The sequence below is a fragment of the Coregonus clupeaformis genome, unplaced genomic scaffold (assembly GCF_020615455.1).
Source record: "Coregonus clupeaformis isolate EN_2021a unplaced genomic scaffold, ASM2061545v1 scaf1971, whole genome shotgun sequence".
Lineage (NCBI taxonomy): Eukaryota > Metazoa > Chordata > Actinopteri > Salmoniformes > Salmonidae > Coregonus > Coregonus clupeaformis.
The window spans coordinates 1,780-73,868 of NW_025535425.1; the positions used below are offsets into that span (position 1 = coordinate 1,780).

At 41.9% G+C, this 72,089-nt stretch overlaps 3 protein-coding genes across 3 annotated transcripts; all 3 read left to right on the forward strand.

The window, feature by feature from the left end:
* Positions 1-20,042: 20,042 nt before the first annotated feature.
* LOC121562522 lies at positions 20,043-26,159 on the forward strand. Its single transcript, XM_045219005.1, has 6 exons — positions 20,043-22,100; positions 23,092-23,216; positions 24,255-24,291; positions 24,481-24,755; positions 25,685-25,743; positions 25,837-26,159. The coding sequence occupies exons 1-6, from the start codon at positions 22,080-22,082 to the stop codon at positions 26,157-26,159; spliced, it is 840 nt and encodes a 279-aa protein (XP_045074940.1). The 5' UTR covers positions 20,043-22,079.
* A 5-nt stretch (positions 26,160-26,164) lies between these two features.
* On the forward strand, positions 26,165-28,245 carry LOC123487992. The gene is made up of 3 exons (XM_045219006.1): positions 26,165-27,110; positions 27,587-27,795; positions 28,138-28,245. Exons 1-3 carry the CDS (start codon positions 26,570-26,572, stop codon positions 28,243-28,245), a joined length of 858 nt encoding a protein of 285 aa, XP_045074941.1. The 5' UTR covers positions 26,165-26,569.
* Positions 28,246-33,945: 5,700 nt separating this feature from the next.
* LOC121562001 lies at positions 33,946-38,716 on the forward strand. The gene is made up of 17 exons (XM_045219007.1): positions 33,946-34,079; positions 34,497-34,540; positions 34,780-34,857; positions 35,003-35,068; positions 35,181-35,285; positions 35,454-35,531; positions 35,648-35,734; positions 35,815-35,913; positions 36,048-36,152; positions 36,403-36,501; positions 36,624-36,671; positions 36,789-36,869; positions 36,984-37,223; positions 37,451-37,509; positions 37,899-37,968; positions 38,056-38,145; positions 38,603-38,716. The coding sequence occupies exons 4-17, from the start codon at positions 35,033-35,035 to the stop codon at positions 38,714-38,716; spliced, it is 1,311 nt and encodes a 436-aa protein (XP_045074942.1). The 5' UTR covers positions 33,946-34,079; positions 34,497-34,540; positions 34,780-34,857; positions 35,003-35,032.
* The last annotated feature ends 33,373 nt before the right edge of the window (positions 38,717-72,089 follow it).

Here is a 72,089-nt window from a genome sequence, read left to right on the forward strand (position 1 = left end):
CCAGCCTAAAACCCCAAACAGCTAGTAATGCAGGTGTAGAAGCACGGTGGCTAGGAAAAACTCCCTAGAAAGGCCAAAACCTAGGAAGAAACCTAGAGAGGAACCAGGCTATGAGGGTGGCCAGTCCTCTTCTGGCTGTGCCGGGTGGAGGTTATAACAGAACCATGCCAAGATGTTCAAAAATGTTCATAAGTGACAAGCATGGTCAAATAATAATCAGGAATAAATCTCAGTTGGCTTTTCATAGCCGATCATTAAGAGTTGAAAACAGCAGGTCTGGGACAGGTAGGGGTTCCATAACCGCAGGCAGAACAGTTGAAACTGGAATAGCAGCAAGGCCAGGCGGACTGGGGACAGCAAGGAGTCACCACGGCCGGTAGTCCCGACGTATGGTCCTAGGGCTCAGGTCTCTCAGTTGGCTTTTCATAGCCGATCATTAAGAGTTGAAAACAGCAGGTCTGGGACAGGTAGGGGTTTCGTAACCGCAGGCAGAACAGTTGAAACTGGAATAGCAGCAAGGCCAGGCGGACTGGGGACAGCAAGGTGTCAGCATGCCCGGTAGTCCTGACGTATGGTCCTAGGGCTCAGGTTCTCAGAGAGAAAGAGAGAACGAGAGAATTAGAGAGAGCATACTTAAATTCACACAGGACACTGGATAAGACAGGAGAAGTACTCCAGGTATAACCAACTAACCCCAGCCCCCGACACATAAACTACTGCAGCATAAATACTGGAGGCTGAGACAGGAGCGGTCCGGAGACACTGTGGCCCCATCCGAAGAAACCCCGGACAGGGCCAAACAGGAAGGATATAACCCCACCCACTCTGCCAAAGCACAGCCCCCGCACCACTAGAGGGATATCCTCAACCACCAACTTACAATCCTGAGACAAGGCCGAGTATAGCCCACAGAGGTCTCCACCACAGCTCAACTGGTATGCGCATCAGGGTTTAATATTTCCTCGATATTATACAAATGTTCCATCCCGAGAATAAATCACTCTTCTCCCGGGTAACCCGGTATTTTCCGCCAAAAGCATTATAACACTTATAAATGTCTGGATTTGATTAGAGCTTTGATCAGCATGAAAATACAAACCTGATGCTACCTGAGCCTGATCAGACATATTAAATACATGTTATAATACATTTTACAAATCCAAATCCCAGATGAAGAATAAGACACTATTTCAAAGCATAGTACATGGAATGTTAGCCAAGTACAATGTAATTACTAGTTGTTACACAGGATTTAGCCAATTAAAATTAAGTGTATCTTTAGGAGTACTTGTAATTAATGTGTACAGTACATTACCCATCCTGACAACCTGGCCCTCAATTTAAAGCTTGTGGAAGTGACATCCAAGTGGGAGAATAAATACACTAGAACACCACAGAGTATCTGTATAGGAAAATCATTCAGAGCACACTGTGCTGCCAATCACAGTGTAATGTGCGACATTTTTCGGGTGTGGAGAGCTCGTTAGAGGATAGAGAAAGCTTGCATTGAAGAGCTGGTGTCGTAGTAAATATATTATGTTATAGCTTGGTCTGGCTAAAATTTTGTGTATGACCCATCTTGTGTTGGGCCTTCGGATTTAATACAATGGACAAAGACTTCTATCTTGTCGGCCTTGTCAGCAGGTGGCTAAGAACAACACCCACGCCATAGGTCTCTCAGTCCTTCCAACTCACGAGTTCTCCCATGACACACACAAACACAAACACACACACACACACACACATTATTACTGATAACACACGCACACACAAAATCCCCTCTTTCGGCTGAACATTTTCCCAAAACACACACACACACACACACACATTATTACACACACACACATTATTACTGATAACACACGCACACACAAAATCCCTTCTTTTAGGCTGAACATCTGAAGACAGACAACCCGACTCAGAGCCAATGCAATGGAAGTGACCTCGACCAACTCATCAGGACCAATCAGAAGATCAGAACTCCTAGAATCAACCTACTTTATTTTATTGTATAAAATGTCAGCACACAATGTTTAGGGCGCGCTCTCAGATATCTCCCTACGAGGTTGACGAACGGGTCCGTGCACGCTATTTACAGATATCTTTACCTCTGAATAAACTGCCTCATATTATACAATTATCCACCTCGTCCAAAAGTCTCTACTTGGTCTCCGTTCTCCAGTAAACTTGTTTTATCAACACTGGGCGTCGTGTTATGACCTGCATTATCTGAATTAGGCCCACATAATTATACCTACGGAGGAGCGGCTTCTATGGAGGAACTTTGAATGTCTGAACTTCAGAGTTGGTTTAACGTTGGACCAGATCAGATGTTAGCTAGCTAGCTAACAACCTTGTTTGTGCAGTGTAGCACTAGAATTAAAAACAGGTCTTACCTTTATGTCGTTAATAAATCCAATGTGAAACGTGGTGACTATAGTATCCTTAACTAGCATTGAAAAAGTTAATCCATTCTTCTCAAATTAAACATATCTCCCTAATTTCTGAATCATGCTTGTAACGTTGTCAGTAGGATACAGTAACCTATGCTTCAGAGGGGAGGAGCATGTAGTTTCCACACGCACACCCACTGGCAAAGATTTCCATTCCAGCTGGCAGGCAGAAACTGGAATACGTTTCTAGAGTGAGCTTTCCCAGCTAACAAAATTACGTTCCAGGACGTGACCAAAGTTATTTTAGTCTCTACATAAGTCATGATAACGTTATTGTGAAACGTTCCTTCTACGTAGCTGTGGTGTCCGCTATGTCCCAAGTCTTTTCAGGACGTATAAATGTGGGGAATTTTAAACCGTTAAATATGTGTATTTTTAAGTCAACCTCATAATGTTGCTAAACGTCAGAAAGTACGTTGAGAGCCCCATAAAATGCAGTTTCTGGTAACCACTGGGAACATAACTTTCGTACGTAACAGTGTGATGGGGACAAGGACATTCCGGCTGGCCAAACCCTCCCCTAACCCGGACAATTGTGCATCACCTCATGGGTCTCCCGGTCGTGGCTGGCTGCGACACAGACAGGTATCGAACCAGCATCTGTAGCAACGCAGCTGCGATGCAGTGTCTTAGACCACTGCGCCACTCGGGAGGACCCTTAAGACACGTCATTTAATCTACCCTGAACATATACACAGTATCCTGTCGGTAGGTGACCACTGACGAAATATGCAAAATGCCTGAAAATAAGTTATTTTTTTACATAGACTGTATCACAATAGATTCGTAAACAAAATCACAGCAATAAGCTCACAAAATAACAAGTCAGTAAAAACATGAACACTGCACTCCAATCAAGAACTGTAAAACTGCTTAAAGCTAAAAGTGAATAACTATGTTAGGTTTATTCAGGTGCTGCTGCTCCATCCTCATCCACAGTCTCTTCCTCGACCCGCTCCTGGAAGTCAAAATAACACAAACTGGTCATTATTTTCCGTAAACAAATGATCAAAATGCCGGTTTAACGTCGTCTCCCTACTACATTCCTTTTTTACTAGCACAATCATTTAGCTATATTGACCGACTGGATTAAAGTGAAGTAAAAAGGCCATTATCCTCTATGGCCTCCATAACTTGGTTCAGAGCAGTCCTGAACTCTGTACGGATCATCTCCAGTTTCACCATTATCATCTATGGCCTCCAAAACTTGGTTCAGAGCAGTCCTGAACTCTGTACGGATCATCTCCAGTTCCACCATTATCCTCTATGGCCTCCATAACTTGGTTCAGAGCAGTCCTGAACTCTGTACGGATCATCTCCAGTTTCATCATTATCCTCTATGGCCTCCATTACTTGGTTCAGAGCAGTCCTGAACTCTGCTTCTCTGTCTGCTTATCTGTCAGGCCGTCTGCTTCTCTGTCGGCTTATCTGTCAGGCCGTCTGCTTCTCTGTCGGCTTATCTGTCAGGCCGTCTGCTTCTCTGTCGGCTTATCTGTCAGGCCGTCTGCTTCTCTGTCAGCTTAACGGTCAGGCCGTCTGCTTCTCTGTCGTTTACCGGTCAGGCCGTCTGCTTCTCTGTCAGCTTAACGGTCAGGCCGTCTGCTTCTCTGTCGGCTTATCGGTCAGGCCGTCTGCTTCTCTTGTCGGCTTATCGGTCAGGCCGTCTGCTTCTCTGTCAGCTTAACGGTCAGGCCGTCTGCTTCTCTGTCGGCTTATCGGTCAGGCCTTCTGCTTCTCTGTCGGCTTATCGGAACTACAGAGTTGGTTTAACGTTGGAACAGAGCTAATGTTAGCTAGCTAGCTAACAACCTTGTTTGTAAAGTGCAGTGCAGCACTATAATTAAAAAGAGGTCGTACCTTTTGGTCGTTAATAAATCCAATGTGAAACGTGGTGACTATAGTATCCTTAACTAGCATTGAAAAAGTTCATCCATTCTTCTCAAATTAAACATATCTCCCTAATTTCTGAATCATGCTTGTAACGTTGTCAGTAGGATACAGTAACCTATGCTTCAGAGGGGAGGAGCAGGTAGTTTCCACACGCACACCCACTGGCAAAGATGTCCATTCCAGCTGGCAGGCAGAAACTGGAATACGTTTCTAGAGTGAGCTTTGTTGTGATTTTTGTGGGACTGGAGAAAAATACCCGGAAAGGAAAATAAGGTTATTACCTGGATTACATGCTTTTAAAATAACTGTGCTGTTCCTAAAAAGTATAGAACACTTTTTCCGGTTCTTTCCCTGAACCGGTTCCAATCCTAGAGAAATTATGTGGAAGAAGGTCATGCTTAGGCTAATAAACTATAAAGGGAAATAAATTGCTACAGTTTACACTTTTTTTTAGTAATTTAATGAAATGTTGTAATCTGATCTCGGAATGCACGGACCGTTAGTAGTGGGGGAACAGGAAGTTCCGGGCAGGCTGCACCATTCTTCACAATAAAGAAAGCGTCTGAACTGTGCAGTCAAGAAGATAACCTTTGTGTCCGTTTCTATTTATTACTAGAGGTATGTAATAGCACGTTTAAACTTTCTAATGTCGAAATAACATGTCATACCATGCTAGGTAACAAATCCGTTAAGGTATTATCACGTTTGTTAAAGGTTTGATGTGTTATTTTTGTGTCAAACCGAGTGAGTGAAAGAACGTGATAAAAACTATTTTACAAGTCACATAGCTAGAGATGTTGGGTTTGTCTGAGTGAATGTACATACTTTTCTCATGTTAGTTTAATAAATAATCAATTTATTTGAGATTTTGAGTTCGTTTTGCATGTTATTGGTTTTGTGTAAAATTCCCAAGCTGATAAAATGGCGGCTACTCTTGGTCAGCGTCAACGGACTTCAGTGAGGACAGTGCGGGTGCATCAGAGACAATTTCACGGTCGCACTACTGTTTTGAAGCTGAATGTAATGATTATCAGTTTTCTACATGTGTACTAATATTCAGACACATTCTGTTGTTTCTGTCTTTATCAATAAATGTTACTATGGTGTGAACAGGAAATACAATTGGTTTTTGATTGAAGTAATACAGTGAAGACAAGGTTATTCAGGAAAATAGCACACAGTGCTGTCTAAAACAAACTGTAACCCTGTACTAAATGGTTTTTGAGTCATTTATGCATTTATCTACTATAGGTTAGGTATTAGCTCAAAAGTATTGTGGAGCTCCTGCACTTTAATATAAACAGTACCGGCACCCAAAATGAGTATTAGCACCTATTTCAGTCCAAGTCAAGCACTGAATTAAATAATTGAACAAGAAAAAAGTGAAAATATTTTTAGAGAATAAAGAAAGTGCCAGAACTGTGAAGACAATAACTTTTTGTATCTGTTTCTCTTTATTAATACTGGCCGATTCAGATAAGTCTGAGGCCGGTAACATCAACAGTGAGGACAACACCCAGCCTGCCTCTCTCCTTCCACGCTGAGTCCAAACCTACAGTCACTGGGTCCTGATTGTGACAGTGGAGCCCAGTTTACTGCAGGATCCAGAGATGGCATCAGTGAAGCTGGAAGACTGCAGTCAAACACTGGAGCTGAATGTCAACATTAAAGATGAAGAAGAAGAAGAGGAGAAGAAGATTGGGAAATCTGTTTCTCAGGGTAAGAGCAGGTTCTATCTAACTAAGTTTGTTGGACATGATTTGGAAAGGCACACACCTGTCTATATACAGTGCATTCGGAAAGTATTCAGACCCCTTGACTTTTTCGACATTTAGTTACTTTACAGCCTTATTGTAAAATTGATTAAATTGTTTTTTTCCCTCATCAATCTACACACAATACCCCATAATGATAAAGCAAAAACAGGTTTTTATCAGTTGTTGCAAAAACAACAACTGAACAATCACATTTCCATAAGTATTCAGACCCTTTACTCAGTACTTTGTTTAAGCACATTTGGCAGTGATTACAGCCAAAGTCTTAATGTGTATGACGCTACAAGCTTGGCACACCTGTATTTGGGGAGTTTCTCCCATTCCTCTCTGCAGATCCTCTCAAGCTCTGTCAGGTTGGATGGGGTGCGTCGCTGCACAGCTATTTTCAGGTCTCCAGAGATGTTCGATTGGGTTTAAGTCCCGTCTCTGGCTGGGCCACTCAATGACATTCAGAGACTTGTCCCGAAGCCACTCCTGCGTTGTCTTGGCTGTGTGCTTAGGGTCGTTGTCCTGTTGGAAGGTGAACATTCGCCCCGGTCTTGAGGTCCTGAACGCACTGGAGCAGGTTTTCATCAAGGATCTCTCTGTACTTTGCTCCAATCATCTTTCCCTCGATCCTGACTAGGCTCCCAGTCCCTGCCGCTGAACAACATCCCCGCAGCAATATGCTTCCACCACCATGCTTCACCATAAGGATGGTGCCAGGTTTCCTCCAGACGTGATGCTTGTCATTCAGGCCAAGAAGTTCAATCTTGGTTTCATCAGACCAGAGAATCTTGTTTCTCATGGTCCGAGTCCTTTAGGTGCCTTTTGGCAAACTCCAAGCAGGCTGTCATGTGCTTTTTGCTGAGGAGTGGCTTCCGTCTGGCCACTCTACCATAAAGGCCTGATTGGTGGAGTGCTGAAGAGATGGTTGTCCTTCTGGAAGGTTCTCACATCTCCATAGATGAACTCTGGAGCTCTGTCAGAGTGACCATCATGTTCTTGGTCACCTATATAGACAGTTGTGTGACTTTACAAATCATCTCCAATCAATTGAATTTACCACAGTTGGACACCAATTAAGTTTTAGAAACATCTCAAGGATGATCAATGGAAACAGTATCCACCTGAGCTCAATTTCGAGTCTCATAGCAAAGGGTGTGAATACTTATGTAAACAAGGTATTTCTGCTGTTTTATTTTAATACATTTTCAAAAATGTCTAAGAACCTGTTTTCACTTTGTCATTATGAGGTATTGTGTGTAGATTGATGAGGATTTTATTTATTTAATCAATTTCAGAATAAGGCTGTAACGTAACAAGTTGTGGAAAATGTCAAGGGGTCTGAATACTTTCCTAATGCACTGTACATATCCAAAAGTGGACCTAGAAGTTTGTCCTTAAATATCTATTGGGAGCCCATCTGGACCTTCTGCTTTACCTCCCTTCATATTGAAAATAGCATCAGATATTTCAACATCATCCAATTCCTTTTACAGATCCAATTTTGGTTTATTTCTACAGGATCCATTGATAATTCTCCTTGTAAATTATGAATTGCATTAAAGGCTGAATTTTACTTCTTACTGTGCCAGGCCAGCAATTTACCAGGTTTTTCACCTTGATCATAGAAGGACTGTTTCAGCCTAGTTAAGCTGTTTGCAGCCTTAGAGGTGGGAAGTTCTTCATACTGAGCTTTAAGACCAAATCATTCCTTGTTTACTTCTACTGAGTTATCCAAAAAAGCTTCCCTCTCCAATTCTCTCATTTTGCTCTCCGTCTCTCATTTTCAGATTTTATTTTATTTGAAACTGGTAAAACGTATAATTTGCCCCCAAATATGTGCTTTGAAAGCCTCCCATCTGGTACTCGCTGACGTTTGGTCAGTGTTCAATGTCAATTAAACATCTATATGCACTCCAACGTAATGTAAGAAGTCTGGGTCCTGTAACCATCTGGGATGCAAATGCCATCTAGAGGATCCTTTTACTAGTTTTGTATCCCTATAGAATAATCACACAAGGGAATGGTCATTCAAAACAAAAGTATCATATCCCCTTCCTGCTACATTGGGAAGCAATGAGCAGGAAACTAAAAAGTAGTCTACATGAGAATATTATTTAAATGTTGACGAGTAACATGAATACTCCCTTTTACTCGGGTTCTGAGTCCTCCAACGTTCACATAGATTTAAGTCCATAATGAAATGCTGTAATTTCTTTCTACTCTGCGAGTGGGAAGTGTCTAAACCAGAGGAGCTATCTAGATGAGGATCAATGGTGCAATTAAAGTCCCCTGCCATTAGGACCTTACCAGGAATGGAGGCTATCAATAGAAATACATTCTCAAAGAATTTGGGATTATCATCATTAGGACCATAAACATTAACCAGATTAATATGCTCATTCAAAAGAGTTTCCTGTATCAAAATGTATCTACCAGCTGTATCAGTTATAATAGTATCCACTTGAAACGGAACAGATTAGTGAATTAAAACCATAACACCATGAGAATGAGAGGAGAAACAGGATGCTACTACTTGCCCTTGTCATCTCCTGCATACTTTAAGTAGCTCATCCTTCAACAAGTGAGTTTCTTGTAGGAACACAATAGATGAATGAAGTTGTTTAAGCCTAGTAATAACCTGTTTTAAGCTTGGATAGTTTACAAACTCCACGGACATTCCACAAAGTAAATGTAAGTTTTGCATTTGAAGTCATTTAATCAAAGATGTAAACATGGAATAAGCTATAGCATAAAGACATATCTAAAATCTGTTTAGTAACCACAAAGACTGCATTAATATTTTGTAGTGAGGAAAATATGTAAAGATCTGTTGAAACAAACATAGATATTTCCTAACAGTAAAACACTGAACCCCATTCCACTGTCTCCCTAACCGAGACAACCAACGCTTCCTCTCCCACCTCCCCCTAATCGTAGAGTGTAGCCTGGTGGACGACTGATCCATTAAAGGGAGCAGTCTAACCTAAGCGACGCTAAACAAAACAAAGTGTCTCCTGCCTTCTCTCTGCCATTACTTCTCACAATCAAAACAAAAGGCCTATCTTGCAAGATGTTGTGTGAAATATCACAACAAAAGGCCTTTTTAGCAAGATGATATGTGAAATATCACGTAGTATTTGTTTGAAAAGTAGCAAAGAATAGCTCCACCTAAAACAGTAACGCTAGTTAGTGAAGCCTGAGACTAAAGTTAACGTTACAGTTCGGACCGTCCAAAATAGTGGTAGATGATCCACAACACAGGGTCTGTTGCTAGTAGCTACCAAGTAACAATATGGCCCATACGTATAGCGTTAATGTAGTATACCAGGATACGTTTATAAACCAAAAAAAGTATCAAAGATCAGAAATGAACAGCCTACGTGAGAAAAATAGATATCATTGAATATGTGCTATGTTACCCAAAGGCCCTTTGCACATGATGTTAGGCTTGCACCTGAGTGTCAATCATTTTAGTCCGAGGATATGATCAAAAGGCCTCCATCATTCTTAAATGGAAGAAGTTTGGAACCACCAATACGTTTTCTATACCTCACAAATGACAGGTTACTTTGACACTGAGAATCTGAGATCAATAAAAATGACCTTGTCTTGAATCCATCAATAGCCGAGGCCCCTAAGTGTGCAGAGAAACACATTGTATAATATGAGGAGGAAGATATAGTCCTAAAAAAGCTTTCCAGTTTCACTGACTCACCCAATGATGTGCAGCTCACTCACTGGCCAAAAACTTATCTCTCTCTTGCTTTAATTTTTAAAAACAATGCTGTTCGCTCAATAGGCCTATTTGGAAGTTGATAACTTGGGAACATACAGACATTAGTATTTTATTTTAAACAGGATCCATTTGCTTTACCAGCTATGTTTTCCAGCGATTGTATTAGAAATATTTGCGAAAGGCCTATTTTGGCTGCATGCTGTTAACTGACAGATTTGCCACACGTTAGGCATGCCTTGTGATTTGGCTACACACAATCCACAGCTAGACTATTTTTAAAAATTAGCTATGGATCCTCTGTGGCGAAGTTCTAGTCTTACTCCTGGTGTAGTATTGGGAATTATTTAATTTCTTTCTGAACAGACTGCAGAGTGCTGCAGCACCTCCAGCACACTTCCCACAGCTATTATTCTATTAGGAAATAAATGATGAAGTGCAATGCTGGAGAGAAGAGAGTTGCCGGCTTATGTCTATAACAGCACAGAGAGGGAGAGAGATCATAGAAAGTGAATGTCATTGTATTTCTGTGAGAGATACAGGCGTGCTTCTCTCTCTCACCACAGCAATGGCCACGCCTTGGTCTAGGCTACAATGTTGCGCAAACCATAAACCTGGGACGGCCCAACATGAACCAATTCTTAGAATATCATGCACGTTTTCACATTACGTTTTTTTAGGGGGCATGACAATTACAGAGGAATCTAAATGTAATTACTCTGATTGCTTTTATTAGTATTTTTACATTGCAAACAGTGGAAATTATTTTTCTTGCCACAAGAGGTAGGTTTTGTGATTCTGGCAAATGGGTTCCGGAACGAAAGACTACAAAACTGAGAGGTACCGGAGGATCCAGCTCAAATTAAGCACCACCCTTCTCATATAATGGGGTAGGGCCATCCCAAGGATCCCTGAACGCACCAAATATTTTTTTAGAACTAAACCAAGACAGACCAAAGCTGGTCGTTTCCAGTGGGAACAGATGAGTCATAGTGGGCAGAGCCAAGCACGAGCTAGCGAGATCCTATTGGCGTATTCTAGCATACATCTGCATATTTCTGTTAGGGAACGCCTCCTCTGTGAAGCGCTCGTGTGCAATAACTCAATTCGCCTTTGCGTTCCTTCTAAATAACATGATTTTTTAAAAACATTTGCAACAGGTAAGTCCACAAAACTTAGTCCACTCTGTGCATAACATATTTTAGTTTTGGGAACAGAACTGTATTAAGATCAGATGTTTCATCGATTAGAACATTTGCAGAATGTTGGCCAAAATCCATCTCCTTCCATCTTCTCCCTCTGCCGGCCAGTGGGCTTCCTCTCACTACCATATTTGGTAGTGAGTGGAAACGCCAACTGGATGCTTCACAATTATACATCCAGTGAAATATCTGTCTCATTGTTCTATCTGTGGCTGCACTGTGGTAGTGGGGGAACAGGAAGTTCCAGGCAGGCACGCACCATTCTTCAGTAAAAGAAAGCGCCAGAACTGTAATGTCAAGAAGATAACCTTTGTGTCCGTTTCTTTTTATTACTATAGTTATGTGTTATGACGAGTTTCTCTGGCATCAATTAATTCAGTATGCAAGAGAATAGTTCAACACTTAGATGGAGAGTTGGTTCAAAGTATTTAATATTACAGTACCAGATTCACATGACAAGCGGTACCGGCGTAGCCTATTGTCATCTGAATGACTTACATAGAAAACTTCTTAGTTGATATAATGATTTTCAGAGCTAATTCCATCCAACAGTTGCCAACCATTATTGAGTGTCACTCCTCGCCACATATAGGATCACCCTATATGGTATCGTGTTGCACCCTAGTCAGGATATTCCATCACGTACTCCTTCTAAGATTAGCACCAGTGGCCCCCCAGCTATCTTGGCCCGCATACCTTCTGGCACCCACCAGTGACAGAAATAAATACATGGAATGTATGTCATCCTCCAAATCCTTATGCAGCTCTCAATATTCCAAACATTAACTAATACTTTATAAAATACGTAATATCAGTATGTAATAGCACATTTAAAAGTTCTAATATCGAAAGAACATGTCATACCATGCTAGGTAACAAATCCGTTAAGGTATTAGCACGTTTGGTAAAGGTTTGATGTGTTATTTTTATGTCAAACTGAGTACACCTGGTAACTATTTTACAAGTCACATAGCTAGATACTTTGGGTTTCTCTGAATGGATGTACATAATTTCCTCAAGGTGATTTAATAAATAATCCATTTATTTTTTATTTCAGAGTTTGTTTTGCATTTTTGGTTTTGTGTAAAATTAACGAGCTGGTAAAAATGGCGCCGCCCACGCGGTCAGCGTCAATGGACTTCAGTGCAGCAGAGTGACAATTTCAGGGTTGCACTACTGTTTTGAAGCTGAATGTAATGATTATAAGTTTTCTAATAATAATATAATATGCCATTTAGCAGACGCTTTTATCCAAAGCGACTTACAGTCATGTGCGCATACATTTTTACGTATGGGTGGTCCCGGGGATCGAATCCACTACCCTGGCGTTACAAGCGCCATGCTCTACCAATTGAGCTACAGAGGACCACGTGTACTAATATTCAGTCACATTCAGTTGTTTCTGTATTTATCGATAAATGTTACTATGGTGTGAATGGAAAATACAATTGGTTTTTGATTGAAATAATACAGTGAAGACAAGGTTATTCAGGAAAATAGTACACAGTGCTTCCTAAAACAAACAGTGACCTTGTACTAAATGGCTTTTTTCATTTATGCATTTACTGTACCAGTCAAAAGTTTGGAAACACCTACTCATTCAAGGGTTTTTCTTAAATTTTACTATTTTCCACATTGTAGAATAATAGTGAAGACATTTAAACTATGAAATAACACATATGGAATCATGTAGTAACCCAAAAAAGTGTTAAACAAATCAAATATATTTTAGATTTTAGTTTCCTCAAAGTAGCCACCCTTTGCCTTGATGACAGCTTTGTAGAATATTTAATCTACAATGTAGAAAATAATACAAATAAAGATAAATAGGTGTTCTAAAACCTTTGACTGGTACTGTATGTGAATTTGGAAGAATCTGCTATAGGTTAAGTACCGGCACCTCAAATATCTAGTGCTTGAGCTTCTGTTCCTCTTATAGAATGTTAGCTCAACAGTATTGTGGAGCTCCTGCACCTAAATATAAACAGTACCTGCACCCAAAATGAGTATTTGTTCCAACTTCCCACTGTGCATGAAAAGTTGCAGTAGAACTGTTTCATGATGAACTGTTTCAATGAGAAGGTATATATTATTTCATGCTACTGACACTTACATGGTTTGACACCAGTATTGCCAGCATTTGTTTTATTCACTGGGCTATCTGGAGTGATCAGAGAGTAGACTAAAGAAGTGAAGTAGACAAACTGCCAATGTTTTAAAGTTCTATTAAATGAGTCTGTGTAGTTACTAACCCTTGTGATAGTGAGTGGAGGATGACACTAACCCTTGTGATAGTGAGTGGAGGATGACACTAACCCTTGTGATAGTGAGTGGAGGATGACACTAACCCTTGTGATAGTGAGTGGAGGATGATATGGCTTCTACATCTGCATTGCTTTCTCTTTGGGGTTTTAGGCTGGGTTTCTATAAAGCACTTTGTGACAACTTCTGATGTAAAAAGGGCTTCATTAAATACATTTGATTGACATGTATATCACACCAACTGACTGGTTCTTCTGATGTTGTTCACACAGGAGACCATGTTGAGACATTCAATACATCCAGAGAGCAACAGCAGGAAGATCACAGAGCTAAGAGGTCTCACCATTGCCCACATTGTGAGGCGAGTTTCTCAATTCTATCAAAGTTAAAAGTACACCTACAAATACACACAGGAGAGAATCTGAATTCCTGTACTGACTGTGGGAAGAATTTCACAACATCAAAGGCTCTGACAGTTCATCAGAGAACACACACAGGAGAGAAGCCTTACTCCTACTCTGACTGTGGGGCGAGTTTCTCTCGACTAAGCAACTTAAAACAACATGAACGTATACACACAGGAGAGAAGCCTTACTCCTGCTCTGACTGTGTAAAATGCTTCACAACATCAAATGGTCTAAAAGTTCATCAGAGAACACACACAGGAGATAAGCCTTACTCCTGCTCTGACTGTGGGAAGAATTTCTCTCTACAGGAAAGCTTAAAATCGCACCAAAGGATACACACAGGAGAGAAGCCTTACTCCTGCTCTGACTGTGGGTCAAGTTTCTCTCACCTGGGCACCTTAAAACATCATGAACGTATACATACAGGAGAGAAGCCTTACTTCTGCTCTGACTGTGGGGCGAGTTTCTCTCGACTAAGCAACTTAAAACAACATGAACCTATACACACAGGAGAGAAGCCTTACTCCTGCTCTGACTGTGGGTCAAGTTTCTCTCACCTGGGCACCTTAAAAATCATGAACGTATACATACAGGAGAGAAGCCTTACTTCTGCTCTGACTGTGGGGGCGAGTTTCTCTCGACTAAGCAACTTAAAACAACATGAACGTATACACACAGGAGAGAAGCCTTACTCCTGCTCTGACTGTGTAAAATGCTTCACAACATCAAATGGTCTAAAAGTTCATCAGAGAACACACACGGGAGATAAGCCTTACTCCTGCTCTGACTGTGGGAAGAATTTCTCTCTACAGGAAAGCTTAAAATCGCACCAAAGGATACACACAGGAGAGAAGCCTTACTCCTGCTCTGACTGTGGGTCAAGTTTCTCTCACCTGGGCACCTTAAAAAATCATGAACGTATACATACAGGAGAGAAGCCTTACTCCTGCTCTGACTGTGTAAAATGCTTCAAAACATCATTTGAGTTAAAAGTTCATCAGAGAACACACACAGGAGAGAAGCCTTACTCCTGCTCTGACTGTGTAAAATGCTTCAAAACATCATTTGAGTTAAAAGTTCATCAGAGAACACACACAGGAGAGAAGCCTTACTCCTGCTCTGACTGTGGGAAGAATTTCTCTCGACAGGAAAGCTTAAAATCACACCAAAGGACACACACAGGAGAGAAGCCTTACTCCTGCTCTGACTGTGGGTCGAGTTTCTCACACCTGGGCACCTTAAAAAATCATGAACGTATACATACAGGAGAGAAGCCTTACTCCTGCTCTGACTGTGTAAAATGCTTCAAAACATCATTTGAGTTAAAAGTTCATCAGAGAACACACACAGTAGAGAAGCCTTACTCCTGCTCTGACTGTGTAAAATGCTTCAAAACATCATTTAAGTTAAAAGTTCATCAGAGAACACACACAGGAGAGAAGCCTTACTCCTGCTCTGACTGTGGGTCGAGTTTCTCTCAACTGGACCATTTAAAAGCACATGAACGTATACATACAGGAGAGAAGCCTTACTCCTGCTCTGACTGTGTAAAATGCTTCATAACATCAACTGAGCTAAAACGTCATCAGAGAACACACACAGGAGAGAAGCGTTACTCCTGCTCTGTCTGTGGGAAGAGTTTCTTTCGACTGGGCCATTTAAAAGCACATGAACGTGTACATACAGGAGAGAAGCCTTACTCCTGCTCTGACTGTGTAAAATGCTTCATAACATCAACTGAGCTAAAACGTCATCAGAGAACACACACAGGAGAGAAGCCTTACTCCTGCTCTGACTGTGTAAAATGCTTCATAACATCAACTGAGCTAAAACGTCATCAGAGAACACACACAGGAGAGAAGCCTTACTCCTGCTCTGACTGTGGGAAGAATTTCTCTCGACAGGAAAGCTTAAAATCGCACCAAAGGATACACACAGGAGAGAAGCCTTAATCCTGGTCTGAATGTGGGTCGAGTTTCTCTCAACTTGGCAACTTAAAACAACATGAATGTATACATACAGGAGAGAAGCCTTACTCATGCTCTGACTGTGGAAATATTTTCACTCAAATAGGCCATTTAAAAAGACACCAAGGTACACTTAAAACGAGAGAAGGCTTACCACTGATCTAAAAACAACAGCTAATCTGCAAGGTCATCAGAAAACACACACAGGAGAGAATCCTTACTTTTGCTCTTAATATGGCAAGAGTTTCTTCCGATTGGATAAGAGCATCTGCTAAATTCCAAATATGTAATGAAAAATCATGTTTGTACATGAGTTTGTGCTGGGCAACCTCTTCTTCTCTTGTGCATAAATATAACAAAGTGTTTAAAGTGAAATAGTTAGTGTCTATGCAGTGCAGTCTGAAAGGATTCAGACCCCTTGACTTAAAAAAATAAAAATAATAACATTACAGCCTTATTGTAATATTGATTTAAAAAATCCCTCATCAATCTACACGCAATACCCCATAATGACAAAGCGATAACAGGTTTAGAAATGTTTGCAAATGTATTAGAAATTAAAAACAGATACCTTATTTACATAAGTATTCCAGACCCTTTGCTATGAATCTCGAAGTTTTGCTCAGGCGCATCCTGTTTCCATTGGTCTTCGTTGAGATGTTTCTACAAATTGATTGGAGTCCACCTGAGATAAATTACATTGATTGGACATGGTTTGGAAAGGCACACACCTGTCTATATAACATCCCACAGTTGACAGTGCATGTCAGAGCAAAAACCAAGCCATGAGGTCGAAGGAATTGTCCGTAGAGTTCCAAGACAGGATTGTGTTGAGGCACAGATCTGGGTAAGGGTACCAGAACATTTCTGCAGCTTTGAAAGTCCCCAATAACACAGTGGCCTCCATCATTCTTAAATGGAAGAAGTTTGGAACCACCAAGACTCGTCCTAGAGCTGTCCGCCCGGCCAAACTGAGCAATCGAGGGAGAAGGACCTTGGTCAGGGAGGTGACCAAGAACCCGATGATCACTTTGACAGAGCTCCAGAGTTCAGCCCACTTGGAGTTTGCCAAGAGGCACCTAAAGGACTCTGACCATAAAAAAACAAGACTATCTGGTCTGATGTTACCTAGATTGAACTCTTTGGCCTGAATGCCAAGCGTCACGTCTGGAGATAACCTGGCACCATGCCTACGGTGAAGCATGGTCGTGGCAGTATCATGCTGTGCGGATGTTTTTCAGAGGCAGGGACTGGGAGACTAGTCAGGATCGAGGGAATAATAAACGGAGCAAAGTACAGAGAGATCCTTGATGAAAACCTGCTCCAGAGCGCTCAGGACTTCAGACTGGGGTGAAGGTTCACCTGGCCCAGCCAGAGCCCAGCCTTCAACCAGATTGAACATCTCTGGAGAGAACAGAAAATAGCTGTGCAGCAACGCTCCCCATTCAACCTGACAGAGCTTGAGAGGATCTGCAGAGAAGAATTGAAGAAACTCCCCAAATACATGTGTACCAATCTTGTAGCGTTATACCCAAGAAGTAATCGCTGCCAAAGGTGCATCAAGAAAGTACTGAGTAAAGGGTCTGAGTACTTACATAAATTTGATATTTCAGTTTTTTATTAATAAATTAGGAAAAGCTTATAAAAACCTGTATTTTGCTTTGACATTATGGGTATTGTGTGTAGATTGATGAGGGGTAAAACTATTTAATCCGTTTTAGAATATGGCTGTAACGTAATAAAATGTGGAAAATGTAAGGGGTCTGAATACTTTCAGAAGGCACTGTATACAGTGGGGGGAAGAGTATTTAGTCAGCCACCAATTGTGCAAGTTCTCCCACTTAAAAAGATAAGAGAGGCCTGTAATTTTCATCATAGGTACACGTCAACTATGACAGACAAATTGAGGGAAAAAAATCCAGAAAATCACATTGTAGGATTTTTAATGAATTTATTTGAAAATTATGGTGGAATATAAGTATTTGGTCACCTACAAACAAGCAAGATTTCTGGCTCTCACAGACCTGTAACTTCTTCTTTAAGAGGCTCCTCTGTCCTCCACTCGTTACCTGTATTAATGGCACCTGTTTGAACTTGTTGTCAGTATAAAAGACACCTGTCCACAACCTCAAACAGTCACACTCCAAACTCCACTATGGCCAAGACCAAAGAGCTGTCAAAGGACACCAGAAACAAAATTGTAGACCTGCACCAGGCTGGGAAGACTGAATCTGCAATAGGTAAGCAGCTTGGTTTGAAGAAATCAACTGTGGGAGCAATTATTAGGAAATGGAAGACATACAAAACCACTGATAATCTCCCTCGATCTAGGGCTCCACGCAAGATCTCACCCCGTGGGATCAAAATGATCACAAGAACGGTGAGCAAAAATCCCAGAACCACACGGGGGGACCTAGTGAACGACCTGCAGAGAGCTGGGACCAAAGTAACAAAGCCTACCATCAGTAACACACTACTCCGCCAGGGACTCAAATCCTGCAGTGCCAGACGTGTCCCCCTGCTTAAGCCAGTACATGTCCAGGCCCGTCTGAAGTTTGCTAGAGTGCATTTGGATGATCCAGAAGAGGATTGGGAGAATGTCATATGGTCAGATGAAACCAAAATATAACTTTTTGGTAAAAACTCAACTCGTCGTGTTTGGAGGACAAAGAATGCTGAGTTGCATCCAAAGAACACCATACCTACTGTGAAGCATGGGGGTGGAAACATCATGCTTTGGGGCTGTTTTTCTGCAAAGGGACCAGGACGACTGATCCGTGTAAAGGAAAGAATGAATGGGGCCATGTATCGTGAGATTTTGAGTGAAAACCTCCTTCCATCAGCAAGGGCATTGAAGATGAAACGTGGCTGGGTCTTTCAGCATAACAATGATCCCAAACACACCGCCCGGGCAACGAAGGAGTGGCTTCGTAAGAAGCATTTCAAGGTCCTGGAGTGGCCTAGCCAGTCTCCAGATCTCAACCCCATAGAAAATCTTTGGAGGGAGTTGAAAGTCCGTGTTGCCCAGCGACAGCCCCAAAACATCACTGCTCTAGAGGAGATCTGCATGGAGGAATGGGCCAAAATACCAGCAACAGTGTGTGAAAACCTTGTGAAGACTTACAGAAAACGTTTGACCTGTGTCATTGCCAACAAAGGGTATATAAGAAAGTATTGAATAACTTTTTTGTTATTGACCAAATACTTATTTTCCACCATGAATTGCAAATAAATTCATAAAAAATCCTACAATGTGATTTTCTGGATTTTTTTTTCTCATTTTGTCTGTCATAGTTGACGTGTACCTATGATGAAAATTACAGGCCTCTCTCATCTTTTTAAGTGGGAGAACTTGCACAATTGGTGGCTGACTAAATACTTTTCCCCCCCACTGTATACAGTGCCTTCTGAAAGTATTCAGACCCCTTACATTTTCCACATTTTATTATGTTACAGCCATATTCTAAAACTGATTAAATCGTTTTACCCCTCATCAATCTACACACAATACCCCATAATGTCAAAGCAAAATACAGGTTTTTATAAGTTTTTCCTAATTTATTAATAAAAAACTGAAATATCAAATTTATGTAAGTACTCAGACCCTTTACTCAGTACTTTCTTGATGCACCTTTGACAGCGATTACTTCTTGGGTATAACGTATAGCCAAACCATCATTGACAAGGTATTGTCACCCCATGTAAATATAGCCAAGCTATCATTGCCTAGGCATTGGCACCCCATTTACAGTGAGGGAAAAAAGTATTTGATCCCCTGCTGATTTTGTATGGTTGCCCACTGACAAAGACATGATCAGTTTATAATTTTAATGGTAGGTTTATTTAAACATTGAGAGACAGAATAACAACAAAAAAATCTAGAAAAACGCATGTAAAAAATGTTATAAATTTATTTGCATTTTAATGAGGGAAATAAGTATTTGACCCCTCTGCAAAACAAGTTCTTGGTGGCAAAACCCTTGTTGGCAATCACAGAGGTCAGACGTTTCTTGTAGTTGGCCACCAGGTTTCCACACATCTCAGGAGGGATTTTGTTCCACTCCTCTTTGCAGATATTCATTAAGCTTTCGAGGCTGACGTTTGGCAACTCAACCCTTCAGCTCCCTCCACAGATTTTCTATGTCATTAAGGTCTGGAGACTGGCTAGGCCACTCCAGGACCTTAATGTGCTTCTTCTTGAGCCACTCCTTTGTTGCCTTGGCCGTGTGTTTTGGGTCATTGTCATTATAGACTGATAATTTATTTGTCATATATTCAACAACATCGGCCACCGCAAACACGATGGAGGCTTCTACAAGGATGAGGAACTCAACGACTCAGACTCAGAGACATACTGAGGGGGGGGTGGTGGTCGCTGCCCAGGAGGGGAGCCAAGGGCAGGCGGATGGACAGTGAAGTGGGGCAGAGGCCACAAACAAATCCACACATACACACCGTGTCTTAAATCACCACAGCCAGCTTTGGGAGGGCACGAGCCGAGACAGTCCGCACAGGAGCCTTAAGAGTCCCGCAGATGGAGAGAGAGAAATGGAGGGAGGGAGGGAGAGGGGGAGGCACAACAGGCTGGCTGGCCACACTCATCCTCTCATACCACCAGGTGTCCTTCCAGCAGATACTGGACTTCAGAGGAACTGCTGCTGCTATACCCCACCTTTACCTTTACCCACAAAGGTCCTAAACGGTAGAAACTGTCCAGCCGACAGACAGACGGACACCTTATGACGGCATTAACCTGTAGTCCAAGGGGATAGTAGCACTTCACTGAGTGAAAAACAGACATGGACCAAAAGATGTGGAAGAAGCCTTTTCAAAACCTGTTTTGACAGTAGAAATGGGATTGAGCGTTTTGGGCTGAGAAAAAACATAAGGAGTGATGTTTAATTTAAGTTTTATGAGAGTGATGGTCATGTTTATCCGCACACTAAGACAGTCAGAACGCACCTAGCCTCTTGTCTGTAATCCATGTGGGAGGAGGGGAAATCATTTATTTTTTATGAACAAACATTTTAATAAAGTCATTCATGTCTTAAGCTCCTGACCCTCTGTGGGAACCAAAAAATCGTAGTATTTGCTCTCATGAGTAATTTCAAAGAATTTCCATCCCCAATGGCACCCTATTCCCTTTATAGTACACTACTTAAGACCAGGGCCCATAGGGTTCTGGTCAAAAGTAGTGTACTCTATAAAGAATAGGGTGCCATTTAGATTTTGCATTTGTATGTGAGCGACAGGACTTTTTACATTTGCGTTATTAAACCTACCTGTCCTTTGCCCTCTAGAAAATATTTTAGAAAGTAAATTATTAATTCATGTATTCTTTCTTGTGATATTTATGTCATCATTTTGTGCCTTCTTTAATTACTGAGGGGAGGTTAGGAGAGTAGGGGCAGCTGTATGAGCGAAAACAATGATGCACACTAAGTACTACAACGTTTGTGAAAAGCACTGATACTATTCCGAGGCAGAAAACATGCCTCCCTTGGAGAGGAGAAACACTGTAAACCAATGGTAGGACAGCAGCATTTAGATTTTCTTCTGTTGAAAAAAATATATATATATTATTTGTCTTGGTCTTATAATCAATGTATTTTGACAGGTTTTGCTTGCTTTAACTTCTTCAAAAAAATTAAGCCACTCAATCCTTTTATGTGATTGCTTGTTCAATCCCCCGTTTTTGTCTCTTTTTGAAAATCATTTTAACTGGAAATATGTACAATACATATGCTATGTTCGTCAAATCAGGATCAGGAGGTTCACAGGTTTTTTCGTGTCCTTTTTTTTCTTTAAAAGGATGAAACTAGCATGTACATATGAAATAGTGACTGAATTCGAAACTCCCATGAATTCTTTCAGTATCTGAAGATTGCTGTATATTTTATGAGTAATAAAATAAAGAAATGAGTTATGTTATTTAATAATGAACTATGGGTTATCTGTTTTATGTGACAACCGCAGTATCAATTTCTAGGTGACAGTGGTGCTAATCCCAAAAGAAAGGCTACATACAACAAGGAACAAGAAGTCTATTGGCAAAATGATGACAATTGCATGTACCTTGGCCTAACGGTGTGGGTTATGTATTTTATTTTTCATGGCGTCCTCAACATTACAGTTTTAAGGGCAACAATAGCCTACATTTGTTTACAACTCGCAGGATTTCCGTACGTGAGCTTTCAACAACACAGAGTGTTGCATCAGCACGAGTTCGAAAGTGCGTCAAATCTGTACAGCATTGTTACGTCATCACTGATAAACGTTGAAACTGATGAAAAACCGCTGGAGCAGTTCAGTCTAATCCTCCCTAGTGCTGGAGGATTGCGTTTGTTTTCGCTCTGGATGCGCGTTCATTTTGGCAAGGAAATGTGCTGATTTTGCAAGGAGATGGAGAATAAAGAGTTCAAGGTAGGCATGTTATTTATTTTTAAATCTTCAATTATATTAATTACTGTGGATTAAATATTGTTTAACAAATGAAATAGTGTGCTATTCATGCTGTAATATCAAACTAGAAAGTATATGGCCGGGGAGTCATGAGAGTTGGCTAAAGGTACAGTAGGGTCAAATGGGGGTCAAAGGTTATGACAGCACCTTCATAAATTCGTCCAAAATGGCACCCTATTCCCTATGTAGGCTAGTGCACTACTTTTGACCAGGAGCTAGTGTACTACTTTTGACCAGGAGCCATAGAAGGGTTGGCTGACGTCACGAAAATGATGCTCGTGCATCGATGGCCGGAAGTCGTGTATCTTGTTATGATTCTGAACCTCAGCTAACAACAAGCTGCCATGTGGGGAATCGTAGCTCTATGGCATGTTTCAGCTCGTTGTATGGTGTTATTGATACCATGTCTTGTTTTGAGGTGTTTTGACTGATATCATGTCTATGCAATGGCTAAAATTCGCTACCTAGCTAACCAACAACAACTGTAACAATGTATTTGATACGAGTTCATTGTTCAAATGTATTTATGTTTGCATTAAACATTTAGAGACTAAATATAGTTTACATGTTGTCTAAGTCAAACCCCTGTCTATTTTGCCCCATAGTTGCATGCCAGTTTTGTTGCTTAACAACCAACCCCTCTATAGAGTCCCACAGTGGAGGTGTGATAATACCCATAAAACCTAGCGGTCAAACAGGGAAATGGTTCCAATCGTTTTTACACCATTCATTTTTCCCATAGGCGATTTTAGAAACACATAAAATAAGGGCTGTATTTCGTGTAGGCTTACCCTGGCGTGACGTTTTTGTAACCATGTAAATCTCTCTCGGACAAGTTGATGTATTTGATGTATTTTTCTATTACATGTATGACATTTCATTGAGATATTTTGTGTTTTAATGACGCAAAATTGAATTAAAGCCTAACTCTGCTTTCTGTTGTCGCCATCAGGCTGCAGTGGTGACCTTCACTACCGTGACCCACAAGGATGAAACTTCCCAGACCAGCCTCACCCTCAGCAGGGGAAAGAGAAGCTACCCAGACCTACACACCTTTGTGCAGGACATGAAGGACGAGTAAGTTGCTCTTTGGCTTCCCCATGCATCCCCTAGATATGTTCCCTATCTCAATTGCATACTCGTCGTGTCCTCTCTTCTCAAAACCCATTGGATGAGAAAACCAGAGGTCCCGCCCTTCTGACCTTCTCATCCAATGGGTTTTGAGAAGGAGGCGAGGAGATTGAGAGTCTCCCATAGTCTCGGGCCAATACAAAGGACTCAACGGACCAAATAACCAATCAGGGATGTCTGGGTGTGGCCTAGTTCCATAGAGGTCCATCCATAACGTAGTCTAAGATAATAGAGATAATGTCCATCCATAACGTAATCTAAGATAATAGAGGTAATGTCCATCCATAACGTAATCTAAAATAATAGAGGTAATATCCATCCATAACGTAATCTAAAATAATAGAGGTAATGTCCATCCATAACGTAATCTAAAATAATAGAGGTAATGTCCATCCATAACGTAATCTAAGATAATAGAGGTAATGTCCATCCATAACGTAATCTAAAATAATAGAGGTAATGTCCATCCATAACGTAATCTAAAATAATAGAGGTAATGTCCATCCATAACGTAATCTAAAATAATAGAGGTAATGTCCATCCATAACGTAATCTAAAATCATAGAGGTAATGTCCATCCATAACGTAATCTAAAATAATAGAGGTAATGTCCATCCATAACGTAGTCTAAAATCATAGAGGTAATGTCCATCCATAACGTAATCTAAAATCATAGAGGTAATGTCCATCCATAACGTAGTCTAAGATAATAGAGGTAATGTCCATCCATAACGTAGTCTAAGATAATAGAGGTAATGTCCATCCATAACGTAATCTAAGATAATAGAGGTAATGTCCATCCATAACGTAATCTAAAATAATAGAGGTAATGTCCATCCATAACGTAGTCTAAGATAATAGAGGTAATGTCCATCCATAACGTAGTCTAAGATAATAGAGGTAATGTCCATCCATAACGTAGTCTAAGATAATAGAGGTAATGTCATGTAGTTCATTGTGTACTTGCATTTATTTACTTTTCAGCCATTGGAATCTGCTGAGTGAGAATATGCGTGCCGGGGTGAGTTATAGTCACCTCTAAAGTAGTTAATGTTGGTAAAATGGACCAAACATTCATTTGTGGAAATCCTGCAGGACCTTTAATCCTGAACCACTGCTTTAATTGACTAGCTTGAGTAAATGGTTCTACGTTTTATATCAGTGCAGCCCCTTTAACAAACTAACTCTGTATGGTCTTTTAACATTGCAGATGAGCAGACATGAGTTTAGTGCCAAGTGCATGGATATTGTAGCATGGGTGATGGAGTCTACATCCACTGTGGTTGTTCCCGCCCTTGACCTCACCATGCAGATAGAGCTCTCTGATTCGCCAAGCTCTTCTGGATCAGGAAGTAATGAGGCAGGAGAGGTGACCTCTCTTGGCCGCAGCGTCAGATTCAGCTGTAGTGGAGGACCCAGCAGGTGCACCAGCGCCAGAACCGCCTGCAGCACATGCACTCCCACGCCTTTCCCCTCCTCTCACAGGTACCTAGCCCTATCCCCTCCTCTCACAGGTACCTAGCCCTATCCCCCTCCTCTCACAGGTACCTAGCCCTATCTATGCCTCTCACAGGTACCTACCCCTATCCCCTCCTCTCACAGGTACCTAGCCCTATCCATGCCTCTCACAGGTACCTACCCCTATCCCCTCCTCTCACAGGTACCTAGCCCTATCCATGTCTCTCACAGGTACCTAGCCCTATCCATGCCTCTCACAGGTACCTACCCCTATCCCCTCCTCTCACAGGTACCTAGCCCTATCCATGCCTCTCACAGGTACCTACCCCTATCCCCTCCTCTCACAGGTACCTAGCCCTATCCATGCCTCTCACAGGTACCTAGCCCTATCCCCTCCTTTCACAGGTACCTAGCCCTATCCCCTCCTCTCACAGGTACCTAGCCCTATCCCCTCTACTCACAGGTACCTACCCCTATCCACGCCTCTCAAAGGTACCTAGCCCTATCCCCTCCTCTCACAGGTAACTAGCCCAATCCCCTCCTCTCACAGGTACCTAGCCCTATCCCCTCCTCTCACAGGTACCTACCCCTATCCACGCCTCTCACAGGTACCTAGCCCTATCCTCTCCTCTCACAGGTACCTATCCCTATCCCCTCCTCTCAAAGGTAACTAGCCCTATCCTCCCCTCTCACAGGTACCTACCCCTATCCCCTCCTCTCACAGGTACCTACCCCTATCCACGCCTCTCAAAGGTACCTAGCCCTATCCTCTCCTCTCACAGGTACCTACCCCTATCCACGCCTCTCAAAGGTACCTAGCCCTATCCCCTCCTTTCACAGGTACCTAGCCCTATCCCCTCATCTCACAGGTACCTAGCCCTATCCCCTCCTCTCACAGGTACCTAGCCCTATCCCCTCCTCTCACAGGTACCTAGCCCTATCCCCTCCTCTCACAGGTATCTAGCCCTATCCCTATCCAGTGCTGAGTTCCGAGCTAAGGCCAAACACATTGTGAGTTAGACCATTCTCAGAGCTGCTAGCAAAGCCAGCCATTCTTTGCTACAGAGCATGCCTAGCACCACCTTCTCACACCATGCGGTTTCTACAGCCGAAGATATAGTAAATATTATCATGCAAGACCTTGAAAGTGTATCCCAGTACACTGTGGATGACGCAGACTCCTTCCCACTAGGAGAGAAAAAGTCCCAGCTCAAACCCAGAGTTGTCTTTGACAACTTATTGGATGCTGCTCAAACCATGTACCACAGAGTAAAGGATAGACTGAACATCTTTTTCTCTTTTCCACCAGTGTCAGTCACCACAGCCAAATATGTGCTGGACTCCACCCCTGTGGAGACACTCATACGCTCTAAGTCCGCTGACACTGCTCTTGTTGAGGACAGGAGCCGCCCTCCGTCTGTGAGAAGTTAGAAGCCTTTGTCAAAAGTCTGTTTGGCTAAAAGGTCTAAAGCCCTTGTGTCTTCGAGTGGCTCTTCAACAGACCACCATGTAATTGACACATGCAGTGAGGATTTCACTCTGCCCACCAGGAGTATGTCAGTTGTGAGCAACAACAGTTTGAAGAGAGCCTCTCCTCTCCACGGCAGTGGATTGAGTGAAAGTTGCAAACCTCTTGTGGCTCTAAAAGACGTAACAGTGGCAGTCAGCCAAGAAGGCTTTAGCAAAACTGCAAAGAAGACGCTCAGCTTGATCCTAAATGTGTTCAAGTGCAGAGTGGCCAACTCTGAGAGTTCATCTGTTGGGCAGATTGCAGTGAGGAGTGTCTGATAGCCACTAACGTGTTAGACTCTGTACTGGAGAGCCTTGACCAGTTGCCTGACATGAGCGCTGCCGATGAGATCACAAGGACAGACTCCCATACCTCTATCGCAATGGATGAGACAGGTTCATGGTCAATGCTTGTGAGCCAACAAGAAATAAACATATCTGACACCAATATCATAGTGAAAACTATAATGGACACAATGAAGACGGACGACCCAGAGATGACTTCAGCAGAAGAACATCTGGATAGGCTCCTGTCAGTTGAAGCCCTTCAAGGTGCGTCTGGCAACCTGATTGCAATGGTCCATGGTCTCATTCAGGAGATAACCATAAACCGCCAGCTTCAATCCATGGTTGGCCACAGAAGCCTCTCTCAACCAGCGCTGCCTAAACCAGCCCTGAGGAAGCTGTCAAAGGACGATGCCTCAGAGCTCATTTACAACTTTGCCCAGACTTCTGTTAGGAGACTCCTGGGGCAGTGTATGGGAAGGCCTATGCCACCATCGGCTGAAATGGTTTTGGATCAGGTCATCAAGTTGATGACAGACGTGGTGATGGACAGCCTGACTTATGTGTCCAAGTCTACAATGGAGGATGGTAAGTGAAAGCACCTATTTTCATCTGCATAGGACTTAATTGTAACATGATGCTCAATACATTGCGTTTTATGATGTGAAATTCACTGGTTGTGTCCAAAATGGCACCTTCTTCCATATAATAATATAATATAATATGCCATTTAGCAGACGCTTTTATCCAAAGCGACTTACAGGAGCAATTAGGGTTAAGTGCCTTGCTTAGGGGCACATCGACAGATTTTTCACCTAGTCGGCTCGGGGATTAGAACCAGCGACCTTTCGGTTACTGGCACAACGCTCTTACCCACTAAGCTACCTGCCACCCATATTTAGTGCACTACTTTTGACCAGACCCTATGGGTCCTGGTCAAAAGTAGTGCACTATAAAGTGAAGAGAATGCCATTTGGGATGCAGTGACTGACTTCAATGGCTGCGTCCTCTTCTCCCAGTTATTGTACACAGGTCGGTCACACTAGCGTGCTCTTCTCACTCAGACACCAGCAATGCCACAAGTGACATCACTCATGGTGTTGTAGCTGACCTTAATGCTACTGAGGAATTCCCTGCCAGGAGCCTTAGCCCGGCTGATGTAAAGGCTGACGGCATGGCCCGTCTTCCCTCTGCCAGAGGAGAAGAGACTAAGAAGAACAGGAAGTGGCGTTTCCTACCGAAAATGCATACGTTTCCAAAGATCATGATTAAGGTAGGGTGCTCTGTGTTTTGAGATTACCTCTGTAAGGCAGGGCTGACATTTACCCTACAGATTCACTACACCCCTATTGTCTCTCAGCATTAGAACAAAACTGTTGTCATTGTCTTTAGGAGGTTGAGTGAGGACGCTGTAATGCAATCCTAATACACATGGGAGAGAGTCAATGGCTATGTCCCAAATGGCACCCTATTCCCTATATAGTGCACTACTTTTTACCAGAGCTCTCTGGGCCCTTGTCAAAAGTAGTGCCTTACGTAGCGAATAGGGTGCCTTTTGGGATGCACACTCTGTATTTTACACAGGCTCCGTTGTCCTGATGTGTTTTGTCAACAGCTGTTCAAGACAAAAGGGGAACCGAAGAGCCACCTAAACAGGATGCACTGCCTACCAAACGTCTCAGAGAGACTCATATTTCACAGGGTAAGTGATAAGCATCGATAATGTCATATTGATGTATCACCCTATGACAAGCTTGTTAAAACAGTGACAACAGATACAGGCAGACCGACGGACAGACATGCAGACAGACAGGCAGACGGACAGGCAGACGGACGGGCAGACAGACAGACAGGCAGACAGAAAGACAGGCAAACAGGCAGACAGACAGACGGACAGGCAGATGGACAGGCAGGCAGACAGACAGACAGACAGACAGATTGATGGACAGGCAGACGGACGGACGGACGGACGGCGGGCGGGCGGGCGGGCGGGCGGACGGACGGACGGGCGGACGGGCGGACGGGCGGACAGACGGACAGACGGACAGACGGACAGACAGAAAAACAGGCAGACAGACAGACAGACAGACAGAAAAACAGGCAGACAGACAGACGGACAGGCAGGCAGACAGACATCTCAAATGGGCCTCTTGTCTCAAATGGGCTCATCTCAAATGGGCCTCTTGTCTATGATCTGTCGGCATGGTTATACTGGCCTGTGGCCTTCTTGGAGGCCTTGATGATATCGGAGGGGGGCTCCCATTTGAAGCAGGGCTCCAGATTGGCCATCTTTATGGTCATTATTGAGGACAGGGTGCCATCCAATGCTAGGCTGTTTCTTCTCTTGGTTTTGTTCAGTCCCACAACTGAAAACACCCTCTCAGCATCTGCGTTTGCATGGGGGCAACACCAGGACAAGCTTGGCGACGGCAGCAAGCCTCTCGAATTCTTTGGCTCCTGTCACCTATGGAAAATGCACCAAAACACAATGGAAAAACATACCTTGATTTTTGATTGATTAATACTGTGAGTACACTGTAGGTTGATCCATTAACAAAGTTCAGATAAAAACATGCATCATTTGAAACATGCATGACACATATATGCATGCAACAATTTTAAGCAACAGATGTAGCCAAGCCACACCTGCCAAAAGGAAAGACAAAAAAGGAAAAAAAATTACCTTCTGCTTCCGGGTTGCCATTTCAGCCCAGAAGCTTTCCATTTCAGTTTAGTCCTGCAGGGATATCATTGGCATGGTCTGATAATTTAGAAACTCCTCACCCAGAAGGTCATGCTCCTCTGGCCAATGGTATGGGAGGAGATGGGGGAAACCTATTTATGAAAGTAGAGTTACAAGTTGTTACGTTTTAGGTATATAGTCATCAACCAGCAGCAGTTCATACACATCTTTGAGGAGAAGCCACATAAGAATATCTCATGTGCAGTTTAGGAGTGAACACACCTCATCATAAAACACAGGGTATTTTAGCTAAGATGATAGACAATAATTAGAGAAAAAAAACTAACCTTTCAACAAAGTACAGGACATCTTCGATGTCACTTTCAGCCCTCTGCCGTACATCTACAAAATGTGCGTGCTTGATCAGTGGCTCTTCCAGTGGCAGCTTCTTAAGTGCATAGTCCACAGCACTTGTCAGGAAACACAACACAGCTTCATGGAATGAATCCACCTGCAGTGGTGTGATGTCACCCTCGTCGAGTAATCTGTTAAGTTTAGCCCTGGTTGTGAACCCAATACAGCATATCGGTATAAGGTACAAGGCTAAATATCACATATCACAGTGTTTGATCATAATAATAGTCAAATACTAACCTGGTAAATGGTTTGCCTTTTCTTTCAAGGAAATTTCACAAGGCTCCTCATGGCACTGCAGAGCTGCTGGAACCATAAACTTGGAACATAGCTTGCGTCTGAATTTCACCATCTATAACAGACATTTACAAAAATAGTAGGTGAAACCTGTTTTAGAGGACCCCTGCAGATATCAGCAAGAAACACAGAATGAAAAAAAAAGCAAAATCCAATCCCACCTCATCATGTAACAAAAATATTGATGACTGCTCTCTCTGAAGCAGCATGTTGAAAGAAGTGAAAGTTGGTACGGTGGCTTGGAAGAACAGCAGGTACACTTTTGTCATGGGGTCAGTGAATGTCTGCACAAGTCTCTTGAACCTGGCCTGATTTTCATCTTGAATCAATCAATAAATAACACAAAACAAGAGGTTGTCATTAATACAAGTATGTGACTAACAATCCATGTAGTTGCTGCATAATGAAATTGAAAATTGATGACCATACTAGCAGATTTGTAGTAGCTGGCCAGAGGTTCATACAGCCTCAGGATCCTGGTCACACAACGTTCAAGGCTTAGCCAACGGACCGAGATATGCAGGAGGACCTCCATGTACTCCGCTTCATGGAGCTCACAAAACTCTGTTTTAGACATTAAATCCATATCATATATTTTCTACAGCTCAGCATTTCAGTATTACACTTAATAGTATCAAACATGCATACCTGACAGGTATCCTTTCCGATTTGTGCTACCCTTGAACCAGTAACCGATGTCCACTACCATATCCTCCAAATCAAAACCGGACACCTGCAATGCATAAATCAATCATAACACATTCAGTCAATGCACGTAACTAGGATACAAATAAAAAGTTACATGTAAAGATAAATCAGGCCTTAACTCACTTTAAAAAATCCCACTCCTGCAGCTTTGGCGGTGTTATGTGAAAACATGACAAGGACAACCATGAATATAGGTGTTGGGATGCTTCTGGAGCACCCTAGAGGCAATGGAATTACGTGGTCCAATGTTCACAGCCTCATTGTAAACTGAGAGACCAATGCAGTTCTCCCAAGGGATGCCATGCTCCTCTATGGTGGAGGTAATTTTGGTGAAGATCTCACTTGCTGTCCCACACCTCGTCCCACTTGTTGTGCACATATTTAAAAACTGGTGGACAACTTTGCTGCCCATGAAGACCCGGACAGTAAGCAGGTTCATCTTTTCCACTCCTATAATGACAAGTTAGAATCATACAGATGTTCATGTTGTTAGATGTTTAAAAATACACAAAGCACATGTTTTGCAGAGGAGAAAAATCTCAAATAGTTTGTGAAATACCAGTGTCATTCGACCCATCCGTAACAAGGGTATAAGCAGCTTTTTTCATCTCCTTCACAAGCTCCTGTGTGAAATATGGTGCGAGTGCTTCATTGGTAATGCAGGATGACTTAGTCCTGGCACACCTGTACTCCTGCGCTGTCTTCGAATCTCCGAAACATTCTTTTAGGAGAGGCCCCAGGTGGTCCGCAAAGGCTAGGGGGACGTTGTGAACTACCAACCCAGCTGTCATTTTGACCTCAGCCCTTCTTGTCTGTAAGAAATTAAAAAATTATTAATCCTCCCAAAAGACCATAGTTTATTTAAAATAGATGCCTGCGATAATAGGGCACAGGTAAAAAACACATTCAGCAACTAAGATCTCAAATTAAGAAAACTGGACTGTACTACACTGAAATACAAACCACAAATTAGTCAAAACTATCAACCATGACTTTACCGTGATCAACTAGAACACAAAACTCTTGACTGAACCTTGACAGAATCATTACACATATCATACCTTAACCTCTTGTGCAGACATACCCCCAACAGATGGAACAGCCATTGCATATTGGGATATTGTGGCTGTGGACTGGAGAGCTCGTTGCTTATCTTGGTGGCCTTTTGCTTTTTATATGGCGCACTACATCTGTCACACCCTGGTGGCAACATGAGTTTTCAATACGGCAGACTGCACACCAGTAGTGCGTGTTGAGGCTCCCTCTGGTAATACATGGCCATGAAGAGGTCCACTCATTTTTGAAAATGGATCTATATGTTGCTGCTCCAGCCAGAGCACGACTCTTCTGGCCCTGCTGTTGGATTGGGGGGGGTCTCTTCTGTCTGTCCCTCTGTGTCTCCTTCCATCTGCCCTGTTGGTTGTTCTATTTGTCCTGTCTGTTGCTCCTCTGCATGGGCGTCAATCTGTCCTGTCTGTTGCTCCTCTGCTTGTTTGTCAGTCTGTCCTGTCTCCTGCTCTCTCTGTCCTTTGTGTTGCTCCTCTGTCTGTTGTCCTGTCGTTTCTATCAATCGTTCTGGCTGTTCTGTCAGTGTGTTTGTCTGTCTTTTCTCACTTGGCTGGTTCTTTAACTAAAATAAAAGGTTTCGCTTTTGTCCTGGCAAAGGTCTCTTACGGGACATCTTTGAAACCTTAAACAATTCAAATGGTCATGTTGGTTTAATAACTCTACTCTCAGTTACAAAAACATACCTACTTCTATTGCGCACATTTCCTGTATTTATGTTCAATTCTTTGGAATACATCTTACCTGTTCGAAATCAGCTGAGTTTACATTCCCCACACTAAATCATGTTCACACGCACAAACAAATAATTGATTTCAAGATTTAAAGTTTAAGAGAGTGAGTACTCAATTGGACGACATTTCATTGTTACATACCTAGTCTCAGCTCAGCTTCTTATCAGACTTCTTGAGGTAGTGACCGTTTCTTCTCCTGTCGTCATTCGCGGCAATGGTATCTCTTCTTCTGTCGCTAACTTCGGGGTGCAGCGCATATGGTTCAGTGGAGCTATCAGTGGCTCACTGTATTAGCGAGGATCACTACACCGTTTCGACCACTTTGACCACCAATATGCAGCCTACAGTTTTTTAGAGAGACAATAGATTTGTGGGAGTCCTTCGTAATTAAAACACTAACCAGCCGTAACATACGCATTCGATTTCTATTGTCTGCCATTTTCTTTTAGCCTCTGATTACTTTTATCTCCTAATGAAGATTTGTGTTGGTGTACTGGTTTTCCTCAACAGCCACCCTCTTTGGATGTATTATTGTTGCCGGCTGTACAGCCAGAGCTTGTGTGCTCGCCCAGGGTTTCAATTTTAGTCTATTTTAGGATTAGGGTTATGTCATGAAACGTGGGCTACTAGGCCTACATTATAAATATGACACAATCAGCATTTCACTTTGGATATGAATAATCCAAATTATCAATCAGTTATCAAAACGCTCAGATATAACCACCAGGGCAGGAGGGCGAAGAGATGAGAAGAGTAGGCTATCTCAGCTGATTTATGCAGGAGATTTAAAATAATAATGTAAAACATATCTGTAGGCTTTTTAGTAACTATTTGAATGATGTTTTAGTCCAATGCATGTTGGTTGAACGCTTTGACACCTTGAACGTGAAAGTGAGTGGTTCAGTGAGTGTCTCCACCTAGAACATCACAGAGCTGATGAACGTTCTTTTTCAGAACCATGGCGAGCGCATTGTGACGCTGTCCCTTCTACTCCTACTCAGAGCCATAGATACAGTATTTTCTAAATGGTTATACTCCTACTGTTCTCTAAACAATGGTTTCATAGTTTACAATTGTATAAACTCCCAAATCATGCTCAAAATTCAATTTAATTGATGTCACTGTTGAGTGTTTTTAATCAGTTTGATAAACATGTTCATCCCATTGTGACATAGCCAACCATGACTTATGGAATACTTTGACGTATTAATGGTCCCTATAAATCCCTGTAATTCTAAGAAAGAATTGTCAGATGGTTTTGAACTCAGTCAAAATCACTGCAGTATGTAGAGCGATAATGAGTAGGTCTATGTTCAGTCGTTTGTTGAAAGCGACCCCGCTGAGATTCCTCCGCAAGAGGTCGCTTCTGTGTGCAGCTGACCTGTTGTTTTGCGACTGGTTCGGCAGTCTACTTTAATAATAATAATAATACGCCATTTAGCAGACGCTTTCATCCAAAGCGACTTACAGTCATGCGTGCATACAGTTTTTGTGTGTATGGGTGGTCCGGGGGTTCGAACCCACTACCTTGGCGTTACAAGCGCCGTGCTCTACCAGCTGAGCTACAGAGGACCACATATAGCAAATATTACGGTATCGGTGAGGATGCACTGGCCACCGTGGAGAGCTTGGACCGTGTTGTCACGGTTGAGGAGGGTAAGTTTACATATTTGACAATGTCTAAATAGTAATAGTCCCAAATGCCACCCAATACCCTATTTCTTATTTTGACCAGGACCCATAGTTCTATGGTTAAAAGGCGCTGGTCAAAAGTAGTGCACTAAATAGGGAATAGGGTGTCATTTAGGTAGCAATCATGGTGATGACATTTTTTACAGTGTAGCCCTAGATTAACAACAACAAACAAACTTGCTCCTTTGAAACCAAACCCTTGCTTTAGGTTTAATTGAACATGTTGGTACATTATGCAGACACATAAATACATTTGATGTCATACAATATAAAACACAAGTAAATATATGATCAGCCTAACTACATGGACAGATGTCTGGTGTCTTGTAGCTAGTATTTCTTAAACTTAGAGAAAACAATCCTTTATTGTTTTTCATAAAGATAATGAGCCCACCCTGGACCAGGAGGACCCAGTCCTTGTTCAGGTAAGAATGCTGCAGCCCTATCAATAGCTTGGGTGCCAGTCTTTCCGCTCTCTTGCCAATTCCATCGTGGCAATATGATATTGGCATCACAATCCCATAAGGAGTGGACAGAGAGCTGAAACAGACTGGCACCCAGGCTATAACAATACTGCTTCATTAGCAGGATTGGTTCAATAACAATCTGTCATTCAAACTGTCATTTTACTGACTCATTAATTAATTCTGATTTTCTTCCTTAGTATGTGGTTGAGGAGGTTGGGCACCGGCCCTGTCTGGCTTTAATCCCTTGGTCTGGACCTCTGTGGGTTCCCAGCTCTGTAAGTCCATCCATTCTGATACTCTTTGGTCTTCTCTCTGGTCTTAAAACTGATTTATGTACTTTAAACATAAACATGACGTTTTCTGAAGAACAATATGGAAATACATTTCTGGAAACATATTCCCTATTTTTTATAACTGCAGCCAACATATTACCTTACCCATGCTGGGAGGATGCTGGTGAGAGAGCTGGCAGTGTTAAACACGCAGGTAACCATGCAGATTATTGGACAAAGCTCATCTGATCTAATAGGCAGGATTACCTTCAGTATCCACTACGGTAGTGAAATACTTTGATGTTCGTTCCCTCATTTTCTCACAGATATTCACAGTGGAGCAGCCCATTTTCATCTGTTTCACTCCTGCTAGGAGGATGGTATGGAATGAACTGTCCTCTCAAAATGAACAGGTAGCCATTCATATGCAGGTACCTCAGATGTTTCCTTAACCTTTCAACACAGACCTGTGTAGTGTCTCAGAATCTATCATGCAGTGGCCTCCTCTTGCGATCCTCCCTATTCCAGTCTGTCAGTCCTATAGGCTACCTGTCTATCATTCAAACTGACTCTTAATTGAATCCTGTCTTGTTCCTTAGTATGTGGATGAGGAGGTTGGGCACCGGTCCTGTCTGGCTTTAATCCCTTGGTCTGGACCCTTGTGTGTTCCTATCTTTGTGAGTCTATCCATTCTGATACTCTCTGGTCTTTAGAGGATATTAAAGATTAACATCAAGTCACTAGTTTTCTATGAAACCACATAATGAAAAAACATATTCCCTTGTCTTCATAGCCTGTCTTCTCCAAGGCCAAACCAGTCTACTACCTCACTTGTGCTGGGAGAATGCTGGTAACAGAGCTTGCAGTGTTAAACACACAGGTAACCAAACACATTATTAACCAAAGCTCATCTGATCTTATAGGGAGAATTTACTTTACCCTGTTCCCTTTTTTTCACAGACTTCCAAATTGGTTATTGAGGAGCCTACCATTCACCTCACTGAAGCTGGGAGGCTAGTGCTTGACGAACTGTCAGCACCTTCAGATAGCCATTCACAGGTAGTCAATCACATTATTAGACAGTCATAGCTGATTAGTAATAGTACACATTACCATGTCCTCTATCTCCACAATTGTGTGTCTTATTAATCACAGAGCAATCTCTATAATTAGGGGATGTCTTTGTTTTTCAGCCAAATAGGGAAGACTCTGGTTTTCCCTATGAGAAGTTGCAGCTGGTTGGGAACTGGGGTTCGTTTCATTTCCATTACTGGAATATCCATTATGGACGAGTGCAGGTACTTCAGACATATTCTTAACATTTATGAACACACCTGTGTATTTGAACTCCCAATTGTCTCTGGGTTTTCTTTTGTATGTCTGTCCCTAATTGAAACCTAGGGGAAACTTGTCGTACGAACATCATGTGGGCTCTATATCACTGCCAGGGATTATACTCAGAACTGAAATCACCTGCCAAATGTTATAGACATCTACAGCTAACATATAGAGAGAGGTCTGGAGACTGAAGGAGTTTTTTCTTTATAGCAAAATGAAGAGGACATGCATCACCTGTGCATTGTGAGGGGAGTAGAGAAGCAGCTGTGGTGGAGCAGAGTCATCCAGGAAAAAATCCTGGACCCATGGGTGAGAGATTCTCAACTGGTCTTTCGTCTCAAATGCACCTGATTTGTGTCAAATGACGCACATGCTATAGGTCTACTTATATTTCCTGGATGAAATGTAATGTTTCTCTGTCTCTTTTAAAGGGTCTCGTCCAGGTGGTCCTCACCAACAAGAAGCTGACTGGTATTAAGGTACAGTCAGGCAATTTTTCACAGAAAAAATGTGGCAAATGTCCATTTACCTATTTGAATAAATACATGTTGACAGAAAATGAAATTACACGTTCTAATCTCTTGCCTCATTTTTTGTTCCTTGGTAGAAGGATCCATGGACTCATGTCCTGCCTTGTCAAGAGGAGGTCTGAGTTCACCTATTATGAGGATGCCCAGGTACACCCCGTTGTTTCTCTGTGTTATGATTTATTTCAGTGTTTGGTTGAGGGGTTTTCAATATGGTGGTTTTCAGTGTTGGGCTGACAGTGTCACATGTTGTGTGTTAAACAGCAGGTGGATATCTCCACCACAGTGGAGGGGTACCAGGAGAGGGGGGATGAGATGATGGCATATCAGTTCTCCACCTCTGACATCATCACCACCCCTCATGAGCCGTCCTCTGGCTCCTCTCACCCAGTTCCCCCCAGAATTCTACGCCTCCCCCCTTTCCCTTCCGATTCCCCTCCCAGTCCCCCTCCACCTTACCACTCCACCCAGGACCAGGACCAGACCCCTGACAGCACTCCTCAGGTAAAACTCTTTCTACAGTCAATAATTCTTATTTCATTTGTACTTGTGTGTACAGGTGTGTGTCATTGTTTTGGTATCGATAGGTTTGTGTTGTCTGTCAAGGGTCAAGTTGTTAGGTCAAGATGAAAGTATTGTTATGATGTCACTGAATGTTTTGTCTGCTTCAGTTGATGTTGCAGGTGAAATGCAGTTTAGTAGAGTTTAAGTTAATGTGATGTCTGTTTTAGGAGTTTGAGGAGGAGTTTGTGGAGGAGCAAAATAATGCTGCAGATGTGCCCCAGTTGCGGTGGGTTCGCTTTCATGTGTTCATCTATAGTAAAAACCTTTGCTTTAGTTATACAGATGTAGGATCTTAATTTGAGACAGTTTGCTACAGCAGGAAAATAATCCTGCAGCAACAGGATACATTTTTCGTTAGGGGCAAATCGAGTCTAAAATTTAAAAGTGGAAATTACAAACTTGAAAATTCCAAATACGCTACAAGTTTGCATTTCCTGCCATGCAGGAAAATTCTCAGCAACAAAAGAGTGATCAAATTAAGATCCTACATTGGTATGGTCTTTCTGAATCCTGCAGTTATAATATAGGCTAACATAAAATGATTTCTTAATTTCATGACACTGATGTTTTAGCTTCTTAGGTTGAACATTTGTTATTGAACATTTCTATTTACAGGCGTTACTTTGAAAACCAAGGGACAACCAACTTCTCTCTGAGGCTGGCCGGTATCAGACGTGCTATGGAGGTGAGAAAATGTGAATTTAGCACTTTTTGTATTTCACTTCATGAACATTTCTGGACTATTTGTAAATGTACTGTCTTGTTCTCACAGGCTCTGACATCCTCTGACAGTACCTCCCTCAATTACCTCACCCACGCTGGGAGGATGGTGTTGAGTGGACTATCCGAGCTCAACAAGCAGGTAACCAATTACATAATTGTGCAACGTTCATCAGACCAGATATATAGTTCCCACTGGGCACAGATGTCATTTCAACGTCTCGTTTTGATTTACATTTGGTTGAGTTGTCAACTAATGTGAATTCAATGTGAAATCCCCCCCAAAATGAACGTAATTGGATTTAGGTTAAAAGCGAAATTCCCTTACGTTGATGACTTCTTTCAAATCCAATCAGTTTCCCACTTTGATTCAACATCATCACATTGACATTTTTTATTGATACAACATTGATTAAACCAGTTCTTGCACAGTGGGTTACCTTTAGGCAACAGTGATTCATAGAGTTTAGTTGAGAAGTTTCAACGTCATACTAGCCAAACAATCGGAGGCCCTTTGAATTACAGACCTGAATCTTTGAGTTTATTATCTAAGTTTTAAGGAATTTGATGATTGTTTTGTTTTGAGGATGTGAGGGCAGTTTCAGCAGGCCTACGACCTACTGGTGAACTTCATTAATGAGCCAGCAAACAGGGAGCGACTAGAGCAGGAGATGGCTCGTAGGAGTAGGTCTACATGCAAGCTTGAGCGTTAGCTGCAGGCACCGTCTTCTCATCTAACATCTACTCAATGAGACTTTCTAAAGTGCTTGTCAATGAAGATTATGTAATTATCCTATTTGTTTGACTTCAGATTGACCGCATCAACTTCGCAGATGTTTTTTTATGAATTCGTTCTACTAAGCCTTCTAGAAGGAAAGACATCTCTTCCTATATCTGTAAGTGGCCCTAAGAATGGAACATCCTGTTGTTTATCTATGCTATACACACTGTTGTCATATCAGATCTGTAGACACTCACTCATGTCCCCTGTTCCTTCTCCAGAAGCCTGGTAGCTTCCTTTATCTGCTCCTGCAAGTCATAATGAGGATTGACCCTCCTGGAGGAGCCTGGACAGAGGCTGCTGAGAACTTCTACCTCCTCGTTAAGGTACATTTCTATTTCTATTTCTATTTCTATATCTCTCTCTCTCTCTCTCTCTCTCTCTCTCTCTCTCTCTCTCTCTCTCTCTCTCTCTCTCTCTCTCTCTCTCTCTCTCTCTCTCTCTCTCTCTCTCTCTCTCTCTCTCTCTCTCTCTCTCTCTCTCTCTCTCTCTCTCTCTCTCTCTCTCTCTCTCTCTCTCTCTCTCTCTCTCTCTCTCTCTCTCTCTCTCTCTCTCTCTCTCTCTCTCTCTCTCTCTCTCTCTCTCTCTCTCTCTCTCTCTCTCTCTCTCTCTCTCTCTCTCTCTCTCTCTCTCTCTCTCTCTCTCTCTCTCTCTCTCTCTCTCTCTCTCTCTCTCTCTCTCTCTCTCTCTCTCTCTCTCTCTCTCTCTCTCTCTCTCTCTCTCTCTCTCTCTCTCTCTCTCTCTCTCTCTCTCTCTCTCTCTCTCTCTCTCTCTCTCTCTCTCTCTCTCTCTCTCTCTCTCTCTCTCTCTCTCTCTCTCTCTCTCTCTCTCTCTCTCTCTCTCTCTCTCTCTCTCTCTCTCTCTCTCTCTCTCTCTCTCTCTCTCTCTCTCTCTCTCTCTCTCTCTCTCTCTCTCTCTCTCTCTCTCTCTCTCTCTCTCTCTCTCTCTCTCTCTCTCTCTCTCTCTCTCTCTCTCTCTCTCTCTCTCTCTCTCTCTCTCTCTCTCTCTCTCTCTCTCTCTCTCTCTCTCTCTCTCTCTCTCTCTCTCTCTCTCTCTCTCTCTCTCTCTCTCTCTCTCTCTCTCTCTCTCTCTCTCTCTCTCTCTCTCTCTCTCTCTCTCTCTCTCTCTCTCTCTCTCTCTCTCTCTCTCTCTCTCTCTCTCTCTCTCTCTCTCTCTCTCTCTCTCTCTCTCTCTCTCTCTCTCTCTCTCTCTCTCTCTCTCTCTCTCTCTCTCTCTCTCTCTCTCTCTCTCTCTCTCTCTCTCTCTCTCTCTCTCTCTCTCTCTCTCTCTCTCTCTCTCTCTCTCTCTCTCTCTCTCTCTCTCTCTCTCTCTCTCTCTCTCTCTCTCTCTCTCTCTCTCTCTCTCTCTCTCTCTCTCTCTCTCTCTCTCTCTCTCTCTCTCTCTCTCTCTCTCTCTCTCTCTCTCTCTCTCTCTCTCTCTCTCTCTCTCTCTCTCTCTCTCTCTCTCTCTCTCTCTCTCTCTCTCTCTCTCTCTCTCTCTCTCTCTCTCTCTCTCTCTCTCTCTCTCTCTCTCTCTCTCTCTCTCTCTCTCTCTCATAGTTGATGATGTGTCTGTTGTCAACAGGGCCAGATGAAGGCATGGCTAGAATCCATCTTCAACCTCAATGAGTCAATCTATGAAAGCCCAGAGAGGCTCTCGGGGGAGGTGATGGGGAATCTACAAATACAGGTTGAGTTCCTGCTGTCCAGCCTGGATTAAGGTTCCCAAACTGAGCTGAGGGCCCCATCACAAAATAAAGTGTTTTGCATTTAAACATTATCTGTCAATCGTAAACAAATGTTACATCATGTGTAGGGGAGAGTGGGGTAAGTTGAGCCATTTTTTACATTCAGCATTACTCTGTCAAGGGAAATATATTATTCTTTCAAAAATATACAGTATCTGTCACGACTTCCTCCGAGGCTGCCCCTCTCCTTGTTCGGGCAGGCTTCGGCGTTTGTCGTCACCGGCCTTCTAGCCACTGCCGCTCCTCATCTCATCATTCCATTTGTTTTGTCTTGTTTATTACACACACCTGGTTCATATCACCTCATTAGTACCTGTATAAGTGTTCCCTCTGCCCCCTTGTCTTTGTGTGTGATTGTTTATTGTGGAGGAGAGAGAAGCTCGGTGGAGCTCCATGTATTTTGTATCGCTGGGAATATTCCCTGTGTGCCTTGTATTTTCCAGTGCCCTGTTTTGCGCACTGGAGTGTTTTTACTAGGGGTGTAACGATCCATCTACTACATCGATGTATCGATTTATATTCCTATGATCCAACTACATCGATCTGTGCTCGCGAGTTGGCCTTTTTGGACAACATATATCGATCTAACATTGTTTTAAAATGTAATAAATCGATTGTATCGATACTAGAAATAACCCATTGGATTTAAGCACGTCCAGACTTTATATGGATGTTTTTTCTTAGCACTTTTAATGATAAAGGCTTTAAACATTACTCGATTCAGTCTGCCTATCCGTGACGTCATCGCGCCAGCAGCAGCGCAAAGGCGCCAAGACAACAAAGCATAGCATGGCGGATGACAGAGGAGAAGCCGACGAGCAAGAAATTATCAAGCCACCATTGCGGTCCTTACAAGAAACAGGAATCTAGGAAACTTCACCTGCACTGTCCAGTATCCAGGTATTTATTTCAGTCACACTGGTTGAATTTTTGGCTAAAAGGTTACTGAATCGATTTCAAGTCACTGAATCGTTTCGGATCGTATCGTTCTAAATGAACCAATATCGTCCTTGAATCGTATCGACAGCCACGAATCGTGATACAAATCGAATCGTTGTTAAAACGAATCGTTACACCCCTAATTAAAAACTACAAAAATATATTGTTTACATAAGTATTATAATAAACACCCTTTGCAATGAGACTGAGATGAATGAGATCAAGGTGATCATGGTTTAGACCAGGGTTCTTCAATTCCGGTCCTGGAGGGTCGAAACACTTCTGTTTTTTATTTCTACTTGGTAGTTAATTGGACTCACCTGGTGTCCAAGGTCTGAATTAGCCCCTGATTAGAAGGAGAGGATGAAAAACAGAGGTGTTTCGGTCCTCCAGAACCGGAATTGAAGAGCCCTGGTTTAGACACTGCAGAGTAGAAAGACATTTTGTAAATGTGATCGTTCAGATGTTGTTTTTGCAACAATTGAACAAAAAACTGTTTTGGCTTTATCATTATGGGGGAATTGTGAGTAGATTGATGAGGGGAAAAAAACAATTTAATCTATTTTACAATAAGGCTGTAAAGTAACAAAATCTCAAAAAGTCAAGGGGTCTGAATACTTTCCGAATGCACTATATATAGACAGGTGTGTGCCTTTCCAAATCATGTCCAACAAACTTAGTTAGATAGAACCTGCTCTTACCCTGAGAAACAGATTTCCCAATCTTCTCCTCCTCTTCTTCATCTTTAATGATGACATTCAGCTCCAGTGTTTGACTGCAGTCTTCCAGCTTCACTGATGCCATCTCTGGATATTGCGATGCAAACTGGGCTCAACTGTCACATTTACATTTTTTTACATTTTAGTCATTTAGCAGACGCTCTTATCCAGAGCGACTTACAGGAGCAATTAGGGTTAAGTGCCTTGCTCAAGGGCACATCAACAGATTTTTCACCTAGTCGGCTCGGGGATTAGAACCAGCAACCTTTTGGTTACTGGCACTACGCTCTTAACCACTAAGCTACCTGCCGTCACAATCAGGACCCAGTGACTGTATGTTTGGACTCAGTGTGGAAGGAGAGAGGCAAACTTCAGACGGCCCTGTATATGTGCTTTCTTGAGCAGGAGGACCTTGCGGGCGCTGCAGGATTTCAGTCCTTCATGGCGTAGTGTGTTACCAAATGTTTTCTTGGTGACTATGGTCCCAGCTGCCTTGAGATCATTGACAATATCCTCCCGTGTAGTTCTGGGCTGATTCCTCACCGTTCTCATGATCATTATAACTCCACGAGGTGAGATCTTGCATGGAGCCCAAGAGCCCCAGGCCGAGGGAGATTGACAGTTATTTTGTGTTTCTTCCATTTGTGAATAATCGCACCAACTGTTGTCACCTTCTCACCAAGCTGCTTGCCGATGGTCTTGTAGCCCATTCCAGCCTTGTGTAGGTCTACAATATTGTCCCTGACATCCTTGGGGAGCTCTCTGGTCTTGGCCATGGTGGAGAGTTTGGAATCTGATTGATTGATTGCTCCTGTGGACAGGTGTCTTTTATACAGGTAACAAGCTGAGATTAGGAGCACTCCCTTTAAGAGTGTGCTCCTAATCTCAGCTCGTTACCTGTATAAAAGACACCTGGGAGCCAGAAGTCTTTCTGATTGAGAGGGGGTCAAATACTTATTTCCCAATTTATAACATTTTTGACATGCGTTTTTCTGGATTTATTTTGTTATTCTGTCTCTCACTGTTCAAATAAACCTACCATTAAAATTAGACTGATCATTTCTTTGTCGGTGGGCAAACGTACAAAATCAGCAGGGGATCAAATACTTTTTTCTCCTCACTGTATGTTTGTGAAAGTGATGAGTATTGACGTTTCTCAATGTTAAGACAGAGCATAGGAATTGTAGTTTACACAGAGCCAAATGTGGACGAATGTAATGGCTGAAAACCCTACATACGGAGAAGTGATTTTGAAAGCTACTGCAATGAAGTCCGTTAATGGGCATATAGCAGCTATTTCTCAATGCTTGAAATGCATATAATATTAACTTGAGCACCCCCAGAAAACATTCACAAATTACAAACTCATAAATCCATTTTTATAATACTGTAATATTGTTCTAAAAGTTGGGTTTGAGGTTCTCCAAATCAAATACTAAAACGTATAGTGCAACTTGATGCGCACCAGTTTACCATGGACTGTAGGCTACAGTAGGCTAACCGTTTACGATCTTGCTTTAGGGCCTTTCTGGCCGTCTTCGTGGTTATATGCAGGAAGCATAAATTGTACAATTGTAAGCTAATAAATACTTTTCCAAGATAGAACTCATGAATATTTATGCAATAATGCCCGAGGAGGTGTGTTATATGGCCAATATACCACGGCTAAGGGCTGTTAGGCACGATGCAATGCCTGAGTCGCCTAATTGCTATTATAAACTGGTTACCAACATATGTAGAACAGTAAAAATATATATATATATATTTAGTCATACCTGTGGTGTACGTCTGATATACCACGGCTTTCAGCCAATCAGCATTCAGGGCTCGAACAACCCCGACCACCCAATGTATATTTACTACAGTAAAATAATATACTGCACCAACTACATAAATATCTGCTAGGGGCCATTATCTTCTACGTGGACATTAAACGAACAGCAGAATGGACAACGCCATTTTAACAGCTCGTAAGATTATACATGTTTACACAAAACCAATAACATGAAAAACGAACACACACTGTTTTACATTAAAGGCCATACCCTGACCAATGGAATGGTCTAACATACTAGCCCACTCTCTCTGACCCCCAAGCCCTCACCCGTGACCTCCCATTGGTTTGATATTGGAGAAATATGATAAATATATTTGAATAAAACAGTTGGACTATTAATATAGACATTGGTGATTTGACCACTGTAATCAGATGGACATTATTATGTTATGGTCATTGAATTGATTAGCCCACTAACCACGTGTTAAATGTGTAGTGTAGCTACACTGTGTAGGACTATGAATTGGGCAGCTATAGGCTATTTGTTAATAGGCTAATTATGTTCTGGCCCGCAGACTAGCTACAAGCTCAGCAACACATTGACTGGAGGCCAAACCTAGTTACAAACCCCCCTATATTGTAAATTACATCTGGTTGGTATAAGATTGAAATGGGAAAATAATGTACCTGTGAACACCCTATGAAATAGCTCCCCAATACCGTCTGATGTATATATTTAATGTATTACATGAATGGTGACCACAGCCCTTCCACCAATCCATTTAAAACGTGTTTGACTGTGTTTTTCCCACCCTGCTGAATGTATCCAATGTTCCATATCAAATGGGTCCTATTATGACACATCTGGCAGTTTCTTCTCTCCATGTTTCTTGGCCCAGTATCATTTTTTACAAAAATCTGTGTTTTTTGGTCACTACCATGTCAGGAAAATACCATGGTACTGGTGCAACTACCATGGTATTTCCCTGACATGGTATTACAATGAAAAAGATACCACGGTACTATCATGTTTATTGGGTCACTACAGTGGCAGGAAAATGCCATGGTATTTGCACCAGTGCCATAGTATTTTCCTGCCTTGGTAGTGACCCAAAACACATCATAGTACCTTGGAATGTTGTTATTCATTTTTCTACCATGGTGCATTTTTGTAAGAGCTGTCCTTCACATCGGAGTGCCAATGCTGTCTCTTTGTTGTCCTACTAACAACAGCAGCTACATAGTCTAGCCTACTATGGCCCTGTCCCTCTGGCCAGGGTAAACAAAGAGGTGATGTTGTGTCTTGTATATACAGTATAGGCCATTTGTTTGGGAGAATGTAAATGGGATCAAATTTGGTTCATATATAGACACTAACTATTTTATTTAAAACAGTTTGTGTCATTTAATTATACACAAGAATATGTTGCCCAGAACAAATTAATGTACAAACAGTATTTTTCATTACATTTTTGTCATTTAGCAGATGCTCTTATCCAGAGCAACTTACAGAACCAATTAGGGTTAATTGCCTTGATCAAGGGCACAACGACAGATTTTTCACCTAGTTGGCTCGGGATTCAAACCAGCGACCTTTCAGTTACTGACCCAACACTCTTAACCGCTAGGCTACCTGCCGCCAGATCAATTAACTTCAATAAAGTTATCCAAATAAATTCATAATCAATGACTAAAATAATGAATCTAGTTTTAAAAGACAATTTAATGAACACAAGTAGTCAATTCATAGCCTGTTTATCATTAAACAAAAGTTGTTTAGTAATATAAAATAATCCACACAAACTAATGCTGAAAACTGATCATCACACCATCTTTATCTGATATACAGTGCATTCCTAAAGTATTCAAATCCCTTGACTTTTTCCACATTTTGTTACGTTACAGCCTTATTCTAAAATTGATTACATCGTTTTTTCCCTCATCAATCTACACACAATACCCCATAATGACAACGAAAAAACAGTATTTTTTGCAAATAGAAAGAAAAAAAAACTTTAAATATCACATTTATATAAGTATTCAGACCCTTTACTCAGTACTTTGTTGAAGCGCCTTTGGCAGTGATTACAGCCTTGAGTCTTCTTGGGTATGACGCTACAAGCTTGACACACCTGTATTTGGGGAGTTTCTCCCATTCTTCTCTGCAGATCCTCTCAAGCTCTGTCAAGTTGGATGGGGAGCGTCGCCGCACAGCTATTTTCTGGTCTCTCCAGAGATGTTCGATCGGGTTCAAGTCCGGGCTCTGCTGGACCACTCCTGCGTTGTCTTAGCTGTGTGCTTAGGGTCGTTGTCCTGTTGGAAGGTGAACCTTAGCCCCAGTCTGAGGTCCTGAGCACTCTGGAGCAGGTTGTCATCAGGGATCTCTCTGTACTTTGCTCCGTTTATCTTTCCCTTGATCCTGACATGTCTCCCAATCACTGCCACTGAAAAACATCCCTACAGCATGATGCTGCCACCACCATGCTCTGACATGCACTGTCAACTGTGGGACCTTATATAGACAGGTGTGTGCCTTTCCAAATCATGTCCAATCAATTGAATTTAACACAAGTGGACTCCAATCAAGTTGTTGAAACATCACAAGGATGTTTCCTTAATGGAAACAGGATGCACCGGAGCTTAATTTCAAGTCTCATAGCAAAGGGTCTGAATACTTATGTAAATAAGGTATTTCAGGTTTTTATTTTTAATACATTTGCTAAAAATTCTAAAAAAAGGGCTGTTGTGTGTAGATTGATGAGGAAAATGTTTTATTTCATCAATAATATAATAAGGCTGTAACCTAACAAAATGTGGAAGAAGTCGAGGAGTCTGAATACTTTCCAAAGGCACTGAGTGTACAAAACATTAGGAACACCTTCCTAATATTGAGTTGCATCCCCCTTTGTCCTCAGAACAGCCTCAATTCGTCGGGGCATGGACTCTCCAAGGTGTGTAGAGCGTTCCACAGGGATGCTGGCCCATGTTGACTGTAATGCTTCCCACAGTTGTGGCAGGTTGGCTGGGAGTGGATCTCTACTCCGAATAGCTTGTTCCATCCGATGCACAATTGGATGGAGATCTGGTGCCTCGGAAGGCCACTGCAGAAAGCTGAATTCACTGTCATGTTCGTGGAACCAATCCTGGACAAGCCTTGTGGCATGGGGCAAAATCCTGCTGAAAAAAATCTATTTGCAAATGGATAACTATTGCCATGAAGGGATGCACCTGATTGGCAATATTGTTTAGATATCCTGTGGCATTCAAATGTTGCTCCACTTCTATCAAGGGGCCCAATGTGTGCCATGAAAACACACCTCACACCACCACCACCAGCCTGCAATGCTGACACACGGCATGGATGCATGTACTCATGGTTTCCTCCATACCCTGGTGCAGCAAAACTGACAAGGTGAACACTGATCAGTAAAGTAAATAGATGCCAACATCCTACAACACTCCCTTTCCTCTGCACAGTTCTCTCACAGTGAGAAACAATAGGATTACAATAGAGTGTTCTATGCTTTCTTCATTTGATCCAATCAACTACCACTTCTTATGTATACGTTGGTGTCTTTTTAAATTGCCCAATCTGTAGAATTTCGTCTCACAGTCAGTGCAGTAATACAGTGGGGGAAAAAAGTATTTAGTCAGCCACCAATTGTGCAAGTTATCCCACTTAAAAAGATGAGAGGCCTGTCATTTTCATCATAGGTACACGTCAACTATGACAGACAAAATGAGAAAATAAAATCCAGAAAATTACATTGTAGGATATTTAATGAATTTATTTGCAAATTATGGTGGAAAATAAGTATTTGGTCAATAACAAAAGTTTCTCAATACTTTGTTATAATACCCTTTGTTGGCAATGACACAGGTCAAACGTTTTCTGTAAGTCTTCACAAGGTTTTCACACACTGTTGCTGGTATTTTGGCCCATTCCTCCATGCAGATCTCCTCTAGAGCAGTGATGTTTTGGGGCTGTCGCTGGGCAACACAGACTTTCAACTCCCTCCAAAGATTTTCTATGGGGTTGAGATCCGGAGACTGGCTAGGCCACTCCAGGACCTTGAAATGCTTCTTACGAAGCCACTCCTTCGTTGCCGGGGCTGTGTGTTTGGGATCATTGTCATGCTGAAAGACCCAGCCACGTTTCATCTTCAATGCCCTTGCTGATGGAAGGAGGTTTTCACTCAAAATCTCACGATACATGGCCCCATTCATTCTTTCCTTTACACGGATCAGTCGTCCTGGTCCCTTTGCAGAAAAACAGCCCCAAAGCATGATGTTTCCACCCCCATGCTTCACAGTAGGTATGGTGTTCTTTGGATGCAACTCAGCATTCTTTGTCCTCCAAACACGACAAGTTGAGTTTTTACCAAAAAGTTATATTTTGGTTTCATCTGACCATATGACATTCTCCCAATCCTCTTCTGGATCATCCAAATGCACTCTAGCAAACTTCAGACGGGCCTGGACATGTACTGGCTTAAGCAGGGGACACGTCTGGCACTGCAGGATTTGAGTCCCTGGCGGCGTAGTGTGTTACTGATGGTAGGCTTTGTTACTTTGGTCCCAGCTCTCTACAGGTCATTCACTAGGTCCCCGGTGTAGTTCTGGGATTTTTGCTCACCGTTCTTGTGATCATTTTGACCCCATGGGGTGAGATCTTGCGTGGAGCCCCAGATCAAGGGAGATTATCAGTGGTCTTGTATGTCTTCCATTTCCTAATAATTGCTCCCACAGTTGATTTCTTCAAACCAAGCTGCTTACCTATTGCAGATTCAGTCTTCCCAGCCTGGTGCAGGTCTACAGTTTTGTTTCTGGTGTCCTTTGACAGCTCTTTGGTCTTGGCCATAGTGGAGTTTGGAGTGTGACTGTTTGAGGTTGTGGACAGGTGTCTTTTATACTGATAACAAGTTCAAACAGGTGCCATTAATACAGGTAACGAGTGGAGGACAGAGGAGCCTCTTAAAGAAGAAGTTACAGGTCTGTGAGAGCCAGACATCTTGCTTGTTTGTAGGTGACCAAATACTTATTTTCCACCATCATTTGCAAATAAATTCATTAAAAATCCTACAATGTGATTTTCTGGATTTATTTTTCTCAATTTGTCTGTCATAGTTGACGTGTACCTATGATGAAAATGACAGGCCTCTCTCATCTTTTTAAGTGGGAGAACTTGCACAATTGGTGGCTGACTAAATACTTTTCCCCACTGTAAGTCTTCTCTCCAGTGTGTAACCGTTGGTGTGTTTTTACGTTGCCAATCGGGAGAAACTCTCGCCATATTAAGAACAGAAGTAAGGATTCTCTCCTGTGTGTGTTCTCTGATGACCTTTTAGCTCAGCTGTTGTTTTAAAACATTTTCTACAGTCAGATCAGTGGTAAGGCTTCTCTCCTTTATGTTTACCTTGGTGTCTTTTTAAATGGCCCATTTAAAAGAAAATCTTTCCACAGTCAGAGCAGGAAAACGGCTTCTATCCTGTGTGTTTTCTCTGATGAACTTTTAGCTGATATGATGTTGTGAAGCATTTTACACAGTCAGAGCAGGAGTAAGGCTTCTCTCCTGTATGTATACGTTCATGTTTTTTTAAGCTGCCCAGTTGAGAGAAACTTGCCCCACAGTCAGAGCAGGAGTAAGGCTTCTCTCCTGTGTGTGTTCTCTGATGAACTGTTAGCTTAGTTGATGTTCTGAAGCATTTCACACAGTCAGAGCAGGAGTAAGGCTTCTCTCCTGTATGTATACGTTCATGTTTTTCTAAGTGGCCCAGTCGAGAGAAACTCTTCCCACAGTCAGAGCAGGAGTAAGGCTTCTCTCCTGTGTGTGTTCTCTGATGAACTGTCAGAGCCTGTGATGTTGTGAAGCTCTTTCCACAGTCAGAGCAGGAGTAAGGCTTTTCTCCTGTATGTATACGTTCATGTTGTTTTAAGGTAAACAGTTGAGAGAAACTTGCCCCACAGTCAGAGCAGGAGTAAGGCTTCTCTCCTGTATGTATACGTTCATGTTTTTCTAAGTGGTCCAGTTGAGAGAAACTCTTTCCACAGTCAGAGCAGAAGTAAGGCTTCTCTCCTGTATGTATACGTTCATGTTTTTCTAAGTGGTCCAGTCGAGAGAAACTCTTTCCACAGTCAGAGCAGGAGTAAGGCTTCTCTCCTGTGTGTATCCGTTGGTGTGATTTTAAGTGGCCCAGTTGAGAGAAACTTGCCCCACAGTCAGAGCAGAAGTAAGGCTTCTCTCCTGTATGTATACGTTTATGAATTTTTAAGTTGCCCAGTAGAGAGAAACTCGTCCCACAGTCAGAGCAGGAGTAAGGCTTCTCTCTTGTGTGCACTCTCTGATGAACTGTCAGAGCCTGTGATGTTGTGAAGCTCTTCCCACAGTCAGTGCAGGAATACAGATTCTCTCCTGTGTGTATTTTTAGGTGTATGTTTAGCTTTTCAGATCCTCCTCTCCACCCTCTCCGAGCTGGGCATCTCCGGCGCGGCTCACTCATGGATTGCGTCCTACCTGACCGGTCGCTCCTACCAAGTGGCGTGGCGAGAAGCTGTCTCCGCACCACGTGCTCTCACCACTGGTGTCCCCCAGGGCTCAGTTCTAGGCCCTCTCCTATTCTCGCTATACACCAAGTCACTTGGCTCTGTCATATCCTCACATGGCCTCTCCTATCATTGCTACGCTGACGATACACAACTAATCTTCTCCTTTCCCCCTTCTGATAACCAGGTGGCGAATTGCATCTCTGCATGTCTGGCAGACATATCAGTATGGATGACGGATCACCACCTCAAGCTGAACCTTGGCAAGACGGAGCTGCTCTTCCTCCCGGGGAAGGACTGCCCGTTCCATGATCTCGCCATCACGGTTGACAACTCCGTTGTGTCCTCCTCCCAGAGTGCGAAGAGCCTTGGCGTGACCCTGGACAACACCCTGTCGTTCTCCGCTAACATCAAGGCGGTGACCCGATCCTGCAGGTTCATGCTCTACAACATTCGGAGAGTACGACCCTGCCTTACACAGGAAGCGGCACAGGTCCTAATCCAGGCACTTGTCATCTCCCGTCTGGATTACTGCAACTCGCTGTTGGCTGGGCTCCCTGCCTGTGCCATTAAACCCCTACAACTCATCCAGAATGCCGCTGCCCGTCTGGTGTTCAACCTTCCCAAGTTCTCTCACGTCACCCCGCTCCTCCGCACACTCCACTGGCTTCCAGTTGAAGCTCGCATCTGTTACAAGACCATGGTGCTTGCCTATGGAGCTGTGAGGGGAACGGCACCTCCGTACCTTCAGGCACTGATCAGTCCCTACACCCAAACGAGGGCATTGGGTTCATCCACCTCTGGCCTGCTAGCCAGTGGTTATCCCACTGGCTATAGGGTGAATGCACCAATTTGTAAGTCGCTCTGGATAAGAGCGTCTGCTAAATGACGTAAATGTAAAATAACTGATACAGCTGGTAGATACAGGGAACTCTTTTGAATGAGCATATTAATCTGGATAATGTTTATGGTCCTAATGATGATAATCCCAAATTCTTTGAGAATGTATTTCTATTGATAGCCTCCATTCCTGGTAAAGTCCTAATGGCAGGGGACTTTAATTGCACTCTTGATCTTCATCTAGATCGCTCCTCTGGTTTAGACACTTCCCACTCGCAGAGTAGAAAGAAATTACAGCATTTCATTAAGGATTTAAATATATGTGAACGTTGGAGGACTCAGAACCCGAGTAAAAGGGAGTATTCATGTTACTCGTCAACATTTAAATCATATTCTCATGTAGACTACTTTTTAGTTTCTTGCTCATTGCTTCCCAATGTAGCAGGAAATGGATATTATACTATTGTTTTGAATGACCATTCCCTTATGTGATTATTCTATAGGGATACAAAACTAGTAAAAGGATCCTCTTGATGGCGTTTGCATCCCAGATGGTTACAGGACCCAGACTTCTTACATTACGTTGGAGTGCATATGGATGTTTATTTGACATTGAACACTGACCAAACGTCAGCGAGTACCAGATGGGAGGCTTTCAAAGCACATATTTGGGGGCAAATAATACGTTTTACCAGTTTCAAATCTAATAAATCAGAAAATGAGAGACGGAGAGCAAAATGAGAGAATTGGAGAGGGAAGCTTTTTTGGATAACTCAGTAGAAGTAAACAAGGAATGATTTGGTCTTAAAGCTCAGTATGAAGAACTTCCCACCTCAAAGGCTGCAAACAGCTTAACTAGGCTGAAACAGTCCTATGATCAAGGTGAAAAACCTGGTAAATTGCTGGCCTGGCACATTAAGAAGTAAAATTCAACCTTTAATGCAATTCATAATTTACAAGGACAATTATCAATGGATCCTGTAGAAATAAACCAAACATTTGCTTCCTACTACAACACACTTTACAACTCTGAATCTCCTGAGAACTGAACTAGTCAGGTCTTGATTTTCCCTCTACTTCAGAAGACACTAAATTGGATCTGGAAAAGGAATTGGATGGTGTTGAAATATCTGATGCTATTTTCGATATGAAGGGAGGTTAAGCGGAAGGTCCAGATGGGCTCCCAATAGATATTTAAGGACAAACTTCTAGGTCCACTTTTGGATATGTACAGTGCATTAGGAAAGTACTCAGACCCCTTGACTTTTTCCACAATTCGATTCGTTACAGCCTTATTCTGAAATGGATTAAATAAAAAAATTCCTCATCAATCTACACACAATACCTCATAATGACAAAGTGAAAACAGGTTCTTAGACATTTTTGCAAATGTATTAAAAATAAAACAGCAGAAATACCTTGTTTACATAAGTATTCACACCCTTTGCTATGAGACTCGAAATTGAGCTCAGGTGGATCCTGTTTCCATTGATCATCCTTGAGATGTTTCTAAAACTTAATTGGAGTCCAACTGTGGTAAATTCAATTGATTGGAGATGATTTGGAATGTCACACAGCTGTCTATATAGTTAACCAAGAACATGATGGTCACTGACAGAGCTCCAGAGTTCCTCTATGGAGATGGGAGAACCTTCCAGAAGGACAACCATCTCTGCAGCACTCCACCAATCAGGCCTTTATGGTAGAGTGGCCAGATGGAAGCCACTCCTCAGCAAAAGGCACATGACAGCCCGCTTGGAGTTTGCCAAAAGGCACCTAAAGGACTCGGACCATGAGAAACAAGATTCTCTGGTCTGATGAAACCAAGATTGAACTTCTTGGCCTGAATGACAAGCATCACGTCTGGAGGAAACCTGGCACCATCCTTATGGTGAAGCATGGTGGTGGAAGCATCATGCTGCGGGATGTTGTTCAGCGGCAGGGACTGGGAGCCTAGTCAGGATCGAGGGAAAGATGATTTGAGCAAAGTACAGAGAGATCCTTGATGAAAACCTGCTCCAGTGCGCTCAGGACCTCAAGACCGGGGAGAAGGTTCACCTTCCAACAGGACAACGACCCTAAGCACACAGCCAAGACAACGCAGGAGTGGCTTCGGGACAAGTCTCTGAATGTCCTTGAGTGGGCCAGCCAGAGCCGGGACTTAAACCCAATCGAACATCTCTGGAGACCTGAAAATAGCTGTGCAGCGACGCGCCCAATCCAACCTGACAGAGCTTGAGAGGATCTGCAGAGAGGAATGGGAGAAACTCCCCAAATACAGGTGTGCCAAGCTTGTAGCGTCATACACATTAAGACTTTGGCTGTAATCACTGCCAACGGTGCTTAAACAAAGTACTGAGTAAAGGGTCTGAATACTTATGTAAATGTGATTGTTCAGTTGTTGTTTTTGCAACAACTGATAAAAACCTGTTTTTTCTTTGTCATTATGGGGTATTGTGTGTAGATTGATGAGGGGAAAAAAACAATTTAATCAATTCTACAATAAGGCTGTAACGTAAAAAAATGTTGAAAAAGTCAAAGGGTCTGAAGACTTTCCGAATGCACTGTATATAGACAGGTGTGTGCCTTTCCAAATCATGTCCAACAAAAGTAATTAGATAGAACCTGCTCTTACCATGAGAAACAGATTTCCCAATCTTCTCCTCCTCTTCTTCATCTTTAATGTTGACATTCAGCTCCAGTGTTTGACTGCTGTCTTCCAGCTTCACTGATGCCATCTCTGGATCCTGCAGTAAACTGGGCTCCACTGTCAAAATCGGGACCCAGTGACTGTAGGTTTAGACTCAGTGTGGAAGGAGAGAGGCAGGCTGGGTTTTGTCCTCACTGTTGATGTTACCGGCCTCAGACTTATCTGAATCGGCCAGTAGTAATAAAGAGAAACAGACACAAAAGTTATTGTCTTGAGAGTTCTGGCACTTTCTTTATTCTCTAAAAATATTTTCACTTTTTTCTTGTTCAATTATCTAATTCAGTGCTTGACTTGAACTGAAATAGGTGCTAATACTCATTTTGGGTGCCGGTACTGTTTATATTAAGGTGCAGGAGCTCCACATTACTTTTGAGCTAATACCTAACCTATAGTAGATAAATGCGTAAATGACTCAAAAAACATTTAGTACAAGGTTACAGTTTGTTTTAGACAGCACTGTGTGCTAATTTCCTTAATAACCTTGTTATATTACTTCAATATAACTTCAATATAACCTTGTTGTATTACTTCAATCAAAAACCAATTGTATTTATATATAGCAACATATATTGATAGACATAAACAACAGAATGTGTCTTAATATTAGTACACATGTAGAAAACTGATAATCATTACATTAATCTTCAAAACAGTAGAGCGACCGTGAAATTGTCTCTATCTGATGCACCCGCACTGTCCTCACTGAAGTCCGTTGACGCTGACCAAGAGTAGCCGCCATTTTACCAGCTTGTGAATTTTACACAAACCCAATAATATCTAAAACGAACTTCGATATCTCAAATAAATTGATTATTTATGAAACTAACATGAGAAAATTATGTACATCCACTCAGACAAATCCAAAGTCTCTAGCTATGTGACTTGTAAAATAGTTTTTTATCACGTTCTTCACTTGGTTTGACACGAAAATAACACATCAAACCTTTACCAAACGTGATAATACCTTAACGGATGTGTTACCTAGCATGGTATGACATGTTCTTTCGACACTAGAAAGTTTAAACGTGCTATGACATACCTCTAGTAATAAATAGAAACGGACACAAAGGTTATCTTCTTGACTGCACAGTTCTGGCGCTTTCTTTATTGTGAAGAATGGTGCCCGCCTGCCCGGAACTTCCTGTTCTCCAGTACCACAGTGCAACGGTCCGTGCATTCCGAGATCAGATTACAACATTTCATTAAATAACTAAAAAAGTGTAAACTGTAGAAATGTATTTCCCTTTATAGTTTATTAGCCTAAGCATGGCCTTCATCCACATCATTTCTCTAGGATTGGAACCGGTTCAGGGAACAGAACCGAAAAATAATGTAAAAAATAACCGGAAACTAAAGTGTAAATACACTTTTCAGGAACAGCAGTTATTTTAAAAGCATGGGATCCAGGTAATAACCTTATTTTACTTTCCGGGTATTTTTCTCCAGTCCCACAAAATCGCAACAAAGCTCACTCTAGAAACGTATTCCAGTTTCTGCCTGTCAGCTGGAATGGAAATCTTTGCCAGTGGGTGTGCGTGTGGAAACTAACTGCTCCTCCCCTCTGAAGCATAGGTTACTGTATCCTACTGACAACGTTACAAGCATGATTCAGAAATTAGGGAGATATGTTTAATTTGAGAAGAATGGATGAACTTTTTCAATGCTAGTTAAGGATACTATAGTCACCACCTTTCAAATTGGATTTATTAACGACAAAAAGGTACGACCTGTTTTTAATTCTAGTGCGGCACTGCACAAACAAGGTTGTTAGCTAGCTAGCTAACATCTGCTCTGCTCCAACGTTTAACCAACTCTGAAGTTCAAAGACATTCAAAGTTCCTCCATAGAAGCCGCTCCTCCGTAGGTATAATTATGTGGGCCTAATTCTGATAATGCAGGTCATAACACGATGCACAGCGCTTCAAGGCAAGCATCCTCTATCCTCTAACGAGTTCTCCATACCCGCAAAATGTCGCGCCTTACACTGTGATTGGCAGCACAGTGTGCTCTGAATGATTTTCTTATACAGATACTCTGTGATGTACTAGTGTATTAATTCTCCCACTTGGATGTCACTTCCACAAGCTTTAAATTGAGGGCCAGGTTGTCAGGATGGGTAATGTACTGTACACATTAATTACAAGTACTCCTAAAGATACACTTCATTTTAACTAGCTAAATCCTGTGTAACAACTAGTAATTACATTGTACTTGGCAAACATTACATGCACTATGCTTTGAAATAGTGTCTTATTCTTCATCTGGGACTTGTATTTATTATGGATCCCCATTAGTTCCTGCCAAGGCATTAGCTACTCTTCCTGGGGTCCAGCAAAATTAAGGCAGTTCATACTATTTAAAAAACATTACAAGCCCTGTTCTAAGCCAATTGCAATTTTCTTAAGTCATTTTTTGTCACCTGACCACACGACTTAACAGTAGTTCAGGTTTGACAAAACTAGGGCCTGTAGGACCTGCCTTGTTGATAGTGCTGTTAAGAAGGTAGAGCAGCGCATTATTATGGACATACTTCTCCCCATCTTAGCTACTGTTGTATCAATATGCTTTGACCATGACAGTTTACAATCCAGGGTTACTCCAAGCAGTTTAGTCACCTCAACTTGCTCAATTTCCACATTATTTATTACAAGATTTAGTTGAGGTTTAGGGTTTAGTGAATGATTTGTCCCAAATACAATGCTTTTAGTTTTAGAAATATTGAGGACTAACGTATTCCTTTCCACCCACTCTGAAACTAACTGCAACTCTTTGTTAAGTGTTGCAGTCATTTCAGTCGCTGTAGTAGCTGACATGTATAGTGTTGAGTCAACCGCATACATAGACACTTGTGTTAGATCTGTTTTCGTAAACTCAACCAAGTTAACCCAGATGGGATGCTTTATTTTGGAGGCAAGTGCTAGCAACAACATTGACTGGAGATATATTTTGAACTGTGCACATTCATGTTTAAGTAAATTATTTTTATTTTACCAGGTAAGTTGACTAAGAACACATTCTCATTTACAGCAACAACCTGGGAAATAGTTACAGCGGAGAGGATGGGGGATGAATGAGCCGATTGGAAGCTAGGGATGATTAGGTGGCCATGATGGTATGAGGGCCAGATTGGGAATTCAGCCAGGACACTGGGGTTAACACCCCTACTCTTACGATAAGTGGCATGGGATCTTTAGTGACCGCAGACAGTCAGGGCACCCGTTTAACGTCCCATCTGAAAGACGGCACACAGGGCAATGTCCCCAATCACTGCATTGGGGTGTTATTTGTTTTGACCAGAGGAAAGAGTGCTTCCTGCTGGCCCTTCAACACCACTTCCAGAGTGGTTGAAGTGGTTGAAGTGGTTGGTTGGAGTGGTTGAAAAACGAGTTTTAATGACTCCAACCTAAGTGTATGTAAACTTCCGACTTCAACTGAATATGGACAAGCAATGACAGAGCGGCATATACAATAGAATATTATAGAACACAGTATATACATATGAGATGTGTAAAATAATTCACAACATCAGCTGAGCTAAAAGTTCCTGTTGTTATTTTTGTGCCATAAGGTTTATTTTATTTTATGTTTTTTTGAATCTGGTTTTATTGCTAGTTTGAGTTACCTGGCAGAGAGTTCCATGTAGTCATGGCTTTATTTAATACTGTGTGTTTCCCAGCGTCTGTTCTGGACCTGTGGACTGTGAAGAAACCTCTTGCTGCATGTCTTGTGTTGTACCGATGAGTGTTCGAACTAGCTCATTCCCACAGAAAACTGCAGAGGAAAGCAGTACCATACTACCTTGTAGAGTCCATGCCCTTCCTAATATTGAGTTGCACCCCCTTCTGCCCTCAGAAAAGCCTAACTTTGTCAGGGCATGGACTCTACAAGGTGTCGAAAGCCTTCCACAGGGATGCTGGCCCATGTTGATTCCAATGCTTTCCACAGTTGTGTCAAGTTGGCTGGATGTCCTTTTGGTGGTGGACCGTTCTTGATACCCACGGGAAACTGTTGAAACTGCTGTAAACTGTGTTGCAGTTCTTGACACATTAAAATGGGTGCGTCTGGTACCTACTACCATACCCTGTTCAAAGGCACTTAAATATTTTGTTTTGCCCATTCACCCTCTGAATGAAACACATACACAAAAAATCCTTCTTTAACCCTTCATCTACACAGAAGTGGATTTAACAAGAGACATCGATAAGGGATCATAGCTTTCACCTGGTCAGTCTATGGCAGGGAAAGAAGCAAGTGTTTCTAATGTTTAATACACTCAGTGTACACTGTCTTTCTCTCTACCCCTCTCCCATGAGCTGTGGACCATGACACAAGCTATGGATTCTCTCTATCCCATGAGCTATGGGCCACGACACAAGCTATGGATTCTCTCTATCCCATGAGCTATGGACCATGACACAAGCTATGGATTCTCTCTATCCCATGAGCTATGGGCCACGACACAAGCTATGGATTCTCTCTATCCCATGAGCTATGGACCATGACACAAGCTATGGATTCTCTCTATCCCATGAGCTATGGGCCACGACACAAGCTATGGATTCTCTCTATCCCATGAGCTATGGACCATGACACAAGCTATGGATTCTCTCTATCCCATGAGCTATGGGCCACGACACAAGCTATGGATTCTCTCTATCCCATGAGCTATGGGCCATGACACAAGCTATGGATTCTCTCTATCCCATGAGCTATGGGCCATGACACAAGCTATGGATTCTTTGTCTTTCTCTTCCTGTCTGATCATGTTTAGATACTTAATGTTTTGTTAATGTCAGTATTGACTTGTAACTTAGGCTTTACGCCTTGGGCGGAAGGTAACTGAAAGGTTGCTGGTTCGAATCCCCGAGCCGACTAGGTGAAACATCTGTCGATATGCCCTTGAGAAAGGCACATAACCGTAGATCCTCTAAAAATCTAAAAAATGTAAGTAAATCGTTAATTTTACAATGTCATTAAATCTATTTACCTTTAGTATTCCACTATCAGACCAATTCTTGCTAGTCAACATCAACTCATTGCCTAATGCTTGCTTGCATATTTTAATCATCTTTATGGTGTCAGATAAACATTTTAGTAGACTTTGTTAATACATAAATTGAAGTATTTTCATGAGTCACAGGTGAGGTGTACTATATACAGTGGGGGAAAAAAGTATTTAGTTAGCCACCAATTGTGCAAGTTCTCCCACTTAAAAAGATGAGAGAGGCCTGTAATTTTCATCATAGGTACACGTCAACTATGACAGACAAATTGAGAAGAAAAAAATCCAGAAAATCACATTATAGGATTTTTTATGAATTTATTTGCAAATTATGGTGGAAAATAAGTATTTGGTCACCTACAAACAAGCAAGATTTCTGGCTTTCACAGACCTGTAACTTCTTCTTTAAGAGGCTCCTCTGTCCTCCACTCGTTACCTGTATTAATGGCACCTGTTTGAACTTGTTATCAGTATAAAAGACACCTGTCCACAACCTCAAACAGTCACACTCCAAACTCCACTATGGCCAAGACCAAAGAGCTGTCAAAGGACACCAGAAACAAAATTGTAGACCTGCACCAGGCTGGGAAGACTGAATCTGCAATAGGTAAGCAGCTTGGTTTGAAGAAATCAACTGTGGGAGCAATTATTAGGAAATGGAAGACATACAAGACCACTGATAATCTCCCTCGATCTGGGGCTCCACGCAAGATCTCACCCCGTGGGGTCAAAATGATCACAAGAACGGTGAGCAAAAATCCCAGAACCACACGGGGGGACCTAGTGAATGACCTGCAGAGAGCTGGGACCAAAGTAACAAAGCCTACCATCAGTAACACACTACGCCGCCAGGGACTCAAATCCTGCAGTGCAGACGTGTCCCCCTGCTTAAGCCAGTACATGTCCAGGCCCGTCTGAAGTTTGCTAGAGTGCATTTGGATGATCCAGAAGAGGATTGGGAGAATGTCATATGGTCAGAGGAAACCAAAATAGAACTTTTTGGTAAAAACTCAACTTGTCGTGTTTGGAGGACAAAGAATGCTGAGTTGCATCCAAAGAACACCATACCTACTGTGAAGCATGGGGTGGAAACATCATGCTTTGGGGCTGTTTTTCTGCAAAGGGACCAGGACGACTTATCCGTGTAAAGGAAAGAATTAATGGGGCCATGTATCGTGAAATTTTGAGTGAAACCTCCTTCCATCAGCAAGGGCATTGAAGATGAAACGTGGCTGGGTCTTTCAGCATGACAATGATCCCAAACACACCGCCCGGGCAACGAAGGAGTGGCTTCGTAAGAAGCATTTCAAGGTCCTGGAGTGGCCTAGCCAGTCTCCAGATCTCAACCCCATAGAAAATCTTTGGAGGGAGTTGAAAGTACGTGTTGCCCAGCGACAGCCCCAAAACATCACTGCTCTAGAGGAGATCTGCATGGAGGAATGGGCCAAAATACCAGCAACAGTGTGTGAAAACCTTGTGAAGACTTACAGAAAACGTTTGACCTGTGTCATTGCCAACAAAGGGTATATAACAAAGTATAGAGAAACTTTTGTTATTTACCAAATACTTATTTTCCACCATAATTTGCAAATAAATTCATTAAAAATCCTACAATGTGATTTTCTGGATTTTTTTCCTTCTCATTTTGTCTGTCATAGTTGACGTGTACCTATGATGAAAATTACAGGCCTCTCTCATCTTTTTAAGTGGGAGAACTTGCACAATTGGTGGTTGACTAAATACTTTTTTTCACTACTTTTGTCTACTCTCTGAGCATGTCAGATAGCCCTGTGAATAAATCACATGCTGGCAATACTGGTGTCAAACCATGCAAGTCTCTGTAGCACGAAATAACATCTACCCTTTCATACAAACAGTTCATCATAAAACAGTTCTACTGCAACTTTTCATGCACAGTGAGAAGTTGGAACAAACACAAACTTAATTAGATAGAACCTGCTCTTACCATGAGAAACAGATTTCCCAATCTTGTCCTCTTCTTCATCTTTAATGTTGACATTCAGCTCCAGTGTTTGACTGCAGTCTTCCAGCTTCACTGATGCCATCTTTGGATCATGCAGTGCAAACTGGGTTTGTCCTCACAGTTAATCTGTAAACTCTGGACAGATTTGTACAATTGCTGCCTAAAATGCTGTGGTGCTTACTAACACAACAGGAAATATTGTGTTAGATGTGGGCCATCACATGAATTCTCAGCTCTTTCATTCTGAATATTCATATCAATGAATCACCCTCAAATGGACTATCAATACCAGAGTTCACAATACTATTTACATAATCAACTGGTTCCACTCCCCAATAGTAAATGGGTCATTTTAAAACACTTAAAAAAATATCTAAAAAATATATTTGTTGTTTTATTTAATTGTTACTTTAGAAGAAAACCTGTCTAAGTCCTTTATACTGAAAACATCTATTCATCTGCATTATAGAAAATAATGGGGACTAGCAAATTGGATTGTCCCAATGGTGATGTGTAGAGGTGTAGTGACATGTTTTGACTAGATAAATAATATAGAAGAGAAATTGGCTCAGTTTAAATGTTTCTAGTAAAAATGTATATTTGGGTGCCGTGTTCAAAAGCATATTTTGTATTTATATTGCTTTTATTTTATTTAACTTTTATATGAACATTTTCCCCAGTGATAAAACACAGTGCTAAAGGTTTTAAAACAGAGGCAGCCATATGACTGTAGATTACATCACCATAATCAAGCACTGGGAGAGAATATGACACAAATTATGTATTCCACATGCAAATATGTCTATATATCATTGCAGACACTGGAATGTAGTCCACTACACTTCATCTCCTCAGCAGTGTCGACTTCCAATGCATCTTCGATGATGGAATCTGAACATTTCCACACCTTCCTTGTTCCATTTCCTCCAGTCCCTTCATATTCTCCTTTCATATTGTCCCTTCATATTGTCCTTGTTTGAGTATTTCAATCTCTACATATTCCCCCATATGCTTCTGGAAGAAAAGAAAAGACCAAACAGTATCTTTTGCAAAACAACACATTCAAATTAAAACATCAATATCAACTAAAAATGATATATAAATGAATCACATACCATTTCTCCCCTTTGATTCATAACAAAATACTAAAACTAATATTGAAAAACCTCTGTGAAAAGTTCAAAATTGATATCTATCCATCAATACTCCTTTGAGTCTTGACAGAAGGTTAAACCCTCTTATCGTTTCATTTGCAAAACCCTTCAAATTATAGTTAATATTATCTAAATTATCTTCTCAAATTTTACACCATACCATGGAAAAATCCCCACTTCTCTCTTAGACTTATCCTAATTAGTTAATTTTACATAGTGAGATGTTTAACCTCTTTAGGCTGAACACAGATAAAAGCTTTTCCGCTATTCACCATCACTTCTCATAGTCCTTTGTTTTCACTTCAATTGTTGGATATTTTTCCTTAACTGGTGCTACCAGCTGACACCCCCCTTTCGGATCTTCTAGGCACTCTAGAAACTTTTCTCCTTTAAGGGTTCACCTGTCCTCCATATGATCTTCACTTGCTCCTGTATCTTCCTCTGAAATTCCCTCTTTCCAGAAACGATCTATGAATATGAAACAACTTGTACCTCTAGTTGTGGCTGGTACAATTGCATTTGACCTTGTTCAGTTGAAGCTATGGCAGTGATTGTTGATTTGGTTCACACTGATTCTTCATAACCAAAGCTTTTCTTCTCCTTCTTATTCTCCCCCAGTTGTATTTCATCAAGTTTTCTGAGAGTTTCTTGGTCCTGTTCTTTCTTGTTGTTGACATATTGGTATTCTTCAAAAGCTTATATTCTACGTTTTGTCCTCGAAATATCATCTTCCGTCAATGTATACTTTTTCTCCTCCAATTCTTGGGATCCTTTTCTCAGCAGTTTTTTCTTCTCTTCTGTATCTTCAGCTTCTTGAGTTGTTGTTCCAGTCCTCGTTGTCTCTTCTAAATTATTCCCCTTATCCAGGCATAATATATATCAGTCTATATCTCTTTCTATTTCTTCTTTACTAGTCATTGTAGGATAAAATCCTCTTGAACATAAAGCACCTTTAATCTCCAAATCTTCATCGCTTTCTCCATCTTCAACTTCCATCAGAGATCGATTCTCTAGTATCCTTCTTCTTTCCTCTCTTGCCAACTTCCTTCTGATCACAGAGTCATATCCACCCATGATCTCTTCTCAATCACTCTCATCTTCATCATCATCATCTTCATCTTCAAGTTCCATCTTCCTTAACCTCACTCTTCTCTTCCAGACATCTCGGTTTTTTCTTACTTTTGGAGTTTTGGATTCATCTTTATGGTCCTTTCTGCTTCTCCTCTCTCTATTATTCGTTCATCTTCATCATGTTGATGACGTCAGGGTTAAGATTCCCTCCACTGGCTATGGTTGTTCAATGTCAGGCCAACTTTTATTCCCTTTTCCAGATAACCTTTAGTTAATGGTATTGCAATGTTTACTATTTTCAACTATATCAACAGGTGTAATTACTTTCATAGTTCTGATGTCCTTTTTCCCCATTGTAACAACTATTTTATATTCCTTTATTGTGAATTATTTCTATTTTAGACTATATAGCTTATGGCTTCCTCTTCCCCCCCCCCCACATTTTTTTTAAAAATTAATTAATCAATTTATTTATTCATCAATTTATTTATTTATTTATTTTATTTTATTTTACAAAATTATTGATTAGTGGCGATCTTACCACATCCAATCAGGAAATTAAATGAAAGTAGTCAACTTCTGAGCAATCAAAAAAATAAAGACTTCTAATCCTACAACACTACAGCACTCACAAACAAATTGTTTAATAAGCACCCAATTACCTTAATTTTACAGAATATTGTCAGTACTCGATTCCCTTCACTCAACTCTAATCAAACCCACTCATGCACAAAAACTCCAAAATGCAATTCTTATTTTCATCAATTGATCAGTCTTTTGCCAAGTCCTTGTCAAATATCAAATATGCTAGGCACACAAATTATCCTTTATGGGAAGATAGGTTTTTGTAAAGAAAACAGTACTAGCCTTGTTTTTTTTTTTTTGACTTGATCCTGTCGCAGCCGACTCTGTCGCGTCACACCCTGTCACATGATGTACACGTCAGCACTTCCTCTCTCTCTCTCTCTCCTCGTTCCTCTTATCGTCTCTCATATCACAAAAGAACAAAGAAACAGACAAGAATTTAGCAGTTTATGCAGTCACTGAGTTATTACAAGCATTCAATATTCCTCTAGTCACATTCGCGCTAAGAAACAACTCAGGAATAATATAAATAGCTCAATAAAAATTTATTTTATTTTATTTATTTATTTAATTATTTTTATTTTTAATCCGTCAACATCTCTCTCTCATTTATCAATTCAATAGGTCTCAAATAGTTTCATCATTAAGCAACAGCCGATTTAACAACCAGAATACACCATTAGTCTAACTCTTCTCCTCTTTGTCTGCTCTCCCCGCAGAGGAGTGTAGCAGAGGAGTGGCATATTTAGCCCTACGTCACTCTAGAGTCGTAAAATATCACACGCATGCGCAGTCCATTCATCAATACGATTTCACAGTGGAAGGAGCTCTCTCCCAGCTCTCTCCAAGCTAGGCAACAGAAAGTTAACAGTCCCGCTGTACTTACTCTCTTTTACCCCTCACAGACAAACAATAACACTTAACAGAGCTCACACTATTCTAAAGACAGTTCTGGAGGCTCGATCCATTCCAATGGACCCCCAAGGTAACAAATGTAGCAATTAGCATTTAGCAATTAGCATGTAGCATTTAGCCTGTTACCTCCGCTGCGTCGTAATATTCCTTTGTCCTCTAAATTTCTGCTACCACGAGTTCCCGCGGAAATCCAATGAGCGGTCACGTCAATCAAAATGATTTGTCAACCACATGCTGAGAGGTAACATACAACCTAATATATATACCACAGCCTCAAGCCCCATGGACTTACCTAACTTCACCTAACGCGTTATTAGGATTTTTGGCCCATCATAATGATCACCTCCTTAAGAGGGTTTCCGTAGATTCGCAGCGGTTCTAAGTTATACACATATACCTTGGCCTTATTCCTCTCAATTCTTCTTGAACTTCATTCAAGCAAAATATCCCTATAGACACATATCCCTATAGACACACGTTGTTTACCAGCGCAAACAAATTTAGAACGGACTCCTATCCCACAGCACATCAGCAACGTACACACGCAAGTTATTTAACGGTGCATTCTCTCAACGCACACACACACAGACACACGAACTGACCAGAGCCCAAAGTTGTGAGCAAAACTCACCCTTATCTGCCTCTGGAGCCAGAGTCAGCTCGGCGCCCATGAATGAAACGCTGAGGAAAAACGCAATTCCGTCCCAAATTCCTCGCCGCCATTTTGTAGTGTCGAGTAACGTTGCTAATTATACTGTGCGACAAGGAGAACCCGCTGACGCTGTATTTTCATCATAAGGTTTATTCATAACAAAGGGTTACAGCGTCGATTTACAGATACCTGCAGATACCCGGAGAATAATCGCCCCATCTCTAATATGATTATTCTGACCTCTCTTGTCCCAACTGTGGTTTATATTATATGTAATCTGATATGGGTGTTCCCCTACAGACCAATCACCTATCTTCACACAACAGACTTCCTCTGTTCTATGGTGTCACTCTAAAACCGCTCCCTCTAAAACTGAATAAACCTCCTCTCAGGTTCCACTTGAAAACATTAGCAAAGTCATAATTCTTCATACACTACAGTTGCTTGAACAATCGTCCTTCTACTTTCCAAAGTGAAGCAGGATTTATTTATATGAAATAGTTTTTTGGGGAACTGAGCAAATTATAGGTTTTGTAAGCAAAAACTTAAACGCTGTGATACTTTTGCCTCACCCTCTGATGGACCATCAATGCCAGAGTTCTACAAAACTGTTTACATAATCAACTGGGCATTTCAACAGTCTGTCGCTCAATAAAGTCCTGGTCATATATTGTTCATCTTATATTAATGCTAACTTTTTAGCATTTGTGGCACAAATCCATTGCAAGTCAATTGATTGAAGTACAGTAGATTAATAAAGCTACAGTACTGCAGCTGGTGACAAAGCTGCGTATATTGAAAAAGCTTGTTAGTGCATAGGTCAAATGTATCTTTATGATGCTCATTTCAAGTATTTTTTCCAGCTTTAGACAAACACTAAATATTTCACTTAAAACATAGTTTTGTTGTATTTAATGATAGAGAAGAGAAGAGTTTGACCAACACAGATTAATGTCCAATCTTTGAGGACGTGTCTACATTGTTAGAGTGGTCACATGCCAATCTGTTCCATATAATAGACAGTCTTTGGAACAGTGGAAAGCTGCATGGCCCCTTGGTTGTTGCTAAGCATGCATTCTTCTTCTATGGTGTTTATTGGTGGTGTTCAGACCAACGTTAAAGGTGCATTACTGCCACCTTCTGGGCTGGAGTGTGATAGAGACATGTGGTTCTGTCCTGGTGAGATCACAGGGTCAAAGACAACTTGGTATGACTGTAGTCACTCAGCCCATGAGAACCATTCATACTGTCAGATCTAATATGGAAGAACTGAATACAACCATAAGAACCATTCATACTGTCAGATCTAATATGGAAGAACTGAATACAACCATAAGAACCATTCATACTGTCAGATCTAATATGGAAGAACTGAATACAAAAGAGGAGGAGAGATTGACCAGTACAAATTCATGTACAAACATTATTTTTCATTGGCTGATCAACGCAGTTTTCCAAACATATTCATCATCCGTTTTTTTGTAAGATTTTAACTTAACAAAAATATAAACAAAACATTCAACAATTTTACTGGCGTACAGTGCATATAAGGAAATCAGTCAATTGAAATACATTCATTAAGCTCTAATCTATGGATTTCACGTGACTGGGCAGGGGCGCAGCCATGGGTGGGCCTGGGAAGGCATAGGCCCAACCATTTGGTAGCCAGGCCCAACCATCAGCCAATAAGAATGATTTGCCCCCACTAAAGGGCTTTATTACAGAAATAAATACTCAGTTTCATCAGCTGTCTGGGTGGCTGATCTCAGATGATCCTGCAGGTGAAGAAGACATATGTGGAGGTCCTGGGCTTGCACGGTTACACGTGTTCTACGGATGTGAAGCCAGTTGGACGTTCTGCCAAATTTTCGGTAGAGAAATTTACATTCAATTCTCTGGCAACAGCTCTGCTGAACATTCCTGCAGTCAGCATTCCAATTGCGCACTCCCTCAAAATGTAGACATCTGTGGCATTGTGTTGTGTGACAAAACGGCACATTTCAGAGAGGCCTTTAATTGTACCCAGCACAAGGTGCACCTGTGTAATGATCATGCTGTTTAATCAGCTTCTTGATATGCCACACCTGTCAGGTGGATGGATTATTTTGGCAAAGGAGAAATGCTCACTAACAGAGATGTAAACAAATTTGTGCACCAAATTTGAGAGAAATAAGCTTTTTGTGCATTTGGAAAATTTCTGGGATCTTTTATTTCAGCTCATGAAACATGGGACCAACACTTTACATGTCAAGTTTATATATTTTTTCTGTATAGTTTTAGAAGACAATTCACTAAACACGTAGTCATTTCATTTTAATTGTCACATGTTTGGTAAACAACAGGTGTAGACTAACAGTGAAATGTTGACCAACAATAGAGAACACAATACAACAATTATAATAATAAGAAAAAAGATTGTAGCACGAGGAATTAATACACGATGAGCAATGGTAGCTTGGCTATATACATGGGGTGCCAATACCTAGTCAATGGTAGCTTGGCTATATACATGGGGTGCCAATACCAGGCTTTTAAAAGTTTTTCCTAATTGATTTATTAAAAAAAGAAATATCAAATTTACATAAGTATTCAGACCCTTTACTCAGTACTTTGTTGAAGCACCTTTGGCAGCGATTACAGCATCGAGTCTTCTTGGGTATGACGCTACAAGCTTGGCACACCTGTATTTGGGGAGTTTCATCCATTCTTCTGTGCAGATCCTCTCAAGCTCTGTCAGGTTGGATGGGGAGCGTTGCTGTACAGCTATTTTCTGGTATCTCCAGAGATGTTCAATCTGGTTCAAGTCTGGGCTCTGGCTGGGCCAGGTGAACCTTCGCCCCAGTTTGTAGTCCTGAGCGCTCTGGAGCAGGTTTTCATCAAGGATCTCTCTGTACTTTGCTCCGTTCATTATTCCCTCGATCCTGACTAGTCTCCCTGCCTCTGAAAAACATCCGCACAGCATGATACTGCCACGACCATGCTTCACCGTAGGAATGGTGCCAGGTTTCCTCAACATGTCACGCTTGGCATTCAGGCCAAAGATTTTAATCTTGGTAACATCATACCAGAGAATCTTGTTTATCATGGTCAGAGTCCTTTAGGTGCCTCGTGGAAAACTCCAAGCGGGCTGAACTCTGGAGCTCTGTCAAAGTGATCATCGGGTTCTTGGTCACCTCCCTGACCTCATGGCTTGGTTTTTGCTCTGACATGCAATGTCAACTGTGGGATGTTATATAGACAGGTGTGTGACTTTTCAAACCATGTCCAATCAATTGAATTTATCTCAGGTGGACTCCAATCAAGTTGTAGAAACATCTAAAGGAAGATCAATGGAAACATTTTTCATGATGGAAATTGAAATATAAAAATGTGATTAAAAAAAAAAAGTTTTTGGGAAAACCATTTAGGAGCTGGAGTTATTATGTAGTCTGATAGCAGTGGGTAGAGTGGCGTTTCGCAGGCGGTTTGTATGGTCTGTTATACAGGACAGTTTGTGGCTGTTTCTCAGGAGCCTGGTGGTGCAGTTACCTCTTTTTGGAGGGAGCAGGTCATTCAGTGGATGGTCAAGAGTGTGCATGTTCTTCACCAGGTGAACTGCAGCCTGTTCTCGCCTGCTCTGCAGTGACGGGAGCTGTGGTTGGACTGCTCCACCTCTGGAGATGATCCTCAAGGCCCTCCTCTGCACCCTGTCTAGTTGGGCCTGCTGCTTTTTACTGCATCCAACTAACAGCACTCCACTGTATTCCAGACAAGGCCTGGCCATTGTAGTATAGACTGTGACCAGATCTTCAGTAGGACATTACTGGCAAGAACAGTCAAAAAGGCATTTTGAGGCCTTTCTCACTGGCTGCTCCAGGTGTCACCACTGAGGTTAGAGTCTAGATGAAAACCAAGATACTTGGTTGTTGTTACCACTGGTACTTCCTGTCCTCCTAGGATTAGTGGTGCAGGTTGTGGATGGTCCTCTGACCAAGGGCTAAATGTGCCAGTTGCCATCACCCTCTGCCCTCTTTCGGTGGTGTAGCTGTGGAGCCAGGCTAGTAACCTTGGATACAGTTCAATGTCAGACAGATGTTGCAGGAACTTTGCGTGATCTACTCGATCAAAGGCTTTGGACACATCAGCCAGTAACACCCTCACCATTGTTGGTTTTATGGAGTCTGTAGCTGTCAGCCAGGAGTGTGTGGCTTTCACAAGGGCGGTAGTAGTGCTGGACTTTGGGAGGTAGTCATACTGATTCGTGCACTCAGATAAAAAACTGTCCCCTGCCAGTAGGAGGTGTTAACAATGTGTTTCATGACAGGGACTAGATCTTCTGCATGCTCTTTTAGTAGCCAGGCTGGAATGCCATCAGGCCCACATGCTTTACGTGGGCTGAGTCTGGTCAGAGCTTGCTTTAACTGGCCAATGCTGCACAGCTCAACCTGCCTTGTAGACATGGGCAGGGGGAAGATGGCAAGAGGTGTGGCGCTTGTCCATGCCTCAGCAAAGAAGCCATTCAAAACATCAGCCAGGTCGTCGTCTTCAATTCCCTCGACCTGTATTCTCCCTCCTGATGTTTTCTTTGGTCCCAGTCCATTGTTAATGAAGTCCCACCATTCCTTAGGGTTTTTCTTCTTTAGGTCCTGGATTTCAGTTTTGTAGAAGATTGTCTTTGCTTCCTTGATAATCATTTGCACTTTGTTTCTGTATTTTCTCCATGTCATTGTTTCTCCCCATCTGTTGAAAATATTCTGTATTTTCCTGATGGCAGCCTTTATTCTTTCAGTCATCCAGGGCTTATCCAGTGTTGTTGTTTTCTTATTTCTTATTGGCATGCATACATCAAGTGCAGTTTGAATGCAGGAGTTGGACGTCTCCACCTTTGCATCAATACTCTCCACCTCATATATGGCAGACCAGTCAGTACTGGCCATACATCGTGCAAAGGTCTCCTTTCTGTTCTGGGTTACCAGATGTCCTTTTTTCCGCTGCACCTCGCTTCTCCCTCCTGATGTTGTGTTTGGAGAGAACAGCAGACATTTGTGTACACTGGATCTGAGAGGAGCAAGTACAGTGGGTTGTGTTGATCAGATCTAGGATGGAGTCCCCTCTGTGGTCTTGTCTTTGACCACTACCACTTCTTATGTATACGTTGGTGTCTTTTAATTTGCCCAATCTGTAGAATCTCGTCTCACAGTCAGTGCAGTAATAAGTCTTCTCTCCAGTGTGTAACCATTGGTGTGTTTTTACGTTGCCAATCGGGAGAAACTCTTTCCATGTTAAGAGCAGAAGTAAGGATTCTCTCCTGTGTGTGTTCTCTGATGACGTTGCAGCTCATCTGTTGTTTTTAGATCAGTGGTAAGGCTTCTCTCCTGTATGTATACGTTCATGTTGTTTTAAGTGGCCAAGTTGAGAGAAACTTGACCCACAGTCAGAGCAGGAGTAAGGCTTCTCTCCTGTATGGATACGTTCATGTTGTTTTAAGTTGCCCAGTCGAGAGAAACTCTTCCCACAGCCAGAGCAGGAGTAAGGCTTCTCTCCTGTGTGTATACGTTCATGATTTTGTAAGCTGCACAGATGAGAGAAACTTGCCCCACAGTCAGAGCAGGAGTAAGGCTTCTCTCCTGTATGTATACGTTCATGTGTTTTTAAGATGCCCAGTAGAGAGAAACTTGCCCCACAGTCAGAGCAGGAGTAAGGCTTTTCTCCTGTGTGTGTTCTCTGATGACGTTTTAGCTCAGTTGATGTTATGAAGCATTTTACACAGTCTGAGCAGGAATAAGGCTTCTCTCCTGTATGTATACGTTCATGTAGTTTTAACAAGCCAGGTTGAGAGAAATTCTTCCAACATCCAGAGCAGGAGTAAGGCTTCTCTCCTGTATGTATACGTTCATGTTGTTTTAAGTTGCCCAGTCGAGAGAAACTCTTCCCACAGTCAGAGCAGGAGTAAGGCTTCTCTCCTGTATGTATACGTTCATGCATTTTAAAGTGGCCCAGTCGAAAGAAACTCTTCCCACAGTCAGAGCAGGAGTAAGGCTTCTCTCCTGTGTGTGTTCTCTGATGAAATTTTAGCTCAGTTGATGTTATGAAGCATTTTACACAGTCTGAGCAGGAATAAGGCTTCTCTCCTGTATGTATACGTTCATGTGTTTTTAAGTTGCCCAGTGTAGAGAAACTCTTCCCACAGTCAGAGCAGGAGTAAGGCTTTTCTCCTGTATGTATACGTTCATGTGTTTTTAAGGTGCTCAGATGAGAGAAACTTGCCCCACAGTCAGAGCAGGAGTAGGGCTTCTCTCCTGTATGTATACGTTCATGTTGTTTTAAGTGGCCCTGTTGAGAGAAACTCTTCCCACAGTCAGAGCAGGTGTAAGGCTTCTCTCCTGTATGTATATGTTCATGTTTTTTTAAGTTGCTCAGTTGAGAGAAACTCTTCCCACAGTCAGAGCAGGTGTAAGGCTTCTCTCCTGTATGTATACGTTCATGTTGTTTTAAGTGGCCCTGTTGAGAGAAACTTGCCCCACAGTCAGAGCAGGAGTAAGGCTTTTCTCCTGTGTGTGTTCTCTGATGACGTTTTAGCTTAGTTGATGTTATGAAGCATTTTACACAGTCTGAGCAGGAATAAGGCTTCTCTCCTGTATGTATACGTTCATGTAGTTTTAACAGTTTTAACTGTGAGAAATTCTTC

Coding starts and splice junctions, on each gene's coding strand:
- LOC121562522 (XM_045219005.1), top strand. CDS start 22,080: ATGGAGAATAAAGAGTTCAAG. Junction 23,217..24,254: donor GTGCAGGACATGAAGGACGA/GTAAGTTGCTCT, acceptor TTTACTTTTCAG/CCATTGGAATCTGCTGAGTG. Junction 24,756..25,684: donor CCTTTCCCCTCCTCTCACAG/GTACCTAGCCCT, acceptor CTCCTCTCACAG/GTATCTAGCCCTATCCCTAT.
- LOC123487992 (XM_045219006.1), top strand. CDS start 26,570: ATGAGCGCTGCCGATGAGATCACAAGGACAGACTCCCATACCTCTATC. Junction 27,111..27,586: donor CAAGTCTACAATGGAGGATG/GTAAGTGAAAGC, acceptor CTTCTCACTCAG/ACACCAGCAATGCCACAAGT. Junction 27,796..28,137: donor TTCCAAAGATCATGATTAAG/GTAGGGTGCTCT, acceptor TTTTGTCAACAG/CTGTTCAAGACAAAAGGGGA.
- LOC121562001 (XM_045219007.1), top strand. CDS start 35,033: ATGCTGGTGAGAGAGCTGGCAGTGTTAAACACGCAG. Junction 35,069..35,180: donor TGGCAGTGTTAAACACGCAG/GTAACCATGCAG, acceptor ATTTTCTCACAG/ATATTCACAGTGGAGCAGCC. Junction 36,153..36,402: donor TCCATTATGGACGAGTGCAG/GTACTTCAGACA, acceptor TTTTCTTTATAG/CAAAATGAAGAGGACATGCA.